Source organism: Xenopus tropicalis, chromosome 7 (assembly GCF_000004195.4).
Source record: "Xenopus tropicalis strain Nigerian chromosome 7, UCB_Xtro_10.0, whole genome shotgun sequence".
Taxonomy (NCBI): domain Eukaryota; kingdom Metazoa; phylum Chordata; class Amphibia; order Anura; family Pipidae; genus Xenopus; species Xenopus tropicalis.
Window position 1 is genome coordinate 125,838,148 of NC_030683.2, and position 69,703 is coordinate 125,907,850.

The 69,703-nt window shown below is 43.2% G+C and overlaps 7 protein-coding genes across 7 annotated transcripts; 3 read left to right on the forward strand and 4 right to left on the reverse strand.

Moving 5' to 3' along the window:
- Positions 1 to 2,366: 2,366 nt before the first annotated feature.
- Positions 2,367 to 6,907, reverse strand: LOC116412282 (alpha-tectorin-like). Its single transcript, XM_031906228.1, has 4 exons — positions 6,832 to 6,907; positions 6,537 to 6,594; positions 6,385 to 6,429; positions 2,367 to 2,898 (listed from the first exon to the last, which is right to left on the reverse strand). Exons 2-4 carry the CDS (start codon positions 6,583 to 6,585, stop codon positions 2,519 to 2,521), a joined length of 474 nt encoding a protein of 157 aa, XP_031762088.1. The 5' UTR covers positions 6,586 to 6,594; positions 6,832 to 6,907; the 3' UTR covers positions 2,367 to 2,518.
- Positions 6,908 to 9,325: 2,418 nt separating this feature from the next.
- Positions 9,326 to 13,013, reverse strand: LOC116412283 (serine protease inhibitor swm-1-like). Its single transcript, XM_031906229.1, has 4 exons — positions 12,943 to 13,013; positions 11,602 to 11,660; positions 11,279 to 11,323; positions 9,326 to 9,834 (listed from the first exon to the last, which is right to left on the reverse strand). Exons 2-4 carry the CDS (start codon positions 11,648 to 11,650, stop codon positions 9,464 to 9,466), a joined length of 465 nt encoding a protein of 154 aa, XP_031762089.1. The 5' UTR covers positions 11,651 to 11,660; positions 12,943 to 13,013; the 3' UTR covers positions 9,326 to 9,463.
- Positions 13,014 to 22,222: 9,209 nt separating this feature from the next.
- LOC116412285 (serine protease inhibitor swm-1-like) lies at positions 22,223 to 25,160 on the reverse strand. The gene is made up of 4 exons (XM_031906231.1): positions 25,060 to 25,160; positions 23,642 to 23,700; positions 23,295 to 23,339; positions 22,223 to 22,735 (listed from the first exon to the last, which is right to left on the reverse strand). The coding sequence occupies exons 2-4, from the start codon at positions 23,685 to 23,687 to the stop codon at positions 22,365 to 22,367; spliced, it is 462 nt and encodes a 153-aa protein (XP_031762091.1). The 5' UTR covers positions 23,688 to 23,700; positions 25,060 to 25,160; the 3' UTR covers positions 22,223 to 22,364.
- Positions 25,161 to 29,384: 4,224 nt separating this feature from the next.
- On the forward strand, positions 29,385 to 31,319 carry LOC116412284 (serine protease inhibitor swm-1-like). Its single transcript, XM_031906230.1, has 4 exons — positions 29,385 to 29,616; positions 29,989 to 30,047; positions 30,325 to 30,369; positions 30,807 to 31,319. The coding sequence occupies exons 2-4, from the start codon at positions 29,999 to 30,001 to the stop codon at positions 31,175 to 31,177; spliced, it is 465 nt and encodes a 154-aa protein (XP_031762090.1). The 5' UTR covers positions 29,385 to 29,616; positions 29,989 to 29,998; the 3' UTR covers positions 31,178 to 31,319.
- A 6,024-nt stretch (positions 31,320 to 37,343) lies between these two features.
- On the forward strand, positions 37,344 to 39,358 carry LOC116412287 (serine protease inhibitor swm-1-like). Its single transcript, XM_031906233.1, has 4 exons — positions 37,344 to 37,591; positions 37,964 to 38,022; positions 38,356 to 38,400; positions 38,912 to 39,358. The coding sequence occupies exons 2-4, from the start codon at positions 37,974 to 37,976 to the stop codon at positions 39,277 to 39,279; spliced, it is 462 nt and encodes a 153-aa protein (XP_031762093.1). The 5' UTR covers positions 37,344 to 37,591; positions 37,964 to 37,973; the 3' UTR covers positions 39,280 to 39,358.
- A 4,506-nt stretch (positions 39,359 to 43,864) lies between these two features.
- On the forward strand, positions 43,865 to 46,013 carry LOC116412286 (serine protease inhibitor swm-1-like). The gene is made up of 4 exons (XM_031906232.1): positions 43,865 to 44,239; positions 44,612 to 44,670; positions 44,951 to 44,995; positions 45,508 to 46,013. The coding sequence occupies exons 2-4, from the start codon at positions 44,622 to 44,624 to the stop codon at positions 45,873 to 45,875; spliced, it is 462 nt and encodes a 153-aa protein (XP_031762092.1). The 5' UTR covers positions 43,865 to 44,239; positions 44,612 to 44,621; the 3' UTR covers positions 45,876 to 46,013.
- A 17,736-nt stretch (positions 46,014 to 63,749) lies between these two features.
- On the reverse strand, positions 63,750 to 66,948 carry LOC101733954 (alpha-tectorin). The gene is made up of 4 exons (XM_012967586.3): positions 66,856 to 66,948; positions 66,342 to 66,394; positions 65,184 to 65,228; positions 63,750 to 64,279 (listed from the first exon to the last, which is right to left on the reverse strand). The coding sequence occupies exons 2-4, from the start codon at positions 66,379 to 66,381 to the stop codon at positions 63,903 to 63,905; spliced, it is 462 nt and encodes a 153-aa protein (XP_012823040.1). The 5' UTR covers positions 66,382 to 66,394; positions 66,856 to 66,948; the 3' UTR covers positions 63,750 to 63,902.
- Positions 66,949 to 69,703: the final 2,755 nt, after the last annotated feature.

Here is a 69,703-nt window from a genome sequence, read left to right on the forward strand (position 1 = left end):
TGTTACACGTCCTGTATGGAGGCTGAAAACTATATTGGCATGAATGTTACGGTTTATATAAGGTGATACGACACATTTCTTGTGGCTTTTTGGTTTCACTGAGGGGAAAAGCCGCACCCAGCAAGGTACCTCCCTGAGTCCCCTGCTGCACACCACTAACCCCCCCGCCCAACGACCTCCCGAGAATGCGCGTATGTGATAGCATCAGGGGAGGACATCGGTGGCCAGGGGAAGCTCCAACTGGGCTGGGTCAACCAGGCCAGGGCCCACCCGACGGCCCAGTCCGACCCTGCCTTCTTTGGTTTATTTTCCAGGGTTCTGTAAAGGGACGGGGCCTGTATTCTTCAGGGCAGTTCTAGAACCCCCAGGTTTGCAGCTTCCTCTACAGACTACACCATGTAATAGCGATGGCGCACCCCACCTCCCTGCCCAGAGTTCACGGCTGGAGAGGTGGCAACCCTACCTGAGCAGCATTCCAACTGGTCAGTTCTTTTGTATCTATAATGAAGATTTGGTCACCATTTTTAAAGAACCTGGGGGGGTTGCAGTGGAACAGCTTTAGGGAGGGGTTTAGATCTGCTTTAAAGGACGAGCTGGGATACAAAAATGCCCATTGGCACTGTTTACATTGGGTTACCGTCATCCCTTAAAAATCATTCCTTGAGTCACAGGTACAAACTAATTGCATCCAAACAAACTAATTGCACTTCTATATGGCACAAGTCCCGCCTCCTTTGCTGAATCAAGGGCAACTACGCCTACTGACACTGAGGAATCCTGGAGTTACAGGGATCTTGAACATGGTGGCAATTCCAGGGTTCCTTACCAGGGGTGAAGCTTTAGGTCCACACAAAATTGAGAGCGACCCATGATGTGCAAGGAATAGCAAGTCACCCAGGTTCTGCTCTCTCTATAGTTACCCCACTTGTTCCCTCAGGGGCCACACCAGTTAAAACAGCAAACGTGATTCACACACTGAAGCCAAATGATAGTGGAGTTATGGGGGAAACAATCACTGCATTGTGTGTAAAAACATGGCAATTTGTACATTTGCTCTTAGTACTCTGCCCTTGGGGTCTAAAATAACCAGAGCCCCAGTTTATTTAATGGTTAAATGATTCCCTTTTCTCTGTAATAATAAAACAGTACCTGTACTTGATCCCAACTAAGATATAATTACCCCTTATTGGGGCAGAACAGCCCTATTGGGTTTATTTAATCGTTAAATGATTCCCTTTTCTCTGTAATAATAAAACAGTACCTGTACTTGATCCCAACTAAGATATAATTACCCCTTATTGGGGGCAGAACAGCCCTATTGGGTTTATTTCATGGTTAAATGATTCCCTTTTCTCTGTAATAATAAAACAGTACCTGTACTTGATCCCAACTAAGATATAATTACCCCTTATTGGGGGCAGAACAGCCCTATTGGGTTTATTTCATGGTTAAATGATTCCCTTTTCTCTGTAATAATAAAACAGTACCTGTACTTGATCCCAACTAAGATATAATTACCCCTTATTGGGGCAGAACAGCCCTATTGGGTTTATTTAATGGTTAAATGATTCCCTTTTCTCTGTAATAATAAAACAGTACCTGTACTTGATCCCAACTAAGATACAATTACCCCTTATTGGGGGCAGAACAGCCCTATTGGGTTTATTTAATGGTTAAATGATTCCCTTTTCTCTGTAATAATAAAACAGTACCTGTACTTGATCCCAATTAAGATATAATTACCCCTTATTGGGGCAGAACAGCCCTATTGGGTTTATTTAATGGTTAAATGATTCCCTTTTCTCTGTAATAATAAAACAGTACCTGTACTTGATCCCAACTAAGATACAATTACCCCTTATTGGGGGCAGAACAGCCCTATTGGGTTTATTTAATGGTTAAATGATTCCCTTTTCTCTGTAATAATAAAACAGTACCTGTACTTGATCCCAACTAAGATATAATTACCCCTTATTGGGGGCAGAACAATCCTATTGGGTTTATTTAATGGTTAAATGATTCCCTTTTCTCTGTAATAATAAAACAGTACCTGTACTTGATCCCAACTAAGATATAATTACCCCTTATTGGGGCAGAACAGCCCTATTGGGTTTATTTAATGGTTAAATGATTCCCTTTTCTCTGTAATAATAAAACAGTACCTGTACTTGATCCCAACTAAGATATAATTACCCCTTATTGGGGCAGAACAGCCCTATTGGGTTTATTTCATGGTTAAATGATTCCCTTTTCTCTGTAATAATAAAACAGTACCTGTACTTGATCCCAACTAAGATACAATTACCCCTTATTGGGGGTATTATATATGTGAGCCGAGAATATAAAGAGGCAAAGGACACAAATTGTGGAACTGCAACTCTGCACTTTATTTGAGAACGGAGACAACAGACATTTATTGGATACTTTATTTGCATTTCTATATCTATTGGCACAAAATCACACAGCATATTTATCTTACTCCCTGCAGGAAAGGGTTTATATGGCTGATATTAATATGTTAGTTGGCAGGTTTTTTAGGGCATTCACTGATCTTAATGCAGTGAGGATCGGGCTCATTGGAGAGAATGTAGCCTTTATCACAGACACAGCGGGGCGAGCAGGTTTTTGAAGACGTCTCGGGGTCATCTTTGGTAAAGCAAGACTTGCGGGAGTGAGTATAGCAGGGTATAAAGGTTGAGTGCTGGGGGCAGGAGACTTTACAGGCAGAAACGGGGACACAAGTGTTGGAGTCCTTGGACTTAAACACAAAACCATTTTTGCAGTCACAGCCGCTATTGCAATTTAGAAAGCAGGCCTCACTCGTGCTGTTCAGGTTATCACAGTTACTGAAACACGTTCTTTTACAGCCATACACCTTGTTGGCGGGACACCGGCCTCCTATAAACAGATAATAAGAAGTTGATTGGTCGGTAATAACAAATAGAAACAGCATAGGAGCTTTGTTAACTAGAGAAAATAAACCAAATATGTAAAACCCTGCTTTATCTGAATAAACCATTTTCATATAAATATACTTATTTAGCAGTATGTGCCATTGGGTAATCCTAAATAGGAAACTGCCATTTTATGTACTAAGGGCCGCCCCCTGGGATCATAGGAGTCACAGTGCACACAAACAAGCCAAGGCACACATACATGCTAGGCCCCATCAACCAATAAATGGAGTTCTGCCTTTTGCTCCCACACTACTTCCTGTTACAGTTAAAGCTGTATCACTTCCTGTCAGCTGATCTCTGAGGGAGCACAAAGCCCATCACAAAATGGCGGCTCAAGGGAAAGGATATAAAAGGGCAATATTTACTGATATATATATTCCAGTTTGGGGAGATTCTTTAATGGGCCACTTAATATAATATATACTGTCTGTTGGTTACGTATTCATTCTGGGGGTGTAGTTTCCCTTTAACCAAGAAACTCTAGAGGACAACAAGTAGCTATTTAGAAGGCAGACAGACAGTCTAAAGTCAAAGTAGAACCCTGTAGCATGAAATCAAATAATTACTTAATGTTTGGCATTCATCATTTCCAGGTGTGGCTTCCCTTCAATGGGTTAATTAAATCATGTGACTAATTTGGATAGAATGTTGGATAAGTAATGGAGAAGTTCAGCTGGAAGTTTGAATGGAAAAAAAATGCCCTGAACTCAACTCATTTATAAAGTTTGCGCAGCAAATAGATGTTTCTCCCCAACACTTACATTTTGTGCTGCTGCGCCCGTCTTTCCTTTTTTTTTTGGCGAATTGCAGTGAAATGCAAATTGCACTCAATTCTCAAGTGAGATTGTGGTTTTTGGGTTTATTGTGCACAAATATAGTGCCGTTTTTTTTCCCTTTGCCAATAAATATTGGCAATTTGTGTAATCGGTGTTGGAAATATTTTTTCTGCCACCATAGTTGAGGCGTAACTTGGACGCATAGATATGCACAATGTGCCAGGTTTAAAAAGCATTTTAAACAAAAAATTTATTTCAACTGTAATTAAACCCAATAGGGCTGTTCTGCCCCCAATAAGGGGTAATTATATCTTAGTTGGGATCAAGTACAGGTACTGTTTTATTATTACAGAGAAAAGGGAATCATTTAACCATGAAATAAACCCAATAGGGCTGTTCTGCCCCCAATAAGGGGTAATTATATCTTAGTTGGGATCAAGTACAGGTACTGTTTTATTATTACAGAGAAAAGGGAATCATTTAACCATGAAATAAACCCAATAGGGCTGTTCTGCCCCAATAAGGGGTAATTATATCTTAGTTGGGATCAAGTACAGGTACTGTTTTATTATTACAGAGAAAAGGGAATCATTTAACCATTAAATAAACCCAATAGGGCTGTTCTGCCCCAATAAGGGGTAATTATATCTTAGTTGGGATCAAGTACAGGTACTGTTTTATTATTACAGAGAAAAGGGAATCATTTAACCATGAAATAAACCCAATAGGGCTGTTCTGCCCCCAATAAGGGGTAATTATATCTTAGTTGGGATCAAGTACAGGTACTGTTTTATTATTACAGAGAAAAGGGAATCATTTAACCATGAAATAAACCCAATAGGGCTGTTCTGCCCCAATAAGGGGTAATTATATCTTAGTTGGGATCAAGTACAGGTACTGTTTTATTATTACAGAGAAAAGGGAATCATTTAACCATTAAATAAACCCAATAGGGCTGTTCTGCCCCCAATAAGGGGTAATTATATCTTAGTTGGGATCAAGTACAGGTACTGTTTTATTATTACAGAGAAAAGGGAATCATTTAACCATTAAATAAACCCAATAGGGCTGTTCTGCCCCCAATAAGGGGTAATTATATCTTAGTTGGGATCAAGTACAGGTACTGTTTTATTATTACAGAGAAAAGGGAATCATTTAACCATTAAATAAACCCAATAGGGCTGTTCTGCCCCCAATAAGGGGTAATTATATCTTAGTTGGGATCAAGTACAGGTACTGTTTTATTATTACAGAGAAAAGGGAATCATTTAACCATTAAATAAACCCAATAGGGCTGTTCTGCCCCCAATAAGGGGTAATTATATCTTAGTTGGGATCAAGTACAGGTACTGTTTTATTATTACAGAGAAAAGGGAATCATTTAACCATTAAATAAACCCAATAGGGCTGTTCTGCCCCCAATAAGGGGTAATTATATCTTAGTTGGGATCAAGTACAGGTACTGTTTTATTATTACAGAGAAAAGGGATTCATTTAACCATTAAATAAACCCAATAGGGCTGTTCTGCCCCCAATAAGGGGTAATTATATCTTAGTTGGGATCAAATACAGGTACTGTTTTATTATTACAGAGAAAAGGGAATCATTTAACCATTAAATAAACCCAATAGGGCTGTTCTGCCCCCAATAAGGGGTAATTATATCTTAGTTGGGATCAAGTACAGGTACTGTTTTATTATTACAGAGAAAAGGGAATCATTTAACCATTAAATAAACCCAATATGGCTGTTCTGCCCCAATAAGGGGTAATTATATCTTAGTTGGGATCAAGTACAGGTACTGTTTTATTATTACAGAGAAAAGGGAATCATTTAACCATGAAATAAACCCAATAGGGCTGTTCTGCCCCAATAAGGGGTAATTATATCTTAGTTGGGATCAAGTACAGGTACTGTTTTATTATTACAGAGAAAAGGGAATCATTTAACCATTAAATAAACCCAATAGGGCTGTTCTGCCCCCAATTAGGGGCAATTATATCTTAGTTGGGATCAAGTACAGGTACTGTTTTATTATTACAGAGAAAAGGGAATCATTTTTAAAAATTCGAATTATTTGCTTATAATGGAGTCTATGGGAGATGGCCTTTCTGTAATTTGGAACTTTCTGGATAATGGGTTTCCAGGTAAGGGGTCCGATATCTGTACTAGAAACCTTCAAACTGATTGATAGGTAAATAAAATGAGGTGGCTAAATATGTTTATATGATGTGCTGCTCATAAAATTTGTTTTCACATATTATTTCACTATTGCATGCAATAATATGAACTAGATCCATAATAGATCCGCTCACTTGTTAAATAAGCTAATCTTTCTGGGTATGGCCACCTTAACAGTGATTGGTTCATATCTTTGCTAAAAGCCAACTGGAAATGGAAAACAGAAGGCACTGCCCAATGTATATTCTGATGCCTGTATGGCCGGGTACCTAAATCATTTATATCCCTGATGCCCATGGGAAAGCAATAGTTCCCGTCAACCTTATACAGGGAAGTCCTGGGCACGATGAGAATTAGGGCGCTATGTGAAGTTTTAGGATTTAGCGGCAGATCTAACAGGACACACGACAAACAATTATAGCCAACTCTTTGTATGTTTATGGTCAGGTTATAGAAATGATACAAACTTACGTGGGGGTAAAGCCTGACTCTGGTCAACGGCCACAAATACCAGGGCTAGAAAACAAGAAAACAAATGAATATAAATAACCCCATCTGTACTTACTCTACCTACTGTCTGTTTCTCTGTCTCATCAGCATTCATGGGAATTGAATGTACCTACCCATAGCCAGCAGGCCCAGTGAGGAATAGTTTTGCCAGATGCCCATCATGAACTTTGCCTGAAGGTGGGGGGGGAAAGGAGGAAAAAATGTCTCAATCATTACTGGACAAAATGGGGAGGAATAATCTCAGGGAGTCTAAAGGAAGCCATATATGTTCCAGTCCTTGTGGGTATCTGGCCAATGGGCCCAAAGGCTGAATGGACAGACAGTCTACAAGGACCTATATACAACATGCCCACCTTTCTATTATTTTAATCATAAACATTTTAAAAAATTAAATTTTCTACCATTTACCTTAGTCGTATATAAGATGCTCTCTGTTCCAGCTGCGGGATCCTGTCGTCCCAAAGCCTTCTGATTAGCCTGGCACCTCGCCCTTCCTTATAACAGAGTCACTGAGCCGCCTTATAAAGGCCCAATTAAATCACAGCTTATATTTTCTAAGAACTGATTTCTTCATCAGGTTTCCGCATACCCAGTTATATAAGTAGAAACCACACCTATGTTTATGAGTATCGGTGCTGGAGTGGTACTGGGGTAAATCACATTACTGGTGGCAAAATGCTTTCTTTGGTGTATTTTCCAGGGTTCTGTAAAGGGACAGGGGACTGTATTCTTCAGGACAATGCTGGGACTATTCTGGAGCCCCCCCAAATGATTACAAAGCTCTCTCAGGTTTGCTTGCCCTTGTCTTAATGTTCTTTAAATAGGCACAGAATAGAAGGGAATGGTATCTTGCTGTACAGACTATGAGCAAAGGTGTCCCGTGGTCGCTTGCAACGGCCCATGTTCCCATGTTGGCTCACCCTCACGTGTTACTGCACTACAGATCCCAGCACGTTTCAAGCATGATGGGAACTGTAGTTCAGCAATATTACAGTTTAGTCTTAAAGCAGCAGTTCTTAACCTGTGGGTCGGGACCCCTTTGGGGGTCGAATGACCCTTTCACAGGGGTCGCCTAAGACCATCGGAAAACACATATTTCCGATGGTCTTAGGAATAATGTTATGGTTGGGGGTCACCACAACATGAGGAACTGTCGCGGCATTGGGAAGGTTGAGAACCACTGTCTTAAAGCAATGCAGCTTGGTAAGCTATCACTAGATCCACTGAGGGTGGAATAGAAGTAGTAGATAGACAGTGCTGGGAGATATAGAATTGCCTCTAAAACAGGAATTCTTTAACTGGATCCAAACATCATTGCGCAGCCTCACTTTACTCAATTGCTGATGGACAAAATAATTCTCAGAAATAATGGGAGCTGTAGTCAGTGTCGGACTGGGGTGCCAAGGGCCCACCAGAAAACATTAGACCTTAGGCCCAATCTCCCCTTCTCTGATCATTCACTTTATTTAATCTCTTAATTACTTCTTTTTACATACTATTATCTATCCTTTCCCTCATTTCTTCTGTTTCTTCTCATATAGAATTGAGTAATGGCCATGGTATAGGCATACAAGGCAAATGGTTGGGTGAGCAGGAGGGCCCCCCGGGAGTTTTCCTGGTATCCTGGGGGGCCGTCTGCCACTGGCTGTAGTCCTGCAACATCGGGGTTGTATTCTTGAAGCAATATTGCTCCAACTCCATGTTTGTGTTCGTACAGCTGGAGTTGGGAGCATTCCCCACCAAGGGGGCAAATTCAGGCTATGCCCAACACACAAAATTGAGGGTGACCCATGATGTGCAAAGAATTCACCGAGGTTCTCTATAGCTCCCTCTAGAGCAGTGGTTCTCAACCTGTGGGTCGGGACCCCTTTGAGGGTCGAACGACCCTTTCACAGGGGTCACCTAAGACCATCGGAAAATACATATTTCCGATGGGCTTAGGAATAATATTATAGTTGGGGGTCACCACAACATGAGGAACTGTATTAAAGGGTCGTGGCATTGGGAAGGTTGAGAACCACTGATCTATAGTGAAGGCACTACTGTGGGTCCCTACACTTCCAAGAATATTAGCAGCAAATACACATTCACCACAGTTCTAAACTCTAATCGACCATCAAGGGGATGGAAGATTTAAACTATAAGGTTAGAGGTTAGGGTTGGGGTTGTTTTCTTTGGAAAAAAAGGTGCTTGCGAGGGGACATGGTTACTCAGTTCAAGTGCATTAAGGGGGTACATTAGGTGGAATTTGGTCCTTCTTAAACCCAACGTAACTGTGTAAACATCAGACTAAGCCACCTAGCCCAACAGATTGGGGCCCCCGGTACTAGTGAAACATAAGTACAGTGCTGGGCTCTAGGAATGCTGCTGGGAATGTTCCAGCTGAGTTGTCTCACATTCCTGGAACATCTATTAAGGGTTCTATTTTGCACACTAACTAAGATGCTTCTGGGCCTTGTTGAACCCATGTTTCCTGGAACACATTCAACTGGATCAAATTAGGAAGGCCAAAGTGATGGATCCACCTCCTTTTGAAAACTATATTACAGCGTGCAGGAAGTGGTCATCAAGCCTAATGGCCAATTATTACGTATATGCAAAATAGCAAAGTAGCAGCATATTTACTGCCTGGTAAATGGAACTAGGAAGTATAGGGATTAAAGCCATAGGGGCTGTTAACCTTATGGGTCCCTACACTTCCAAGAATATCAGCATTCACCACCACAGTTCACAGCTCTAACTGACCATCAGACTGAGCCCCGCAGCCCAACAGATTGGGGCCCCCGGCACTAGTGAAACATAAGTACAGTGCCGGGCTCTAGGAATGCTGCTGGGAATGTTCCAGAGAAGGGATCATTGCAAAGGTTATGACAACATAAGGAGACAAATAACACAAACTGTATATAATGCAACTGTAGTTTATTAGAGAATGCAGGCAGAAATTCAAGGAGTGGCTCATCTGTATTTATTGGCCCCAAATCACCCACCGTACTTATTGTGTGCTCTGCAGGAAAGGGTTTATATGGCTGATATTAATATGTTAGTTGGCAGGTTTTTTAGGGCATTCGCTGATTTTGATGCAGTGAGGAATAAGATCATTGGAGAGAATGTAGTCTTTATCACAGACACAGCGGGGCTTGCAGGTTTTTGAAGGTACCGGTGGCTTGTTCATGGTTGCGCAAGTCTTGCGTGTCTCCTTAGTGCAGGTATTGTATGTCATGTGTTTGGGGCAAGTGACCTTACATTCGGATACAGGGACACATCTCTTGGATTTATAGACGAAACCATCTTTGCAGTCACATCCTTGCTTGCACTCTTTACTGCAGTTGTCTATTGTGCTGTTCATGTTATTACAGGTACTGAAACACGTACGTATACAGCCATAAACCATGTTGGTAGGGCATTGTTTTTCTGTAAACCAAATATTGTTCAGTCAGTAGGTTTATATTGACAAGTAGCATTTGATTCATCTTTTATAGGAATAATTATAAGAATAAAGTTCTAAATTGTCTATGTTGCAGCTTCTTAATGGTCATTAACTACTTGTCCATCTTCTAAAGTTTTTATAAATACAAAAACTTTAGAAGATGGACAAGTAGTTAATGACCATTAAGAAGCTGCGACATAGACAATTTAGAACCCCGCAGCATTAAACATTTACTTGATAGTGGGTGTTCCCTTATTTCTAGGCAGGGTTTCCCATCAATGAGTTAATGAATCCATAGTTGAATAAAACATAAATAATAAAAACTAGGAATAGGCCATTCTATATTAAGGGGGACCACCCTTTGTCATGCAAAATATTTCACTAGATCCATATTTAATAGATAGAAGCCTGTTATATAAGCCCTATGAGACTTATAAGACTTACTATAACAATAACTGACTCATATCTTTGGGAAAGTTCATTTACAAGGAACAGCAGAGGACAGCTGCCCAATGTACGCATTCCTGCTTACAGGAATCTCTGATGTCAATGGGAATGCAGCCAACATCCCTGTTATTGGGATTCATGATATACGGTCATCTACTATGGAATTACATTGGTTTGTCTGTGTTGGTAGGAATAAAGAAGCCCCAAACTTACCAACCCCTAGGGTCTTGCCAAGGGATGCCTATGTGTCCTGTATGTCTCACACTTGCTTTATGAAATGATGCCAAGAACAAACACTTGCTCAGTTTATACTGCTACATTTTGGGCTAATTCTCCTTTTGATAGCCTGGCTTTTTTGGGGATAAATAATTTATGTGCAGCATCAGTTTGGGAAAGTAGCATAAACATAGTAAACTGATTTGCACCATTAAAAAAAATCACAGGGCCCCTCCGGGACACACAAAACAATACTATGTCTTGTCTCAACCCCATCCACTGCCACTCTTTTACTTACACTTACTTTTCTAGCAGAATGACAAGATATTATTCAGTATTAAATAAGATGCATTGTGTATTCCAGTATTTGAAAATGAAACACAGATAATGGGCCAGATTCAAGTCAACAAGAAAAAGTTCTAACGGGAAAACTCATGGGCGATATTTAATTCGAGGAGAAAAGAACTTTTCTCCAAATTCAGTTGCAGTTTTTTCCCCATAGACTTCACAAGAGTTTTTTACATATTAAACTGTGTCAAATCCCGTCCATGAGTTTTCACATGATAAACCACGATATACGATATAACCATGATCTCATTGAATCGAATCCGGCCCAATATCTGCTAGAAAGTCTATTAACTCATAGTCACAATGTGATTGTGTTATGCGGAACATTAGTCTTTAGCGGTAGATGTAACAGGACAAACAATTATAGCCAACTCTTTGTATGTTTATGGTCAGGTTATAGAAATGATACAAACTTACCTGCGGGTTTAGCCTGACTCTGGTCAACGGCCACAAATAGCAAGGCTAGAGAAAAACAAATTACAGATGAAGCCAACAAACATTTATTAAAAACAAGTGATATATCCAACAAAAAATATTATTTTTGGTTATTATATTCCCTTCTTTTGTTACCCCCCCCCCCCTTACTGGATGTATGGGCAGCACATTGTGAGACACCATGCCTGAATAAGAAACCCCCGTTGCTGTGCCACAAAGTGCAGCCCTAAAGTCCTAATGGGATCAATGTATTTATTTTACCTACAGATGGAGCTTTTCTCTCTATTTTCTCTAAATGGACTTACCCATAGCCAGCAGGCCCAGGGAAGAATACTTTTGCCAGGTAGCCATCATGAAACTTTTCCTAAAGATAGAAGAAATGAGGAAAACCAGTCTTAATAAAAACAGAACAAAACAGGAGAGGAATTATCTCAGAGGCCTTGAGGCAGCCATACATGTCCCAATCCTTGTAGGTATCCATCCATTGGGCCCAAAGGCTGAACTGACAGATACTGTATGAGGGGCCATGCAGGCTATGACCACCTTTCTATTGTACCAATCATTGTGTTTGTATGTGTAAGCTAGAAAAGGGGTTTTCTTTACCAAAAAATCCAAACTGTTCTTGAGTGCCCCATTATCCTGTGAAAAAGTTGGGGCAGAGCTCAACTGTAAAAAGTATGTAACACTTGTTTGGCTTATATATGGCAAAACCCAGGCTAGTATTTGGTATAGAGCATGTGTTACATGCGACCTTAATGCACAGGAGTGGGCCTCCGCTAAGTGGGAGTTAGATAATGGAGCTGAGGGTGTTGTTGACTGCAACTAGATAGAGCTTGTGTGGTGCAGATATAATAATAGACGCCAGAAAGGTTCTTGCTGATGAACTATAGTACAGATTTATTGGACAGGGCACATATAGAATAGTGCAACAGGGTATATACTCACATACACAGCAGACTGGATGGTCACAGTGAATAATAGCAGATGTGACACTTAAGGAACAATATAACCCACTTGAAGGATATGCAGAGTATTAGCTGTGAGCCCAGGATGGATGCCCTTTACTGGAACGGATCCCCTCCAGCCAACTATGGTTCAGGGTGAGGAACTGCCTGAATCCTACGTCTTAACTGTGGTCCCTACAGCAAGGCATAAAGAGCCTGGGTTAGACTAAACCCTTACAGTCTCCTTTGGTGGGGCTAATGTTGCCCTTACTAAATAATCTATCTGAACTCACCACTCCTAGAGGGTGCTATTAAGTACTTCTGACTGTGCTGGCTTGTTCTCATTCACGGGGCCCTGTCCCCAACTTTAGAAATGGCTGGTTCTCTTTACTGGGGCCTTATGCCTCAGGCTCAATGGCATGAAGCCTAGAGACAACAGCAGCCAGAGAGGAAGACACTCCTCCTTGCAAGACACTATATAGTCTGCAGAGGGAGTGGTCAACCTGGGCTAAACCTATAGGGAATAGCTTAATAACTGTAACCTGAGTGTAGAGGGCTCTGCCCTATAACAGTACAGATAAGGAAAAGATAAGGGATAACACCATAGGGAGCTTAACCCTATGGGTCCCTACAAGTACAATACAAAGAATAATAAAACATTTACATATAGCAACTAATCTGTTTGGGAATATAAAGTGGTACCTGCTGCTGGATACTGTCTCTCCAAGTCTTCTGCTGAAGGTACTGATGCTCCAAGGGCTTCTGCTTGAGAAGGGCACCCCAGCCTTCCTTATAAGGGCAGTTTCTAGGTCAATCAGCCCCATTACAAGTGCTCAATTAAATGACAGTTCATATTTGGTATGGGTTGTTTTGCAGAACTCACACCAATTGTATGTGCTAAGTAGAATAAACTGAAGGCTGAGCAACTATATCTGAATATTTGTTATGAGTCATATTTGCCATGATGCTGGGCAACAGTGTTAATGGGCCTCATTTAGGAAGTGCTTAAATGCTAAAATGCTGGAATGCTAAATGGCCTGGTAATGAGGCTTTTTGTATGTGCTGACCCATACATGTATCCACAGCACTAGATAGGTTCCAAAATGTAGGGCTATAGACAGGGGAAAGTGTTCTCATTTCCCTACAGAAATAGGGGTTAGTAGCACTAGGTAGGTACCTAATATATAGGGGCAGAGACAGGGGAAAGTGTTGGAAGGGTTACTGCCTGCCCTGCTCTCATTTCCCTACAGAAATAGGGGTTGTAGCACTAGGTAGGTACCTAATATATAGGGGCAGAGACAGGGGAAAGTGTTGGAAGGGTTACTGCCTGCCCTGCTCTCATTTCCCTACAGAAATAGGGGTTGTAGCACTAGGTAGGTACCTAATATATAGGGGCAGAGACAGGGGAAAGTGTTGGAAGGGTTATTGCCTACCCTGCTCTCATTTCCCTACGGAAATAGGGGTTGGTATCACTAGGTAGGTACCTAATATATAGGGGCAGAGACAGGGGAAAGTGTTGGAAGGGTTACTGCCTGCCCTGCTCTCATTTCCCTACAGAAATAGGGGTTGGTAGCACTAGGTAGGTGTCACGGTCAGTATCCCAAAACTCAGAACAGGCTCCAAGGGTCCGGTCTCGGCTCACGCTTCTGCCTATAACCGCCGCCTTTCACGTCGGGAGGAGCCCTTCGCTACTCGGATGCCGCCAGGTCTTATTGTGAGAGACCCAAGGAGAGAGTTCTGAGCAAGCACGGGAACCAATCGTATGACAGGTAGATGGGGAACACTTCAGAGTGGTCAGGGGAGGCCGGAGTCAGCAACGATCAAGCAGAGCAGTACAAAATCAGAATCCAAGAGAATAGTCAGACAGGCAGAGGTCGGTTCAGGCAGCAGACAAGGAGGGTCAAAAACAGGCAAAAGGTCCATACAGGCAGCAGGCAAGAGAGGTCAGGAACAGGCAAGGTCAAGAACACAGCAGAACAGCAGGATAATCGCACCCAGGAAGTAACCAGAGGTAAACCTACGTTGGGCAATAGTTTTCTATAGGTTATAATAAAATTAAAACGAGAAAAGAATAATGCCCACCTAGCTTGTCTAGGATTTAACCGCTTAGCGGATTCAATATATAAGAGGTTCTTGTGGTCTGTGATTACTGTAACTACATGTTTTGCTCCTTCCAAAAGGTGTCTCCACTCTGTGAATGCTAGTTTTATGGCCAGTAATTCCCTGTTACCAATATCATAATTCATCTCGGTGGGAGAAAATTTTTTGGAAAAGAAACCACATGGGTGAACCTTATTGGTTACAGGGTGACGTTGGGACAGGATCGCCCCAGCCCCAACCTCAGAAGCATCTACTTCCACTAGAAAAGGGAGAGCCGAATCAGGGTGCAAGAGTACAGAGGCAGAAATAAAAGCTTCTTTTAGCTTTTTGAAGGCAGTAAGGGCCTCTACTGACCAAATACTTGGGTCAACTCCCTTTTTAGTGAGAGCAGTAATTGGAGCCACTAACGTAGAATAGCCATTAATAAATTGTCTGTAATAATTGGCGAAACCCAAAAACCTTTGTATGGCCCGCAGAGACAAGGGTTGTACCCACTTTAGGATAGCCTGAACCTTGGCCGGGTCCATTTCTAGACCCTTATGGGAAATAATAAACCCAAGGAAGTGAACCGAGGAGACTTCAAAGATGCACTTCTCCAGTTTAGCATACAAATGATTTTGCCTTAATCTAAGTAAGACCTCCTGAACATGAACACGGTGATCAGACAGACTATTAGAATAAATCAAAATATCGTCAAGGTAAACTACTACAGAGCGACCTAAAAGATCACGAAATATATCATTTACCAACTCTTGGAAAACAGCAGGAGCATTACATAGCCCGAAGGGCATCACCAGATACTCATAATGCCCATCGCGGGTATTAAAGGCTGTTTTCCACTCATCCCCTTCCCGGATTCGTATTAAATTATACGCGCCTCTTAGGTCTAGCTTGGAGAAAATAGTAGCTCCCTAAACTCTATCAAAGAGCTCGGAGATCAGGGGAAGGGGATAACGGTTTTTGACCGTGATTTTGTTTAAACCCCTGTAGTCAATACACGGCCGGAGACCCCCATCTTTCTTCTCCACAAAGAAGAAACCAGCTCCCGCTGGAGAGGTAGAAGGCCTAATAAAACCTCTCTCCAGATTTTCCTTAATATATTCTTCCATAGCCTGGGTCTCTGGGAGAGATAAGGGATAAGTCCTACCTCTAGGAGGAGAAGAACCGGGGATTAACTCTATGGCACAGTCGTAAGGTCTGTGTGGGGGAAGTGCTTCAGCTGCCTTTTTAGAAAAGACGTCTGTAAACGGGGAATAAGGAGATGGTAGTCCCTGTAAAGAGGTGGCGGCCACAACTTGGACAGGTTTCTTGCATAAGCTCTGACAGTCAGTTCCCCAGTGAAGTATCCTGTTATTTACCCAATCAATTTGGGGACTGTGCTTCCGCAGCCAAGGGAGACCTAAGATCACCGGAGTATGCGGGCAATCAATGATAAAAAAAGAAATGTGTTCCACATGGAGAGAACTTATAGACAGGGTGCAACTTACAGACTTTAAAGAAATAACCCCGCGACCTAGGGAAGTACCATCTATAGCGATTAACTTGACAGAAGGGACTAGAGGAAGTGTGGGTATAGCATGCTTATGGGCAAAGTTAACATCTAAGAAGTTCCCTTCCGCCCCAGAATCAATGAAAGCCAAACTCTCCAAAGTGTTCGTATCCCACCCCAAAAGAACCGGAATCATAACTTTAGAAGAACTTTGTTGGGGAGTAGGAATAACATTACCTAAGCAGAACTCCCCAGATCTGCTTAGGCTCTGTCGTTTTCCGGCCTTTTGGGACAAGTGCTACGAAAATGACCTCTTTCCCCACAGTACAAACACAAGCCATTAGCCCGTCTACGACCCTTTTCCTCAGCAGATAAGCGGGTAGAACCCAACTTCATGGGTTCCTCTGAGGCCCTAGCAGAAGTCTGCTCGGGTTTGAATACATACTCAGGAGAAAAGGTTTGTGGGGCCGCTGCAGGAAGTCTCTCCTGGCGTCTCTCTCTGTGCCTCCTATCAATCTGTATGGCTAGGTGCATCAGGGAGTCTAGTGAGGGAGATGTGGGAAAATTGACCAGGCTGTCTTTTACAGCGTCAGATAGCCCGACTCTAAACTGACTTCGTAGGGCAGTATCATTCCACCCTGTTTCTACCGCCCAACGGCGGAATTCGGTACAATAATCCTCGACCCGTCGTTTACCCTGTCTGAGGTTACGAATCACAGAGTCAGCAGAGGCAGAACGATCAGGGTCATCATAGATTATTGCCATAGCCCTAAAAAAGGAATCAAGGGACGAGCGGGCTGGGTCAGAGGGAAGTAAAGAAAATGCCCACAACTGAGGATCCCCTAGAAGAAGGGTCATAACAAAATTAACCTTTAGGTCCTCAGTAGGAAAAGAACGAGGGAGGAAACTAAAATACAATTTACAAGCTTCCTGAAAAGCAAAAAATTTACTGCGTTCTCCCGAAAACTTTTCAGGGAACGGAACCTTAGGTTCCACTACATACATTCCCGGAGCAGTGTGACTGCCTCCTGGAGGAGAAACAGGAGTAGGAGCGGCAGGCTGTTGGAGCGCATCCAATCTTACCGATAGTCTCTGGAGCCATTGGATGATCTGATCTTGCTGGGCTTCTTGTTCCCCTAGACGCTGGAGGAGATTCGCCCGGATAGCCTCAGCGGAGGGAGGTGACGCAGCAGCTCCTTCAGCATCCATGTCTTTAATGGCCCAACATAATGTCACGGTCAGTATCCCAAAACTCAGAACAGGCTCCAAGGGTCCGGTCTCGGCTCACGCTTCTGCCTATAACCGCCGCCTTTCACGTCGGGAGGAGCCCTTCGCTACTCGGATGCCGCCAGGTCTTATTGTGAGAGACCCAAGGAGAGAGTTCTGAGCAAGCACGGGAACCAATCGTATGACAGGTAGATGGGGAACACTTCAGAGTGGTCAGGGGAGGCCGGAGTCAGCAACGATCAAGCAGAGCAGTACAAAATCAGAATCCAAGAGAATAGTCAGACAGGCAGAGGTCGGTTCAGGCAGCAGACAAGGAGGGTCAAAAACAGGCAAAAGGTCCATACAGGCAGCAGGCAAGAGAGGTCAGGAACAGGCAAGGTCAAGAACACAGCAGAACAGCAGGATAATCGCACCCAGGAAGTAACCAGAGGTAAACCTACGTTGGGCAATAGTTTCCATTCAGTGAGCGCTTAAATATTTGAATTTTGGCGCCGAAATGACGTCATGCGCGCGCCGGCGACGGACGCCAGTGCGCATGCGCGCGCATCAGGAGCGCGCATGCGCATAAACAGCAGAGCGAGGCGCGCGCCTAGAAGGCATCGGCGGGCGTCCCCGCACCGGAGGAGGCGGCGGGCGTCCCCGTCGCCCCACTAGACCACCAGGTATTGTTACAGTAGGTACCTAATATATAGGGGCAGAGACAGGGGAAAGTGTTGGAAGGGTTACTGCCGGCCCTGCTCTCATTTCCCTACAGAAATAGGGGTTGGTAGCACTAGGTAGGTACCTAATATATAGGGGCAGAGACAGGGGAAAGTGTTGGAAGGGTTACTGCCTGCCCTGCTCTCATTTCCCTACAGAAATAGGGGTTGGTAGCACTAGGTAGGTACCTAATATATAGGGGCAGAGACAGGGGAAAGTGTTGGAAGGGTTACTGCCTGCCCTGCTCTCATTTCCCTACAGAAATAGGGGTTGGTAGCACTAGGTAGGTACCTAATATATAGGATATGAACAACTAAAAGTTCTTAACCCTTTTACTGCCAGCTGTTTTTGACAAAGCGGAACTTCTGCTGCCAGACAGTTTTTGAACATTTTGCACTGTTTCACTATAGGGGCCTTTCCTCAGGGGGACTTTTAGTTTACCTAGAAAAACAATATATCGTTTTTTTCAGAACAACCTAAGCTTTTAAAATATGGTAGAATTTTTGTGTAATTTCAATTCTGTAACAAGATATAGGCTTCTAAATGGCTAAAAAATAAAAATAAATATTTTCCATAATATAAACACACATACCAGAAACAAAAATTATTTTATGCATAAAAATACAACTCATTTGGAAAGTCCCATGTCTCCTGAACGTGCCAATACCAAATATATATAGTTTTATGGAGATTTCTCACTTGTATAGGTCACAAACTCCCAGCAGTACACTACCAAATTCCCAAAGCACTGCTCCAGAAAGCTGCAGCCTTTAGATTTTAAGGCCAAAAATTCCACTAACAGAAGGTTTATACCAGAAAATTGTACATTTTTAGAAAGAACAGATTCTGGGGAATCCAGAATAGGCACAACTGTCTGCTCCAAACTACCAAGTCGGAATGCTTTCCTAAAATTATTGGTTTTTAGCGAAATTTGTGAATTTTTTTAAAATTTGCTTCAAAGCTTCCAGTCTATAGTATGTTATCTCCCAAAGGTCATATAGTAACCAGATAAAACACCCTAAATATAAACACCAGGGGTCCACTGAGCAGTTTGATGCCCAATATGTATAGGTTTACCTAAGTATGTGGCATTTAGGGGCCCCAATGTGAACATACCTCCATATGATCTGTCATTTCTGTCATTTCAGCTCCAGCAAAATCTTGCGTACAAAGGCAAGTCACCCCAAAGGCAAAGGCTCTTGTCTGCGGTATGTACTAAACCCAAAAGTAAAATAGCGCATAGGGATTTCTCAGCTGCCAACTCAGCTTTTCCATACAGAGCCCCCTGACAGTGTATTATGTGCTTTAACCCCCCCTAACTATACAGAGACCCCCAGAGAACCATATATTTTTAGAAAGTACACATTGTGATGAATTCAATGAAAATTGTGCAAATCAATGAAATAACAAAATAAGTCACATGACAGCATAATTAGTTGTCAGAATATCTGATCCAATAGTCACGCTGTTAAAATAAACAGTTTTTAGGGAAAAAAAAAATAAGTAAAATAAAAAAAAAAAAATTTGAAGTTTTTGTGAGTTTGTGTATACATGTGCACATGTAAAAGTTGTGTGACAGTGTGTATATGAGTGTATATAAGTGTGCAAAGTGGAAAAAAAAACAAAAAAAACTGTGCTAAATTGTGTGTTGTATGTGTGTGTAAATGTATGTAATGTAAAAGTATGCAATCGTGTCTGCTGCTTGTAGGACGGTCCTGCGACAATCGCATCGCAGGACCGACCCCCCAACCCCCTTGGCTCATTGCCGAAGGGATTGGGGGCACATCTGCCTAAAAATCGCTTAGGTACCAAAAACGTAGGTACTACGTTGTTGGCACTTAACAGCTTTTTTTAAAACAACGTAGTACCTACTTTGTTGGCAGGGAAAGGGTTAAAGGTTTACTTTTTTTGCATTGTAATTGTTTGGCCCCTAGGCTGTAATAGGGGCTTAGGGTTTTGACTTCCCCCTCCCTGGACAAGGACAACATTAAAAGGGATGGCAGACAAGGTGAGTTGTTGGTACCACCCGGTAAATCTACACAACTGTGGGAAATAAATCTCTCAAAAGCACAATCCCTTTCTCTAACATATTCATCATGGGGTTTGGATTAAAGGGAAGCTATACCCCCAGAATGAATACTTCACCAACAGACAGTTAATATTATGTTAAGGGACCTATAAAAGAATCTCGCCAAATTGGAATATATCAGTAAATATTTACATCCTTTCCCTTGAGTCGCCAGTTAGTGATGGGCTGTGTGCTCCCTCAGAGATCAGCTAACAGGAAGTGATACAGTATCTAGTAGAATTAAGTCTAAAACAACTGGACTTTTCTGAGTTTTTCTTGAAAACGTTTCACCACTCATCCGAGTGGCTTCTTCAGTTCAAGTGATACAGCTCTAACTGTAATAGGAAGTAGTGTGGGAGTAAAAGACAGAATGTTGACCATTCATTGGCTGATGTTTGGTAAGATGCATTAATAGGTCACCTAACATAATATAAACTCTCTTTTGGTTAAGTATTCATTCTGGGGGTATAGTTTTCCTTTAACCAGGAAACATTTTGAGGATGGACAACAAGGAGCCAGGGACCATTAAGAAGGCTGACAGACAACTACTTGATGACAATGTCGAACCCTGCAGCATGAAAAAAATATTTACTGTACTTGACATTGGTTGCTCCTCATTTCCAGGTGTGGCTTCCCTTCTATGGGTTAATTAAATCATGTGACTTGGATAGACCATGGAAATATATATGGATAGAATAATGGGAAAATTATGGGGTAGTTTAACTGGAAGTTTCAATGGAAGATCAATTTTATTTGTTGGGGGTATGTGTTTGTTATGGCAGTTAAAAACTACTTTTAGATAAATAAGAGGAGATGGCTAAATGATGTTTATATGAGGTGCTCCGCATAGGATTTGCCACGGCCAATTAACTAGTGTTATTCTCGATTAGACAGAGCCTTTCTCTACTGAGTCCGCGGAGCAGAAATGATTGTCAGCAAACTGTAAAGAGATATGCACAGCAGTGTAAACTTCGGGCCCGCGCCTTTGGGAGCCAAAATGTAACCCCAATTTTAATTAAAACAGGCTATGTCCAGCCAGGTTGGTTAGAGAATGGGTTACATTGGACTTTATTTCCACAGGCCGGGCCTGCGCTGGTTGGAAGAGGTGTTGTTTTTGTAATAAAATAAATATAAGAACGGAAGAAGTTCTTTGCAAATAGGAACTGAACAGTTTATTTGTCTAAGACAAATACCACAGGGAAATACTCACAGCTTCTGGGGTAGTGCATCAAAATATCAAGCACAGTCATAAACAGACTGTAGCAGCACTGTGGAGAACTATTTGGCAAGTAGAAGGGTTTTCACCTCAAATGGTCCAGATCCCATACAGTTGATCCGGATCAGGGATTTAATATAGCCTAATTCCCTTGTCAGTACTGTGGATCCCTTCAATGAGGCAGCAGAGCCTATGAGAGAACTACTTCCTACTATCTCTCCTGGTTGGAGCACACAAGCTGCTCTTACTAACTAATGTTAATGTTCAGAATGCCGGGAAACAGACGAGTGCTCTTACCTGTAGGTGTTCTGATCCCAGGCTTATCCTCTTGTGTTCTGGTGTGGTGAGCAATAGAGGTTTGAAGCTGCTCAGCGGACAAGCTGACTTCACTTTGGCGCCACATTCAAAGTTAAAAAGTGCTACTTTGTAAATGTTCATTGCCCAAGGTGGTTCTAAGTTTCTAGATCTAAAGCTAAAGCCTTGTCTTTGCCTTTTTGCCTGAAGCTGATGTTGCCTCTGCCTGATCTCTTTTGTACTGTATTTTTGCATCAGCCTTGGCAGTACCCTGTCTTCCCCACAGTAGGGCCCCAAAAGGGCGCTGGTGAGGGCCAGGGCTCTTCTATTTCACATAAAAGGTTGGTACTGGCAGTTTACAAGCTTCCTCATACTACAGACCGTAGAACATCTATTAAGTGTTCTATTTTGCACACTAACTAAGATGCTTCTGGGCCTTGTTGAACCCATGTTTTCTGGAACACATTCAAATGGATCAAATTAGAAAGGCCAAAGTGATGGATCCACCTTCTTTTGAAAACTATATTACAGTGTGCAGGAAGTGGTCATCAAGCCTAATGGCCAATTATTACACAAATGCAAAATAGCAAAGTAGCAGCATATTTACTGCCTGGTAAATGGAACTAGGAAGTATAGGGATTAAAGCCATAGGGGCTGTTAACCTTATGGGTCCCTACACTTCCAAGAATATCAGCATTCACCACCACAGTTCTCAGCTCTAACTGACCATCAGACTAAGCCCCGTAGCCCAACAGATTGGGGCCCCCGGCACTAGTGAAACATAAGTACAGTGCCGGGCTCTAGGAATGCTGCTGGGAATGTTCCAGAGAAGGGATCATTGCAAAGGTTCAAGTTAAAGTGACAACATAAGGAGACGAATAACACAAACTGTATATAATGCAACTGTAGTTTATTAGAGAATGCAGGCAGAAATTCAAGGAGTGGTTCATCTGTATTTATTGGCCCCAAATCACCCACCGTACTTATTGTGTGCTCTGCAGGAAAGGATTTATATGGCTGATATTAATATGTTAGTTGGCATGTTTTTTAGGGCATTCGCTGATTTTGATGCAGTGAGGAATAAGTTCATTGGAGAGAATGTAGTCTTTATCACAGACACAGCGGGGCTTGCAGGGTTTTAAAGGTACCGGGGGCTTGTTCATGGTTGCGCAAGTCTTGCGTGTCTCCTTAGTGCAGGGATTGTATGTCATGTGTTTGGGGCAAGTGACCTTACATTCGGATACAGGGACACATCTCTTGGATTTATAGACGAAACCATCTTTGCAGTCACATCCTTGCTTGCACTCTTTACTGCAGTTGTCTATTGTGCTGTTCATGTTATTACAGGTACTGAAACACGTACGTATACAGCCATAAACCATGTTGGTAGGGCATTGTTTTTCTGTAAACAAAATATTGTTCAGTCAGTAGGTTTATATTGACAAGCAGCATTTGACTTATATTTTATAGGAATGTTTGTAGTTCCAAGAATATTTACAAAACCATTAAAGTTTAGAAGATGGACAAGTAGTCAATGGCCATAAAGAAGCTACAAACCCCCAACTGGGATTTCCCATCCATGAGTTAATGAATTCATGTGACATTAAAAAAACAAAAAACAGTACTGTGCCTTGCCTCAACCCCATCCACTGCCACTCTTACACTTACACTTACTTTTCTAGCAGAATGACAAGATATTATTCAGCATTGAATAAGATGCATTGTATTTAACAATGAAACACAGATAATGGACCAGATTCAATTCAGTGAGAAAAAGTTTTCTCATGGTTTATCACGTGAAAACTTATGGACAAGATTCAATTCAAGAAGAAAACACTTTTCTCCAAATTCAGTTCCAGTTCTTTCCCCATAGAGTTTTTATGTGTTAAACTGTAAGATAAGCAATTATAGCCAACTCTTTGTATGTTTATGGTCAGGTTATAGAAATGATACAAACTTACGTGGGGGTGCAGCCTGACTCTGGTCAACGGCCACAAATAGCAAGGCTAGAAAACAAGGAAACAATATACAAATAAAGCCAATGATTACACATTTCATACAAGCAAGTGACATATCCAACAAATCATATTATTTTTGATTATTTTATTCCCTTCCTCTGTTACCCCCCGATGTATGGGTCAACACATTGTGAGACACCATGCCTGAATAAGAAACCCCCATTGAGTGGAACCCTAAAGTCCTAATGGGATGAATGTATTTATTTTACCCACAGATGGAGCTTTTCTCTCCTGCTCAGTACGTAGAACCTGTATGCAACATGCAACCCATGTCAACTGAATGGACTTACCCATAGCCAGCAGGCCCAGGGAAGAATACTTTTGCCAGGTAGCCATCGTGAATTTTTTCCTGAAGACAGAAAAATATTAAGAAAATAGTCTTAATAAAATCTGAACAAAACAGGTGAGGAATTATCTCAGGGGCCTTGAGGCAGCCATACATGTCCCAATCCTTGTAGGTATCTGTTATTAGAGACACAGTAAATAACTGTTTGGTGTATTTTCCATCAGTATTAAAGGTGGTATACAAGTATAGCACACCCACTTACATCCGTATCTGCCAACAATGCAACCCCCTTCCAACAGTATCAGCTCTAGCAATACAAAGCTAAAGGGTATCTCACTATGTTATAAACTACTGAATGACTCAACTGGTCCTGCATTTCTACTTAAAAGGGAGAAAGACCTATCAATGGAGTACAAATGGGATCAGTGGCTCAAATGGCCTAAGAAAGCATCTAAATGTATTAACCACACTAAGCTAAGTAGGAAAATCCTATAAGATCTAGGCATCTAACACCCGCCTGATTTTCCAAAATATCTCCAACTATATCAGAAGTATTCTGGAGCGGCCACAAAGCAGATAGTGTTTTCATATGTGGTGGGTATGGCCACCTGTTTTGGTCTGAAGTTTCTAACTTAATCCAGACAATGGCGCCCTACAACATTAAGCTACTCCCTGAATTAGCACTTTTGAATATAGGGATGGACTCCTTACCACATGCCAATAAAGTGATTATATCACACATACTGACCGCAGCGAGACACACAGTTGCTAGGAATTAGAAGGCCCCACAACCTCCAGCCTTTCAAGAGGCAGTAGAAAGAGTTAAGTCACAAGCAACAATGGAAGGCCTCTATCAAAAATATATGGGTAACCCTGAAAACTTGAGTGTCGGAACAACAAGGTGAGATGCCAAAGTGTGCCAGAAGCTGGTGAGCTATTATCCCAGAAGGAGAAAGACAGCAGGGCCCGAGTGTTTATGAGTGGGAGAGTCACCGTGGATGTGTGAAGGTCATTGGGGATGGTGAGAAGCCCCAGGAAAAGGTTCCAGTGTGAGAGAGTTACCCTGGAAGGTGAGGATCCCAAATTGGGGACCAATCATGAACATGTTTGATGTTTATGTTAAGTGAAGGTGAGAAGGCAAAGTGTGCCAGAAGCTGGTGAGCTATTATCCCAGGAGGGGAGAGACAGCAGGACCCGAGTGTTTACGAGAGCATACCACACCTTCCAATGGGCCTGAAGGCTGAACTGACAGATACTATATGGGGGGCAATGCATGTCATCACCTTTCTATTGTACCAGTCATTTATGTTGGTATGTGTATGGCTCAACTGTAAATGTACAAACATAACATAAAGTACAATATAAAGACAAATAAAACATTTACATATAACATCTAATCTGTTTTGGAATATAAAGTGGTACCTGCTGCTGGATACTGTCTCTCCAAAGTCTTCTGCTGAAGGTACTGATGCTCCAAAGTCTTCTGCTTGAGAAGGGCACCCCAGCCTTCCTTATAAGGGCAGTTTCTAGGTCAATCAGCCCCATTACAAGTGCTCAATTAAATGACAGTTCATATTTGGTATGGGTTGTTTGCAGAACTCACACCAATTGTATGTGCTAAGTAGAATAAACTGAAGGCTGAGCAACTATATCTGAATATTTGTTATGAGTCATATTTGCCATGATGCTGGGCAACAGTGTTAATGGGCCTCATTTAGGAAGTGCTTGAATGCTAAAATGCTGGAATGCTAAATAGCCTGGTAATGAGGCTTTTTGTATGTGCTGACCCATACACATATATCTACAGCACTAGATAGGTTCCAAAAAGTACTGCAATAGACAAGGGAAACGTGTTCTTATTTCCCTTCACATTCCCAGCAGCACTAACAGATTCACAGCAGCACTAACACATTCCCAGGGGCACTAACAGATTCCCAGCAGCACTAACGCATTCCCAGCGGCACTAACACATTCCCAGCGGCACTAACAGATTCCCAGCAGCACTAACGCATTCCCAGCATCACTAACGCATTCCCAGCAGCACTAACGCATTCCCAGGGGCACTGACGCATTCCCAGGGGCACTGACGCATTCCCAGCGGCACTGACGCATTCCCAGCAGCACTAACGCATTCCCAGCAGCACTAACGCATTCCCAGCAGCACTAACGCATTCCCAGCGGCACTGACGCATTCTGAGCGGCACTGACGCATTCCCAGCGGCACTGACGCATTCCCAGCGGCACTGACGCATTCGCAGTGGCACTGACGCATTCGCAGAGGCACTAACGCATTTCCAGGGGCACTAACGCATTCGCAGCAGCACTAACACATTCGCAGAGGCACTAACGCATTCCCAGCGGCACTAACACATTCCCAGCGGCACTAACTCATTCCCAGCGGCACTAATGCATTCCCAGCTGCACTAACGCATTCCCAGCGGCACTAACACATTCCCAGCTGCACTAACACATTCCCAGAGGCACTAACGCATTCCCAGCGGCACTAACACATTCCCAGCGGCACTAACGCATTCCCAGTGGCACTAACACATTCCCAGTGGCACTAACGCATTCCCAGCGGCACTAACGCATTCCCAGCTGCACTAACACATTCCCAGAGGCACTAACGCATTCCCAGCGGCACTAACACATTCCCAGTGGCACTAACACATTCAGCAGCACTAACACATTCCCATAGACTAGGGCTCAGGTTATTTTAGACAACAAGTGCAGCGCACAAAGGGCAAATGTACAAATTGTCATGTTTTTACCCACAATCCAATGATTTGTTTCCCCCATATCTCCACTATCATTTTGGCATCAGTGTGTGAGTCTTTGGGCACAAGTTTGCTGTGTTTGCTGATGTGGCTCCTGAGGGAACAAGTGGGGTAACTATAGAGGGAGCAGAACCTGGGTAACTTGCAATTTCTTGCATCTTAATTTTGTGTGGGAGCCAAGCAAAACCTTTCAGGAGGGCCATGCCCTGACGTTACACCCCTGGCAGGGAACCCTGGAGCTTCAGGTTCCCTCAGTGCCAATAGGTGCACTTGCCCCAGGGGGTGGCACGTGCCATACAGGAAGGCAAGGATTTTGTTTGTACCTGTGACCTGTTCCTTAATTTAATGATCTTTTACACTGTGGTTGGAAATTTTCAGGGTATGACGGTAACCCACTCTAAACAGTACAGATGGCCATTTTTGTATCCCAGCTCATCAATTAAAGGGGAGCTTCACCTATTAGTTATAGAATGACCAATTCTAAGCAACTTTACATTTGGGGGCTGATTTACTTACCCACGAACGGGTCGAATGGAGTCCGATTGCGTTTTTTTCGTAATGATCGGTACTTTGCGATTTTTTCGTATGTTTTGCGATTTTTTCGGATTCTTTACGAATTTTTCGGATCCAATACGATTTTTGCGTAAAAACGCGAGTTTTCCTATCCATTGCGAAAGTTGCGTAAAAAGTTGCGCATTTTGCGTAGCGTTAAAACTTACGCGAAAAGTTGCGCATTTTTCGTAGCGTTAAGTTTTACCGCTACGAAAAATGCGCAACTTTTCGCGTAAGTTTTAACGCTACGCAAAATGCGCAACTTTTTACGCAACTTTTGTAATGGATACGAAAAACTCGCGTTTTTACGCAAAAATCGTATTGGATCCGAAAAATTCGTACAGAATCCGAAAAAATCGCAAAACATACGAAAAAGTCGCAAAATATTCGTTTTCAAGTCGGAACTTTTCCAATTCGGGTCGGATTCGTGGGTTAGTAAATCAGCCCCTTGGTCTTCATTATATATTGTTTATATTTTTTTCAATTATTTGCCTTCTTCTGCTGACTCTTTGCAGTTTTTAAATGGGAGTCACTGACCCCGGCAGCCAAAAAACCTATCTCTCTGTTATTGTTACTTTTTATAAGTTACTTTTCTATTCAGGTCTGCTCCTATTCATATACCAATCTCTCATTTAAACCACTTCCTGGTTGCTAAGGTAATTTCATCTGCCTGTAATTGTGTCTTTTTAGCTCAGGGATATTACAGTATAATCAGCTATGGGGATAAAGGACACACAGCGCCAGGGAAATTGGGTAAAATGCCCCCAACTCCGGCTGTAGGAACAAAAACATGGAGGCGGAGTTACACAGATCAGCTGGGCTGGAACAGTCTCTTTTAATATTTAGAGATCTGGGGAAATGTTTTATTATTATTATTTATCCAGCCATATTGCCGGAATACTGGGATACAACTCTGGTTTTGCAGGACTACAGCTCCCAGTGTTTGGGGATTTGTTGTCCATCAGTAATTGCATAAAGTGAGGCTGAGCAATGGTGTTTGGATCCTGTTTAACAATTCCTGCTCTAGTGGGTCTCACAAGAACTTCTCATAACACTGTCTGTCTGGTACTTCTATTCTACCTCAGTGTATCTAGTGATACAGCATTTCTTCAACTGAGAACTCTTCCCCTGAACAACGTCAGCCAATGAATGGGCAGAGTTCTGCCTTTTGCTCCCACACTACTTCCTGTTACAGTCAGAGCTGCATTATTTCTGGTCATGTGATCTCTGAGGGAACACACAGCCCATCACAAAATGGTGGCTCAAGGGAAGAGATATCAAAGGACAAATTTGCTGATATATATATATTTCAGAGTCATAACCTCCTATTTTGTGCCCATTTAAAAAAGAACATTTGACATGGGCAAGCTGCATACCCATGAGAGCTTTGTAATCATTTGGGGGGGCTCCAGAATAGCCCCAGCATTGCCCTGAAGTATACAGTACCCTGTCCCTTTACAGAACCCTGGGAAATATGTAAAAGAAGGAATTTTGCCACAGTGAAGCCGAATACTCATGATTAATGTGTTTTACTTATGGCGATTCAAATGTTAGAGAGATTTGTTGCTCGCGGTTGTGCAGTTTTACCAGGAGCGACTACTCACCTTGTCTGACACCCCCTTTAATGTTATCCTTGGCTCGGGGGGGGGGGAGTCAGAACCCTAAACTCTTATTACAGTGCAGGGGCAAAATAATTACAATGCAAAAAAGGGGGAAAGTAAACCTTATATACTATATATTAGGTACCTACCTAGTGCTACTAACCCCTATTTCTGTAGGGAAATGAGAGCAGGGCAGGCAGTAACCCTTCCAACACTTTCCCCTGTCTCTGCCCCTATATATTAGGTACCTACCTAGTGCTACCAACCCCTATTTCTGTAGGGAAATGAGAGCAGGGCAGGCAGTAACCCTTCCAACACTTTCCCCTGTCTCTGCCCCTATATATTAGGTACCTACCTAGTGCTACCAACCCCTATTTCTGTAGGGAAATGAGAGCAGAGCAGGCAGTAACCCTTCCAACACTTTCCCCTGTCTCTGCCCCTATATATTAGGTACCTACCTAGTGCTACCAACCCTTATATCGGTAGGTAAATGAGAGCAGGGCAGGCAGTAACCCTTCCAACACTTTCCCCTGTTTCTGCCCCTATATATTAGGTACCTACCTAGTGCTACCAACCCCTATTTCTGTAGGGAAATGAGAGCAGGGCAGGCAGTAACCCTTCCAACACTATCCCCTTGTCTATAGCCCTACGTTTTTGAACCTATCTATTGTATATGTGTATGGGTCAGCACATACAAAAAGCCTCATTACCAGGCCTTTTAGCATTCCAGCATTTTAGCATTCAAGCACTTCCTAAATGAGGCCCATTAACACTGTTGCCCAGCTTCATGGCAAATATGATTCATAACAAATATTCAGATATAGTTGCTCAGCCTTCAGTTTATTCTACTTAGCACATACAATTGGTGTGAGTTCTGCAAAACAACCCATACCAAATATGAACTGTCATTTAATTGAGCACTTGTAATGGGGCTGATTGACCTAGAAACTGCCCTTATAAGGAAGGCTGGGGTGCCCTTCTCAAGCAGAAGCCTTTGGAGCATCAGTACCTTCAGCAGAAGACTTTGGAGAGACAGTATCCAGCAGCAGGTACCACTTTATATTCCAAAACAGATTAGATGTTATATGTAAATGTTTTATTATTCTTTATATTGTACTTTATGTTATGTTTGTACATTTACAGTTGAGCTCTGCCCCAACTTTATCACAGGATAATGGGGCACTCAAGGAAATCGTAGACACTTTCACTAAGAATTATTAGATTTTTTTGGTAAAAAAAAAACCTTATTTCTGCCCATACACATACAAACACAATGATTGGTACAATAAAAAGGCGGCCATAGCATGCATGGCCCCTCATACAGTATCTGTCAGTTCAGCCTTTGGGCCCAACAGATAATTCCTCTTCTATTTTGTTCCGTTTTGATTAAGACTGTTTTTGCTCATTTCTTCTGTCTTTAGGAAAAATTTCATGATGGCTACCTGGCAAAAATATTCTTCCCTGGGCCTGCTGGCTATGGGTAAGTTCATTCAGAGAAAAGAGAGAGAAAAGCTCCATCTGTGGGTAAAATAAATACATTCATCCCATTAGGACTTTAGGGCTGCACTCTGTGGCACAGCAACGGGGGTTTCTTATTCAGGCATGGTGTCTCACAATGTGCTGCCCATACATCCAGTAAGGGGGGGGTAACAGAGGAAGGGAATACAATAACCAAAAATATATTCTTTGTTGGATATATCACTTGTCTTTATGAAATGTTTAATCATTGACTTCATTTGTATTTTGTTTTTCTCTAGCCTTGCTATTTGTGGCCGTTGACCAGAGTCAGGCTGCACCCCCACGTAAGTTTGTATCATTTCTATAACCTGACCATAAACATACAAAGAGTTGGCTATAATTGTTTGTTGTTTATCCTGTTACATTCACTACTAAAGCCTGATGTTCCACATAACACAAAATGTATTCTATACTAAATAATAATATCTTGTTATTCTGCTAGAAAAGTGTAAGTGTGGCAGTGGATGGGGTTGAGACTAAATTACTATGTTTGTGCTACTTTTCCAAAACTGCTCCTGCACATAAATCATTTATCCCCAAAAGAAGAAAATGAGCCCCAAATGTAGAGCTATACATTAAAACGGTGCCGGACTACTTGTCCATCTTCTAAAGTTTTATGGTTTTCTAAATATCTTGGAACTTTTAAATTATTCATATAAAAGATGAATCAAATGCTGCTTGTCAATATAACCCTACTGACTGAACAATATTTTGTTTACAGAAAAACAATGCCCTACCAACATGGTTTATGGCTGTATACGTACGTGTTTCAGTACCTGTAATAACATGAACAGCACAATAGACAACTGCAGTAAAGAGTGCAAGCAAGGATGTGACTGCAAAGATGGTTTCGTCTATAAATCCAAGATCTGTGCCCCTGTATCCGAATGTAAGGTCACTTGCCCCAAACACATGACATACAATACCTGCACTAAGGAGACACGCAAGACTTGCGCAACCATGAACAAGCCCCCGGTACCTTTAAAACCCTGCAAGCCCCGCTGTGTCTGTGATAAAGACTACATTCTCTCCAATGATCTTATTCCTCGCTGCATCAAAATCAGCGAATGCCCTAAAAAACCTGCCAACTAACATATTAATATCAGCCATATAAACCCTTTCCTGCAGAGCACACAATAAGTACGGTGGGTGATTTGGGGCCAATAAATACAGATGAACCACTCCTTGAATTTCTGCCTGCATTCTCTAATAAACTACAGTTGCATTATATACAGTTTGTGTAATTCGTCTCCTTATGTTGTCACTTTAACTTGAACCTTTGCAATGATCCCTTCTCTGGAACATTCCCAGCAGCATTCCTAGAGCCTGGCACTGTGATTGGTCCCCAATCTGTGGGGCTAGGGGCTTAGTCTTTGCTATTTTGCATGTGTGTATTAATTGGCCCTTAGGCCTGATGACTACTTCCTGCACACTGTAGTATAGTGTTTAGCAAGGGGTCTATCTCTTTGGCCTTTTTTATTTGATCCAGTTTAATGTGTTCCAGGGAAACTGGGATCAAAAATGCCCAGAAGTGTCTTGCCTTTCTTGAATGTGAGGGACCCTGTGATTAGTTAATGTACTGGAAAGAACCCGTAACAGCATGTTCTAATAACACGAGAAAGCTCAGAATTAGTTAGAAAGAGCAGATTGTGTGCTCCAACCAGGAGAGATAGTGGAGAGTAGTTCTCCCATAGGCTCTGCTGCCTCAGTAAAGGGATAGCAGTATTGACAAGGGAATTGGGCTATATTAAATCCCTAATCTGGGTCAACTGTATGGTATCTGGGCCATCTGAGTTGGACACTTTAGTCTGCACTCACCAAACTTGAATCACATAGTCATGGGGGCAGCTGGAATGAAAATATGATGATTGTTGGATTCCCAAAAGTGGGCGGAGCTTTGAACAGTCAATCAGATTTTACCTATTGACTTTCACTGGGGGAAATTCAACCTGCTGCCATTCTAACATTAATAACACCAGGGTCCCCAAACTTTTCAGAGTCAGAGGCAACAGGTAACTGCAGTTATAGGTTAGAAAAATTGGGGGGGGGGGGCAAAAGCAGCCAATCAGATTTTACCTATAGACATATGTTTATATTTAAACTGCTTCTGTTCTTTAAATATTAATACCAAGGTCCCCAAAATTTGCAGAGCTAGTCACCAGGTAACTGCGGTTCAGAGTTTGAAATAGTGGGTGGAGCCACCAACAGCCAATCAAATTTCACCTATTGATTTTCAATGGGAATATTCAACCTGCTTCCATTCTCACAGTATTAACACCAGGGTCACTAGGGGACTGCATTTATAGGTTTTAATAAGTCAATGAGACTTCACCTATTGAATTTTTTTGGTTTAAATTTAAAATGCTGCCTTTCTTACACTATTTATGTTAGGGTTCCCAAACTTTGCATAGTCACTGCCTGACTACGTATTCAGGGTTAGAAAAAGTGGGTGGAGCCACCAACTGCCAATCAGATGCTACTAATTGACTTTTAGTGGGGAAATTTAAATTGCCACCATTCAGACCCTATTAAAACCAGGGTCCCTGAACTTTGTACAGTGGTTTTTACTATATAACTATGGTCCAAGGTTATAAAAATCAGATTATATTCAGTAGAGATGTAGCGAACTGTTCGCCAGCGAACTAATTCGCGCGAACATCGGGTGTTCGCGAACACACAAGTTCGCGAACTTTTCGCGTATGTTCACAATTTGGGTTCGCGTGACGTTTTCCGCTGCGTTTTTTCTCGGCCTAAAAACGCCGTGCAAGCCACACATGGCGTTTTTCAGCAAATCCAGTTTCCATGGTGGCAATAGCGCGAAATAGCAAAAAACGCAGCGTATTTCCACTAGGTCTGCCAGCTGCCTTTGCGATTTTACGCAACGCTGTGTCAAAGCGTTCGCGGACTTTTTTTTTGAGGTTCGCTACATCCCTAATATTCAGTGACTTTTTTACATTTTTCAAACCAACATGAAGTTTATGTATGTGAGTGTATAGATAGGTCAGTAAACAGCTCATATGTAAAACCCTGCTTCATCTAAATAAACCATTTTCATAAAAATATACTTATTTAGCAGTATGTGCCATTGGGTAATCCTAAATAGGAAACTGCCATTTTAAGTACTAAGGGCCGCCCCCTGGGATCATAGGAGTCACAGTGCACACAAACAAGCCAAGGCACACATACATGCTAGGCCCCATCAGCCAATGAATGGGCAGAGTTCTGCCTTTTGCTCCCACACTACTTCCTGTTACAGTTAGAGCTGCATCACTTCCTGTCAGCTGATCTCTGAGGGAGCACACAGCCCGTCACAAAATGGCGGCTCAAGGGAAAGGATGTAAAAGAGCAATATTTACTGATATATATATTCCAGTTTGGGGAGATTCTTTAATAGGCCACTTAACATAATATAAACTCTCTGTTGGTTAAATATTCATTCTGGGGGTATAGTTTTCCTTTAAATATCATGTGTTCAGGGCAGGAGAGTGTTTGAGGCCTCACATGTAAAGACACAGCCCTCATTGCAGTCACATCCTACTGTGCACACTGTAATGCAGTCGTAAAGCATTCTGTTCAGGTTAAAAGAGTTACTGGAACAGGTCATTCTGCAGCCATTAACTATCTTGACAGGTGGCATGCTGGTATGTAACAATTAAAAAGTTTTCCAGCTGCACTAACGCATTCCCAGTGGCAATACACTTTCCCAGCGGCACTAACACATTCCCAGTGACACTTACACTTTCCCAGCGGCACTAACACATTCCCAGTGGCACTAACACATTCCTAGCGGCACTAACGCATTCCCAGTGGCACTAACACATTCCCAGCGGCACTAACATATTCCCAGCGGCACTAATGCATTCCCAGTGGCACTAACACATTCCCAGTGGCACTAACATATTCCCAGTGGCACTAACGCATTCCCAGTGGCACTAACACATTCCCAGTGGCACTAACACATTCCCAGCGGCACTAACACATTCCCAGCGGCACTAACACTTTCCCAGCGGCACTAACACATTCCCAGTGGCACTAACACATTCCTAGCGGCACTAACGCATTCCCAGTGGCACTAACGCATTCCCAGTGGCACTAACACATTCCCAGCAGCACTAACACATTCCCATTGCCTAGGCCTCTGGTTATTTTAGACCCCAAGTGCAGCGCACAAAGGGCAAATGTACAAATTGCTATGTTTCTACCCACAATGCAGGGATTTGTTTCCCCCATATCTCCACTATCATTTGGCTTCAGTGTGTGAATCTTCGGGCACAAGTTGCTGTGTTTGCTGATGTGGCCCCTGAGGGAACAAGTAGGGTAACTATAGAGGGAGCAGAACATGGGTAACTTGCAATTTCTCGCATCTTAATTTTGTGTGGGAGCCAAGAAACACCTTTCAGGAGGGCCATGCCCTGACGTTACACCCCTGGCAGGGAACCCTGGAGCTTCAGGTTCCCTCAGTGCCAATGGGCGCATTCAGTGCCACTGGGAATGTGTTAGTGCCGCTGGGAATGTGTTAGTGCTGCTGGAAAAGTGTTAGTGTCGCTGGGAATGCGTTAGTGCCACTGGGAATGCGTTAGTGCCACTGGGAATGCGTTAGTGCCACTGGGAATGCGTAAGTGTCGCTGGGAATGGGTTAGTGCCACTGGGAATGTGTTAGTGCCGCTGGGAATACGTTAGTGCCGCTAGGAATGCGTTAGTGCCACTGGGAATGTGTTAGTGCCGCTGGGAATACGTTAGTGCCGCTAGGAATGCGTTAGTGCCACTGGGAATGTGTTAGTGCCGCTGGGAATGTGTTAGTGCCGCTGGGAATGTGTTAGTGCCACTGGGAATGTGTTAGTGCCGCTGGGAATGTGTTAGTGCCGCTGGGAATACGTTAGTGCCGCTAGGAATGGGTTAGTGCCACTGGGAATGGGTTAGTGCCGCTGGGAATACGTTAGTGCCGCTAGGAATGCGTTAGTGCCACTGGGAATGTGTTAGTGCCGCTGGGAATGTGTTAGTGCCGCTGGGAATGTGTTAGTGTCACTGGGAATGTGTTAGTGCCGCTGGGAATGTGTTAGTGCCGCTGGGAATACGTTAGTGCCGCTAGGAATGGGTTAGTGCCACTGGGAATACGTTAGTGCCGCTAGGAATGGGTTAGTGACCTGTTCCTTAATTTAATGATCTTTTACACTGTGGTTGGAAATTTTTCGGGTATGACGGTAACCCACTCGAAACAGTGCCAATGGCCATTTTTGTATCCCAGCTCATCCATTAAAGGGGAGCTTCACCTATTAGTTATAGATTGACCAATTCTAAGCAACTTTACATTTGGTCTTCATTATATATTGTTGATATTTTTTAATTATTTGCCTTCTTCTGCTGACTCTTTGAAGCTTTTAAATGGGGGTCACTGACCCCGGCAGCCAAAAACCTATTGCTCTGTTATTGTTACTTTTTATAAGTTACTTTTCTATTCAGGTCTGCTCCTATTCATATACCAATGTCTCATTTAAACCACTTCCTGGTTGCTAAGGTAATTTCATCTGCCTGTAATTGTGTTTTTTTGGCTTAGGGATATTACAGTATAACCAGCTATGGGGATAAAGGACACACAGCGCCAGGGAAATTGGGTAAAATGCCCCCAACTCCGGCTGTAGGAACAAAAACATGGAGGCGGAGTTACACAGATCAGCTGGGCTGGAACAGTCTCTTTTAATGTATTGGGACCTGGGGAAATGTTTTATTATTATTATTATTATTATTTATCCAGCCATATTGCCGGAATACTGGGATACAACTCCGGGTTTTGAAGGACTACAGCTCCCAGTGTTTGGGGATTTGTTGTCCATCAGTAATTGCATAAAGTGAGGCTGAGCAATGGTGTTTGGATCCTGTTTAACAATTCCTGCTCTAGTGGGTCTCACAAGAACTTCTCATAACACTGTCTGTCTGGTACTTCTATTCTACCTCAGTGTATCTAGTGATACAGCATTTCTTCAACTGAGAACTCTTCCCCTGAACAACGTCAGCCAATGAATGGGCAGAGTTCTGCCTTTTGCTCCATCACTACTTCCTGTTACAGTCAGAGCTGCATTATTTCTGGTCATGTGATCTCTGAGGGAACACACAGCCCATCACAAAATGGCGGCTCAAGGGAAAAGATATCAAAGGACAAATTTGCTGATATATATATATTTCAGAGTCATAACCTCCTATTTTGTACCCATTTAAAAAAGAACATTTGACATGGGCAAGCTGCATACCCATGAGAGCTTTGTAATCATTTGGGGGGGGGGCTCCAGAATAGCCCCAGCATTGCCCTGAAGTATACAGTCCCCTGTCCCTTTACAGAACCCTGGGAAATATGTAAAGGAAGGAATTTTGTCACAGATAAGCCGAAAACTCATGATTAATGTGTTTTACTTATGGCGATATGGAGATTTGTTGCTCGCGGTTGTGCAGTTTTACCAGGAACGACTACTCACCTTGTCTGACACCCCCTTTAATGTAATCCAGGTCCGGGGGGGGGGGTGTAAGAACCCTAAACTCTTATTACAGTGCAGGGGAGAAAGTAAACCTTAAAGCACTAACAGCTTGTTTATATACTATATATTAGGTACCTACCTAGTGCTACCAACCCCTGTTTCTGTAGGGAAATGAGAGCAGGGCAGGCAGTAACCCTTCCAACACTTTCCCCTGTCTCTGCCCCTATATATTAGGTACCTACCTAGTGCTACCAACCCCTATTTCTGTAGGGAAATGAGAGCAGGGCAGGCAGTAACATTTCCAACACTTTCCCCTGTCTCTGCCCCTATATATTAGGTACCTACCTAGTGCTACCAACCCCTATTTCTGTAGGGAAATGAGAGCAGGGAAGGCAGTAACCCTTCCAACACTTTTCCCTGTCTCTGCCCCTATATATTAGGTACCTACCTAGTGCTACCAACCCCTATTTCTGTAGGGAAATGAGAGCAGAGCAGGCAGTAACCCTTCCAACACTTTCCCCTGTTTCTGCCCCTATATATTAGGTACCTACCTAGTGCTACCAACCCCTATTTCTGTAGGGAAATTAGAGCAGGGCAGGCAGTAACCCTTCCAACACTATCCCCTTGTCTATATCCCTACGTTTTCGAACCTATCTATTGTATATGTGTATGGGTCAGCACATACAAAAAGCCTCATTACCAAGCCATTTAGCATTCCAGCATTTTAGCATTTAAGCACTTCCTAAATGAGGCCCATTAACACTGTTGCCCAGCTTCATGGCAAATATGACTCATAACAAATATTCAGATATAGTTGCTCAGCCTTCAGTTTATTCTACTTAGCACATACAATTGGTGTGAGTTCTGCAAAACAACCCATACCAAATATGAACTGTCATTTAATTGAGCACTTGTAATGGGGCTCACTGACCTAGAAACTGCCCTTATAAGGAAGGCTGGGGTGCCCTTCTCAAGCAGAAGCCTTTGGAGCATCAGTACCTTCAGCAGAAGACTTTGCAGAGACAGTATCCAGCAGCAGGTACCACTTTATATTCCAAAACAGATTAGATGTTATATGTAAATGTTTTATTATTCTTTATATTGTACTTTATGTTATGTTTGTACATTTACAGTTGAGATCTGCCTCAACTTTATCACAGGATAATGGGGCACTCAAGGAAATCATAGACACTTTCACTTAGAATTCTTTGCTTTTTTCGGTAAAAATAACCCTTATTTCTGGCCATACACATACAAACACAATGATTTGTACAATAAAAGAGGCAGTCATAGCATGCATGGCCCCTCATACAGTATCTGTCAGTTCAGCCTTTGGGCCCAACGGATAATTCCTCTTCAATTTTGTTCAGTTTTTATTAAGACTGGTTTTCTTAATTTCTTCTGTGTTTAGGAAAAATTTCATGATGGCTACCTGGCAAAAATATTCTTCCCTGGGCCTGCTGGCTATGGGTAAGTCCATTCAGTTGACATGGGCTGCATGTTGCATACAGGTTCTATGGGCAGATGGGGTTGCACTGAGCGGGAGAGAAAAGCTCCATCTGTGGGTAAAATAAATACATTCATCCCATTAGGACTTTAGGTCTGCACTCTGTGGCACAGCAACGGGGGTTTCTTATTCAGGCATGGTGTCTCACAATGTGCTGCCCATATATCCAGTAAGGGGGGGGGGGGGTAACAGAGGAAGGGAATATAATAACCAAAAATATATTCTTTGTTGGATATATAATTTGTCTTTATGAAATGTTTAATCATTGACTGTGTTTGTATTTTGTTTTTCTCTAGCCTTGCTATTTGTGGCTGTTGACCAGAGTCAGGCTGCACCCCCACGTAAGTTTGGATCATTTCTATAACCTGACCATAAACATACTGTACAAAGAGTTGGCTATAATTGTTTGTCCTGTTATATCCACTGCTAAAGCCTGATGTTCCACATAACACAAAATGTATTCAATACTAAAAAATAATATCTTGTTATTCTGCTAGAAAAGTAAGTGTAAGTGTTAGAGTGGCAGTGGATGGGGTTGAGACAAGGCACAGTACAGCATTGTGTGTCCCAGAGGGGCCCTGTGATTTTTAATGGCACAAATAGTGACTAAATTACTATGTTTGTGCTACTTTTACAAAACTGCTCCTGCACATAAATCATTTATCCCCAAAAGAAGAAAATGAGCCCCAAATGTAGAGCTATACATTAAAACAGTGCCGGACTACTTGTCCATCTTCTAAAGTTTTATGGTTTTGTAAATATCTTTGAAACTTTTAAATTATTCCTATAAAAGATGAATCAAATGCTGCTTGTCAATATAAACCTACTGACTGAACAATATTTGGTTTACAGAAAAATGCCCTACCAACATGGTTTATGGCTGTATACGTACGTGTTTCAGTACCTGTAATAACATGAACAGCACAATAGACAACTGCAGTAAAGAGTGCAAGCAAGGATGTGACTGCAAAGATGGTTTTGTCTATAAATCCAAGAGATGTGTCCCTGTATCCGAATGTAAGGTCACTTGCCCCAAACACATGACATACAATCCCTGCACTAAGGAGACACGCAAGACTTGCGCAACCATGAACAAGACACCGGTACCTTTAAAACCCTGCAAGCCCCGCTGTGTCTGTGATAAAGACTACATTCTCTCCAATGATCTTATTCCTCACTGCATCAAAATCAGCGAATGCCCTAAAAAACCTGCCAACTAACATATTAATATCAGCCATATAAATCCTTTCCTGCAGAGCACACAATAAGTACGGTGGGTGATTTGGGGCCAATAAATACAGACGAACCCCTCCTTGAATTTCTGCCTGCATTCTCTAATAAACTACAGTTGCATTATATACAGTTTGTGTAATTCGTCTCCTTATGTTGTCACTTTAACTTGAACCTTTGCAATGATCCCTTCTCTGGAACATTCCCAGCAGCATTCCTAGAGCCTGGCACTGTGATTGGTCCCCAATCTGTGGGGCTAGAGGCTTAGTCTTTGCTATTTTGCATGTGTGTAATAATTGGCCCTTAGGCTTGATGACTACTTCCTGCACACTGTAGTATAGTGTTTAGCAAGGGGTCTATCTCTTTGGCCTTTTTTATTTGATCCAGTTGAATGTGTTCCAGGGAAACTGGGATCAAAAATGCCCAGAAGTGTCTTGCCTTTCTTGAATGTGAGGGACCCTGTGACTAGTTAATGTACTGGAAAGAACCCGTAACAGCATGTTCTAATAACACGAGAAAGCTCAGAATTAGTTAGTAAGAGCAGATTGTGTGCTCCAACCAGGAGAGATAGTGGGGAGTAGTTCTCCCATAGGCTCTGCTGCCTCAGTAAAGGGACAGCAGTATTGACAAGGGAATTGGGCTATATTAAATCCCTAATCTGGGTCAACTGTATGGTATCTGGGCCATCTGAGTTGGACACTTTAGTCTGCACTCACCAAACTTGAATCACATAGTCATGGGGGCAGCTGGAATGAAAATATGATGATTGTTGGATTCCCAAAAGTGAGTGGAGCTTTGAACAATCAATCAGATTTTACCTATTGACTTTCACTGGGGGAAATTCAACCTGCTGCCATTCTAACATTAATAACACCAGGGTCCCCAAACTTTTCAGAGTTAGGCAACAGGTAACTGCAGTTATAGGTTAGAAAAAGTGGGGGGGGGGGGGGCAAAAGCAGATTTTACCTATAGACATATGTTTATATTTAAACTGCTTCTGTTCTTTAAATATTAATACTAAGGTCCCCAAAATTTGCAGAGCTAGTCACCAGGTAACTGCGGTTCAGAGTTTGAAATAGTGGGTGGAGCCACCAACAGCCAATCAAATTTTACCTATTGATTTTCAATGGGAATATTCAACCTGCTGCCATTCTCACAGTATTAACACCAGGGTCACTAGGGGACTGCATTTTTAGGTTTTAATAAGTCAATGAGACTTCACCTATTGAATTTTTTTGGTTTAAATTTAAAATGCTGCCTTTCTTACACTATTTATGTCGGGGTTCCCAAACTTTGCATAGTCACTGCCTGACTACGTATTCAGGGTTAGAAAAAGTGGGTGGAGCCACCAACTGCCAATCAGATGCTACTAATTGACTTTTAGTGGGGAAATTTAAATTGCCACCATTCAGACCCTATTAAAACCAGGGTCCCTGAACTTTGTACAGTGGTTTTTACTATAACTGTAGTCCAAGGTTCTAAAAATCAGATTATATTCAGTAGAGATGTAGCGAACTGTTCGCCAGCGAACTAATTCGCGCGAACATCGGGTGTTCGCGAACACACAAGTTCGCGAACTTTTCGCGTATGTTCACAATTTGGGTTCGCGTAACGTTTTCCGCTGCGTTTTTTCTCGGCCTAAAAACGCCGTGCAAGTGGCACTAACACATTCCCAGTGGCACTAACACATTCCCAGCGGCACTAACATATTCCCAGCGGCACTAATGCATTCCCAGTGGCACTAACACATTCCCAGTGGCACTAACATATTCCCAGCGGCACTAACGCATTCCCAGTGGCACTAACACATTCCCAGTGGCACTAACATATTCCCAGTGGCACTAACACATTCCCAGTGGCACTAACACATTCCCAGTGGCACTAACACATTCCCATTGCCTAGGCCTCTAGTTATTTTAGACCCCAAGTGCAGCGCACAAAGGGCAAATGTACAAATTGCTATGTTTCTACCCACAATGCAGGGATTTGTTTCCCCCATATCTCCACTATCATTTGGCTTCAGTGTGTGAATCTTCGGGCACAAGTTGCTGTGTTTGCTGATGTGGCCCCTGAGAGAACAAGTGGGGTAACTATAGAGGGAGCAGAACATGGGTAACTTGCAATTTCTCGCATCTTAATTTTGTGTGGGAGCCAAGAAAAACCTTTCAGGAGGGCCATGCCCTGACGTTACACCCCTGGCAGGGAACCCTGGAGCTTCAGGTTCCCTCAGTGCCAATGGGCGCATTCAGTGCCACTGGGAATGTGTTAGTGCCGCTGGGAATGTGTTAGTGCTGCTGGGAAAGTGTTAGTGTCGCTGGGAATGCGTTAGAGCCACTGGGAATGCGTTAGTGCCACTGGGAATGCGTTAGTGCCACTGGGAATGCGTAAGTGTCGCTGGGAATGGGTTAGTGCCACTGGGAATGTGTTAGTGCCACTGGGAATGTGTTAGTGCCGCTGGGAATACGTTAGTGCCGCTAGGAATGGGTTAGTGACCTGTTCCTTAATTTAATGATCTTTTACACTGTGGTTGGAAATTTTTCGGGTATGACGGTAACCCACTCGAAACAGTGCCAATGGCCATTTTTGTATCCCAGCTCATCCATTAAAGGGGAGCTTCACCTATTAGTTATAGAATGACCAATTCTAAGCAACTTTTCATTTGGTCTTCATTATATATTGTTGATATTTTTTTTTTTAATTATTTGCCTTCTTCTGCTGACTCTTTGAAGCTTTTAAATGGGGGTCACTGACCCCGGCAGCCAAAAAACCTATCTCTCTGTTATTGTTACTTTTTATAAGTTACTTTTCTATTCAGGTCTGCTCCTATTCATATACCAATGTCTCATTTAAACCACTTCCTGGTTGCTCAGGTAATTTCATCTGCCTGTTATTGTGTATTTTTGGCTCAGGGATATTACAGTATAATCAGCTATGGGGATAAAGGACACACAGCGCCAGGGAAATTGGGTAAAATGCCCCCAACTCTGGCTGTAGGAACAAAAACATGGAGGCGGAGTTACACAGATCAGCTGGGCTGGAACAGTCTCTTTTAATGTTTTGGGATCTGGGGAAATGTTTTATTATCATTATTATTATTATTATTATTATTTATCCAGCCATATTGCCGGAATACTGGGATACAACTCTGGTTTTGCAGGACTACAGCTCCCAGTGTTTGGGGATTTGTTGTCCATCTGTAATTGCATAAAGTGAGGCTGAGCAATGGTGTTTGGATCCTGTTTAACAATTCCTGCTCTAGTGGGTCTCACAAGAACTTCTCATAACACTGTCTGTCTGGTACTTCTATTCTACCTCAGTGTATCTAGTGATACAGCATTTCCTCAACAGAGAACTCTTCCCCTGAACAACGTCAGCCAATGAATGGGCAGAGTTCTGCCTTTTGCTCCCACACTACTTCCTGTTCCAGTCAGAGCTGCATTATTTCTGGTCATGTGATCTCTGAGGGAACACACAGCCCATCACAAAATGGCGGCTCAAGGGAAGAGATATCAAAAGACAAATTTGCTGATATATATATATATTTCAGAGTCATAACCTCCTATTTTGTGCCCATTTAAAAAAGAACATTTGACACGGGCAAGCTGCATACCCATGAGAGCTTTGTAATCATTTGGGGGGGGGGCTCCAGAATAGCCCCAGCATTGCCCTGAAGTAAACAGTCCCCTGTCCCTTTACAGAACCCTGGGAAATATGTAAAGGAAGGAATTTTGCCACAGATAAGCCGAATACTCATGATTAATGTGTTTTACTTATGGCGATTCAAATGTTAGAGAGATTTGTTGCTCACGGTTGTGCAGTTTTACCAGGAGCGACTACTCACCTTGTCTGACACCCCCTTTAATATTATCCAGGCCCAAGGGGGGGGGGTGTGTGTAAGAACCCTAAACTCTTATTACAGTGCAGGGGAGAAAGTAAACCTTAAAGCACTAACAGCTTGTTTATATACTATATATTAGGTACCTACCTAGTGCTACCAACCCCTATTTCTGTAGGGAAATGAGAGCAGGGCAGGCAGTAAACCTTCCAACACTTTCCCCTGTCTCTGCCCCTATATATTAGGTACCTACCTAGTGCTACCAACCCCTATTTCTGTAGGGAAATGAGAGCAGGGCAGGCAGTAACCCTTCCAACACTTTCCCCTGTCTCTGCCCCTATATATTAGGTACCTACCTAGTGCTACCAACCCCTATTCCTGTAGGGAAATGAGAGCAGGGCAGGCAGTAACCCTTCCAACACTTTCCCCTGTCTCTGCCCCTATATATTAGGTACCTACCTAGTGCTACCAACCCCTATTTCTGTAGGGAAATTAGAGCAGGGCAGGCAGTAACCCTTCCAACACTTTCCCCTGTCTGCCCCTATATATTAGGTACCTACCTAGTGCTACCAACCCCTATTTCTGTAGGGAAATGAGAGCAGGGCAGGCAGTAACCCTTCCAACACTTTCCCCTGTCTCTGCCCCTATATATTAGGTACCTACCTAGTGCTACAAACCCATAAGAACATTTTCCCCTGTCTATAGCCCTACGTTTTGGGACCCATCTAGGGCTGTGGATACATGTATGGGTCAGCACATACAAAAAGCCTCATTACCAGGCCTTTTAGCATTCCAGCATTTTAGCATTCAAGCACTTCCTAAATGAGGCCCATTAACACTGTTGCCCAGCATCATGGCAAATATGACTCATAACAAATATTCAGATATAGTTGCTCAGCCTTCAGTTTATTCTACTTAGCACATACAATTGGTGTGAGTTCTGCAAAACAACCCATACCAAATATGAACTGTCATTTAATTGAGCACTTGTAATGGGGCTGATTGACCTAGAAACTGCCCTTATAAGGAAGGCTGGGGTGCCCTTCTCAAGCAGAAGCCTTTGGAGCATCAGTACCTTCAGCAGAAGACTTTGGAGAGACAATATCCAGCAGCAGGTACCACTTTATATTCCAAAACAGATTAGATGTTATATGTAAAAGTTTTATTATTCTTTATATTGTACTTTATGTTATGTTTGTACATTTACAGTTGAGCTCTGCCCCAACTTTATCACAGGATAATGGGGCACTCAAGGAAATCATAGACACTTTCACTTAGAATTCTTTGCTTTTTTCGGTAAAAATAACCCTTATTTCTGGCCATACACATACAAACACAATGATTTGTACAATAAAAGAGGCAGTCATAGCCTGCATGGCCCCTCATACAGTATCTGTCAGTTCAGCCTTTGGGCCCAACGGATAATTCCTCTTCAATTTTGTTCAGTTTTGATTAAGACTGGTTTTCCTCATTTCTTCTGTGTTTAGGAAAAATTTCATGATGGCTACCTGGCAAAAGTATTCTTCCCTGGGCCTGCTGGCTATGGGTAAGTCCATTCAGAGAAGAGAGAGAGAAAAGCTCCATCTGTGGGTAAAATAAATACATTCATCCCATTAGGACTTTAGGGCTGCACTTTGTGGCACAGCAACGGGGGTTTCTTATTCAGGCATGGTGTCTCACAATGTGCTGCCCATACATCCAGTAAGGGGGGGGGGGTAACAGAGGAAGGGAATATAATAGCCAAAAATATATTCTTTGTTGGATATATAATTTGTCTTTATGAAATGTTTAATCATTGACTTTGTTTGTATTTTGTTTTTCTCTAGCCTTGCTATTTGTGGCTGTTGACCAGAGTCAGGCTGCACCCCCACGTAAGTTTGTATTATTACTATAACCTGACCATAAACATAGAAAGAGTTGGCTATTGTTTATTGTTTATCCTGTTACATCCATTGCTGGAGACTGGTGTTCCACATAACACAAAATGCATTCAATACTAAATAATAATATCTTGTTATTCTGCTAGAAAAGTAAGTGTAAGTGTTAGAGTGGCAGTGGATGGGGTTGAGACAAGGCACAGTACAGCATTGTGTGTCCCAGAGGGGCCCTGTGATTTTTAATGGCGCAAATAGTGACTAAATTACTATGTTTGTGCTACTTTTACAAAACTGCTCCTGCACATAAATCATTTATCCCCCAAAGAAGAAAATGAGCCCAAAATGTAGAGCTATACATTAAAACGGTGCCGGACTACTTGTCCATCTTCTCAAGTTTTATGGTTTTAAGTTATATCTTTGAAACTTTTAAATTATTCCTATAAAATATAAGTCAAATGCTGCTTATATAATATAAACCTACTGACTGAACAATATTTGGTTTACAGAAAAATGCCCTACCAACATGGTTTATGGCTGTATACGTACGTGTTTCAGTACCTGTAATAACATGAACAGCACAGTAGACAACTGCAGTAAAGAGTGCAAGCAAGGATGTGACTGCAAAGATGGTTTCGTCTATAAATCCAAGAGATGTGTCCCTGTATCCGAATGTACGGTCACTTGCCCCAAACACATGACATACAATCCCTGCATTAAGGAGACACGCAAGACTTGCGCAACCATGAACAAGCCACCGGTACCTCCAAAAACCTGCATGGCCCGCTGTGTCTGTGATAAATACTACATTCTCTCCAATGATCTTATTCCTCACTGCATCAAAATCAGCGAATGCCCTAAAAAACCTGCCAACTAACATATTAATATCAGCCATATAAATCCTTTCCTGCAGAGCACACAATAAGTACGGTGGGTGATTTGGGGCCAATAAATACAGATGAACCCCTCCTTGAATTTCTGCCTGCATTCTCTAATAAACTACAGTTGCATTATATACAGTTTGTGTTATTCGTCTCCTTATGTTGTCACTTTAACATGAACCTTTGCAATGATCCCTTCTCTGGAACATTCCCAGCAGCATTCCTAGAGCCCGGCACTGTGATTGGTCCCCAATCTGTGGGGCTAGGGGCTTAGTCTTTGCTATTTTGCATGTGTGTAATAATTGGCCCTTAAGCTTGATGACTACTTCCTTCACACTGTAGTATAGTGTTTAGCAAGGGGTCTATCTCTTTGGCCTTTCTCATTTGATCCAGTTGAATGTGTTCCAGGGAACCTGGGATCAAAAATGCCCAGAAGTGTCTTGGGCCCTGGGACTAGTTAGTGTACTGGATAGAAGCCTTAACAGCATGTTCTAATAACACGAGAAAGCTCAGAATTAGTTAGTAAAAGCAGCTTGTGTGCTCCAACCAGGAGAGATAGTGGGGAGTAGTTCTCCCATAGGCTTTGCTGCCTCAGTAAAGGGACAGCAGTATTGACAAGGGAATTGGGCTATTTTAAATCCCTAATCTGGGTCAACTGTATGGTATCTGGGCCATCTGAGGTGGACACTTTAGTCTGCACTCACCAATCTTGAATCACATAGTCATGGGGGCAGCTGGAATGAAAATATGATGATTGTTGGATGCCCAAAAGTGGGTGGAGCTTTGAACAGTCAATCAGATTTTACCTATTGACTTTCACTGGGGAAATTCAACCTGCTGCCATTCTAACATTAATAACACCAGGGTCCCCAAACTTTTCAGAGTTAGGCAACAGGTAACTGCAGTTATAGGTTAGAAAAAGTGGGGGGGGGGGGCAAAAGCAGCCAATCAGATGTTACCTATAGACATATGTTTATATATAAACTGCTTCTGTTCTTTAAATATTAATACTAAGGTCCCCAAACTTTCCAGAGCTAGTCACCAGGTAACTGCGGTTCAGAGTTTGAAATAGTGGAGCCACCAACAGCCAAATAGATTTTACCTATTGAATTCAACCTGCCTCCATTCTCACAGTATTAACACCAGGGTCACTAGAGGACTGCATTTTTAGGTTTTAAAAAGTCAATGAGACTTCACCTATTGATTTTTTTTGGTTTAAATTTAAAATGCTGCCTTTCTTACACTATTTATGTCGGGGTTCCCAAACTTTGCCTGACTACGTATTCAGGGTTAGAAAAAGTGGGTGGAGCCACCAACTGCCAATCAGATGCTACTCATTGACTTTTAGCAGGGAAATTTAAATTGCCGCCATTCAGACCCTATTAAAACCAGGGTCCCTAAACTCTGCACAGTGGTTTTTATTATATAACTGTGATTCCATTTCTAGTCTATGTATGTGAGTGTATAGATAGGTCAGTAAACAACTCATATGTAAAACCCTGCTTCATCTAAATAACCCATTTTCATATAAATATACTTATTTAGCACACATACATGCTAGGCCCCATCAGCCAATGAATGGGCAGAGTTCTGCCTGTTACTCCCACACTACTTCCTGTTACAGTTAGAGCTGCATCACTTCCTGTCAGCTGATCGCTGAGGGAGCACACAGCCCATCACAAAATGGCGGCTCAAGGGAAAGGATGTAAAAGGGCAAATTTACTGATATATATCAGTTTGGGGAGATTCTTTAATAGGCCACTTAATATAATATAAACTATCTGTTGGTTACGTATTCATTCTGGGGGTATAGTTTCCCTTTAAATATCATGTGTTCAGGGCAGGAGAGTGTTTGAGGCCTCACATGTAAAGACACAGCCCTCATTGCAGTCACATCCTACTGAGCACACTGTAATGCAGCCGTAAAGCATTCTGTTCAGGTTAAAAGAGTTACTGAAACAGGTCGTTCTGCAGCCATTAACTATCTTGACAGGCGGCATGCTGGTATGTAACAATTAAAAAGTTCCAAGGATATTGGAACTAGATGGACAGCTAATAGCCAAGAACCATTTAGAAGCCACAAAACAATAATATAAACAACAACTACTATACGGTGGCTTAGAACCCTGCAGCATGAAATTAATGTTAATGTGTTACTTGTTTCTAGGTGCGGTTCCCCTTTAATAGGGTAATTAAATCATGTGACATAGTCCGATAAAATAATGGGTAAGTAATTGAACCTGGTAATTAGAAGTTTATTTGGGAGACTGAATACAAGAACAATGCACTGAACTGAACTTGGAAAGATAAATGTTATTTGTTGGCGTTAAGCCTTCATTAGACTATTAGGGCTCTGGCACACGGAGAGATTAGTCGCCCGCGACAAATCTCCCTGTTCGCGGGCGACTAATCTCCCCGAGTTGCCATCATTTGGCATCCCACCGGCGAAAATGTAAGTCGCCGGTGGGATGGCACAAGCGGCGGCGCGATTTCGGCAAATCGGCGAAAATGCCTCGCGAGGCAACTTTGGCGATTTGCCGAAATCGCCTGTGCAGCGTGTACCATCCCACCGGCGACTTACAGCGCCGGTGGGATGGTAGTTCGGGGAGATTAGTCTCCTGTGACAAGAGAGATTTGTCGCGGGCGACTAATCTCCCCGTGTGCAGAGCCCTTAGAGACATTCAAGCAGAATGACGGGTAAGTGGGTGGAGCTTGTAACAATTTTCCTTGGTCACTACATTATTTTTAGATTGGGGTTCCGTTAAAACTGTTAACGAGCTACATGGTCACAAAGTATGGAATCATATGGGTTAACCACACGGAGGTCCAAAATTTGGGATCGTTATAAAAAACTGATTTTCTCCCATTAATCCGGGTCGGTATATATGATGCTGATGGGGTTATGTAACAAAAGGCACTAAGTTTGCTCAGGAGTAGTAACCCCTAGCAACCAATCAGCAGGCAGCATTTACTGGTAACCTTTTTAAAAGCAAATATCGTATTTTTCAGGAGTCACACCTAATATATTTATTAATTAGGATAAACTGGAAGGTGAATTATATTTGTTGTGAGTCAGGAAGTTAATGGGCCTCATTTATGAAAGGGATAGGCACACGTGCTGAAGAGCTAAATGCCCCGGTCATTGGGCTTTTGTTAGTACCTGCCCAGCTATGCATATTCAGCATTAGATAGGTGACTAATACTGTATATAGGGACAGAGACAAGGGGAAATATACTTATTTAGCAGTATGTGCCATTGGGTAATCCTAAATAGAAAACTGCCATTTAAAGTACTAAGGGCCGCCCCCTGGGATCATAGGAGTCACAGTGCACACAAACAAGCCAAGGCACACATACATGCTAGGTCCCATCGGCCAATGAATGGGCAGAGTTCTGCCTGTTACTCCCACACTACTTCCTGTTACAGTTAGAGCTGCATCACTTCCTGTCAGCTGATCTCTGAGGGAGCACACAGCCCATCGCAAAATGGCGGCTCAAGGGAAAGGATGTAAAAGGGCAATATTTACTGATATATATATATATATTCCAGTTTGGGGAGATGCATTATTGGGTCACATAATATAATATAAATTCTCTGTTGGTTTAGTATTCATTCTGGGGGAATAGCTTTTCTTTAACCAGAAAACCATTTAGAGGATGTACAACAACCAGGGACCATTTAGAAGGCAGACAGATAGACAACAACTACTAAATGACAATGTAGAACCTTCCCTTCAATGCCTTAATTATGAAATTATGTGACTTACTTACATAGAACGATGCGTAAGTCATGGAGTTGTTTAACTGGAAGTTTGAATGTAAGAATGCACTTAACTAATTGAATAAGAGACTTATTAATTTGTTGTATGTGTTGTTTAACTACACTTCTCATGTAATAAAATAAATATTAGAGCAAAAGAGGTTCTTTACAAACAGGAACTAAACAATTGATTTGTCCAAGACAAATACCAGAGATACTCACAGCTTATGAATTAGTGCATTAAAATGTCAAGCACAGTCATAAACAGAGCCAAACACTGTAGCACCACTGTGAAGACTAAATTAGGAAGTAGGAGGATGTCCCTAAAGCCTATGGGAGAACTACTCCCCACTATCTCTCCTGGTTGGAGCACACAAGCTGCTCTTACTAACTAATGCTGAGCTTTCTCATGTTATTAGAACATGCTGTTAAGGGTTCTATCCAGTACACTAACTAGTCCTTGTACACATATTCAAGAGGGGCAAAACACTACTGGGCATTTTTGATACCATGTTCCCTGGAACACATCCAACTGGATCAAATGAGAAATGCCAAAGAGATAGATCCACTCCCTGCTAAACACATTATTACAATGTGCAGGTAGTAGTCATTATGCCTGTTAGGCCCACAAATTAGGTAACAATGCAAGAACACCACCTAGACCTCGCTCTTCAGATATCAGAAGAGATTTAATTTTACGTCGATGGGGAGACAATGTACAAATGGAATATTGTGCATAAAACCTCCAAGTTGTTTACACCCTATCATGCCCCCATATCTTGTCCAATCAGAGTCCAATATTTCTCTGTTATCTGTCCATCATTCGCAAAGCTTCTCCTCACGTTTGACCATCCGTGATACCAGAAGTTTCTGGACTTTCCAAAACAACATGTGACATCTGGGGCTCTTCGATAGCGTGGGGTGACGATATATGATTCAGCATGTAGCAGTTAATCATTCCTTATCTGTAAACAACTTACATAAAATGTTCAAAACAACTTATATTAAATGTCTAAACATTTGCTGTAATTTCTTGCTAGTTTTAGGCTAGTAGGCCTAAAGCCTAAAGACCTATGGTTAAACCTGTCCTCACACGCCTAAGGGCCAATTATTACACATGTGCAAAATAACAGTAGCAGCATATTTACTGCCTGGTAAATGGAACTAGGAAGTATAGGGATTAAAGCCATAGGGGCTGTTGACCTTATGGGTCCCTACACTTCCAAGAATATCAGCATTCACCACCACAGTTCTCAGCTCTAACTGACCATCAGACTAAGCCCCGTAGCCCAACAGATTGGGGCCCCCGGCACTAGTGAAACATAAGTACAGTGCCGGGCTCTAGGAATGCTGCTGGGAATGTTCCAGAGAAGGGATCATTGCAAAGGTTCATGTTAAAGTGACAACATAAGGAGACAAATAACACAAACTGTATATAATGCAACTGTAGTTTATTAGAGAATGCAGGCAGAAATTCAAGGAGTGGTTCATCTGTATTTATTGGCCCCAAATCACCCACCGTACTTATTGTGTGCTCTGCAGGAAAGGGTTTATATGGCTGATATTAATATGTTAGTTGGCATGTTTTTTAGGGCATTCGCTGATTTTGATGCAGTGAGGAATAAGATCATTGGAGAGAATGTAGTCTTTATCACAGACACAGCGGGGCTTGCAGGGTTTTAAAGGTACCGGTGGCTTGTTCATGGTTGCGCAAGTCTTGCGTGTCTCCTTAGTGCAGGTATTGTATGTCATGTGTTTGGGGCAAGTGACCTTACATTCGGATACAGGGACACATCTCTTGGATTTATAGACGAAACCATCTTTGCAGTCACATCCTTGCTTGCACTCTTTACTGCAGTTGTCTATTGTGCTGTTCATGTTATTACAGGTACTGAAACACGTACGTATACAGCCATAAACCATGTTGGTAGGGCATTGTTTTTCTGTAAACAAAATATTGTTCAGTCAGTAGGTTTATATTGACAAGCAGCATTTGATTCATCTTTTATAGGAATAATTTTAAAGTTCCAAAGATATTTACAAAACCTTAAAACTTTAGAAGATAGACAAGTCAATGATAGTCAATGGGCATTAAGAAGCTACAAAACTTTATAACATAGACAATTCAAAACCCTGCAGCATATAACTAGTAGGAAGAAAGAAGCCCTGTATTTGTCATTCCTCAGGGGTTTTACAAGAAGATGCTCATGTGGCCCCCATTTGTCACCCCTATTGTATGCAACAATGCCAAGAACTGGCACCGGTTAAATGTATAGCTTTACATTTTGGGCTCACTTTCTTTTTAAAAACCTGGTGCTTTTGGGGATAAATGATCTATGGGCAGCAGCAGTTTGGGAAAAGTAGCACAAATATAGTAAATTAGTCACTATTTGCACCATTAGAAATCACAGGGCCCCTCTTGTCTCAACCCCATCCACTGCCACTCTTACACTTACACTTACTTTACTAGCAGAATAACAAGATATTATTCAGTATTGAATACAGTTTGTGTTATGTGGAACATCAGGCTTTAGCAGTGGATATAACAGGATAAACAACAAGCAATTATAGTCAACTCTTTGTATGTTTATGGTCAGGTTATAGAAATGATACAAACTTACGTGGGGGTGCCGCCTGACTCTGGTCAACGGCCACAAATAGCAAGGCTAGAGAAAAACAAAATACAAATGAAGCCAGTGATTAAACATTTCATAAAGATAAGTGAAATATCCAACAGAGAATATATTTTTGGTTATTATATTCCCTTCCTCTGTTACCCCCCCCCCCTTACTGGATGTATGGGCAGCACATTGTGAGACACCATGCCTGAATAAGAAACCCCCGTTGCTGTGCCACAGAGTGCAGCCCTAAAGTCCTGATGGGATGAATGTATTTATTTTACCCACAGATGGAGCTTTTCTCTCCCGCTCAGTGCAACCCCATCTGCCCATAGAACCTGTATGCAACATGCAGCCCATGTCAACTGAATGGACTTACCCATAGCCAGCAGGCCCAGGGAAGAATATTTTTGCCAGGTAGCCATCATGAAATTTTTCCTAAAGATAAAAGAAATGAGGAAAAACAGTCTTAATAAAAACGGAACAAAACAGGAGAGGAATTATCTCAGAGGCCTTGAGGCAGCCATACATGTCCCAATCCTTGTAGGCATCCATCCATTGGGCCCAAAGGCTGAACTGACAGATACTGTATGAGGGGCCATGCAGGCTATGACCACCTTTCTATTGTACCAATCATTGTGTTTGTATGTGTATGGCCAGAAATAAGGGTTTTATTACCAAAAAAATCAAAGTATTCTTAGTGAATGTGTCTACAATTTCCTTGAGTGCCCCATTATCCTGTGATAAAGTTGGGGCAGAGCTCAACTGTAAATGTACAAACATAACATAAAGTACAATATAAAGAGTAATAAAACATTTACATATAGCATCTAATCTGTTTTGGAATATAAAGTGGTACCTGCTGCTGGATACTGTCTCTCCAAAGTCTTCTGCTGAAGGTACTGATGCTCCAAAGGCTTCTGCTTTAGAAGGGCACCCCAGCCTTCCTTATAAGGGCAGTTTCTAGGTCAATCAGCCCCATTACAAGTGCTCAATTAAATGACAGTTCATATTTGGTATGGGTTGTTTTGCAGAACTCACACCAATTGTATGTGCTAAGTAGAATAAACTGAAGGCTGAGCAACTATATCTGAATATTTGTTATGAGTCATATTTGCCATGATGCTGGGCAACAGTGTTAATGGGCCTCATTTATGAAGTGCTTGAATGCTAAAATGCTGGAATGCTAAATGGCCTGGTAATGAGGCTTTTTGTATGTGCTGACCCATACCCAGATACACTAGATAGGTTCCAAAATGTAGGGCTATAGACAGGGGAAAGTGTTCTTATGGGTTGGTAGCACTAGGTAGGTACCTAATATATAGGAATTTTTATTAAAAATAAAAATGCTTACAATAAGAAACAAAACAATACAATTCTTATACTAACAATACAAAAGTAAGGGTTTTGTTGAATTAATCATAACCAGTTCACTTGTTACTCCCTCCCCATTCCACCCACATGAGGACGGCCAACTATCAAAGTCCACCCCTTTGTCCATATTGACCGCCTCCCCTCCCCACACCCTCACCAATCCCACAACACCCAATGGATAGCCAGTTCCAAAGTCTTGTCTCTGTCCTTTTTGGCTTCCATTCCCCTCCACCAAAGCAAAATGTCCAAAGCCCACGCCCACCCTAACCCCTTCCCCCACCCAAAGGAAAAAGAAGACCCCCAAACCCAATTCAAGGCTTCCGCCATAATAATGAAGGCAAAGGCTTGGGATCTGTCGAAAATGCCTAAAAATAAACAAAAAGGCAGTATCACGTTCTTGAAATAAATATAAACACACAAAAAACCAACTCAGTAGCAGAAGGAAACTGCCTAGAGGTGAGGCCTAAAGGGTAAAGCCCCTCCATAATGCCGGGGTACAAGAGGATCGAGCCGACTCTAATGATCGAATGTACCTTAGCTCCACCATGATGGATGTTCTCAGGGGTCACATCCGAACCAAAGGAATAGCGGCATCGCCCGTGCCATAGATGGTACCTATATACCGTAATGACCAGGTACAGCGTCTCGTGGTCGTGGCTGTGCTGTCGGGCCGACACACCATAGGCCAGTTCAGCATAGCCCAGGGTGTCCAGGAGCAGAGCACAGAGAGCTCGGGAGACCTGAGAGCGCACACTCTTTGCCAAGGGACAATGCTGCAGAAAATGCTCCTGGGACTCCTCCACACCACATCCCCAGGGGCAATTTCGGTCGACCACCGACAAATACTTGACATTTCCCCTGACAAAGAGTTTTCCCTGAAGAGAGAGCCAGGATAGGTCAAATAACTTGGGAGGCAACCTCTTGCTATTGAGGAAACGCAAGCTCCTGACCAGAGTGTTCCCAACGCAGTCCCTCAAGGCGAGCGGAATAGCAAAGTAGACATCTAGCACCCTCATATAAAGAGCGTGCCTGGAGGCTGTACCGAGATCATCTACTCTGATATCCCATCTCCTCAAAAGCTTCAGCCCAAGGACAAAGTATGATGGGAGATGACTATGTCGCACCCGCACCTGCTTCACCCTATCGCCCTGTAACCAGTCACCTACAAAAGGGGATACCCAGGCCCTGACACTGCTTTGCCACGGAACTTCAGTTCTTTGACCCAGGTGCCCAAAGTTAAACTTCAGGAAAATGGTGCCAAAGAAGGCCACAGGACACAACATGTCCAACCCACCCTCTTTTGTCCGCAGGTAGGTTATCCCTCTTTTTACAGGGTTCAGCCTGCTCCCCCAGAGCATCTGGAAGAACAGACTGTGGATCCTCGCATAGAAAGCTTCTGGCAAAGGATAAACAAAAGACACATACAGGAGGAGAGGGACCAGGTAAGTTTTGATGAGCTTCACCCTTTCCCTATAGGACAGCCTCCACTTTTTCCACCGCTGTACCCTTGCATTCACAGCATCCAACTTTGATTCCCAATTGAGTTTGGAATTGTCTTCCCTCCCAAATTTGACCCCAAGGATACTAATTTCTTTGGAGGCAAGCTGAAAATCAGGAAGAGGGAAATCTGGCTCCCCTTCCACAGTCCAGAAAGCCTCCGACTTGTCAGTGTTGACCAGCGACCCGGAGGCCTCTGAGTAACTTTCGATGGCATCAGTCAACAAGTTCACCTCCTCAGGATGTGAGACAACGACTGTGACATCGTCCGCGTAGGCTACCAGCTTCAGGGGCAGGCAACGAGGGGCCCGAAAGCCCTCCAAATCCAAGGCCTGCACCGCTCGCAGGAAAGGGTCTATGGCAAAGACATACAGCAATGGACTCAGAGGACAACCCTGACGCACCCCGGCCTCAACCCTGAAGTTTTCACCTCGCCAACCGTTAACAAGTGGGAAGCTCTCTCCCTCCCTGTACAAAACAGTGAGCCACTCGACAAATTGATCCGGGATGCCATACTTACGCAAGGTGGCCCATAGGTACTGATGATTCACTCTATCAAAAGCTTTGGCCTGGTCAAGACCTACCACATATCTCCTACTACTCTGAGCTTTGCATGTTTCAAGCACTTCACGAATTGACAAGAGTGCCCCAAAGATGCTCCGCCCTTTCACCGTGCAGAACTGCTCACGGGACAATAAAGTGCCTGAAAACAAAATCAGTCTAGAAAAAAGCACCTTTGCGAGAAGCTTCCTGTCTGTGTTCAAGAGGGCAATAGGCCTCCAATTCTTGACATCCGAGGGCTCCTTGCCTTTTGATAACAACACTAAGGAGGACAATCTCATGGAGGGAGGTAAGACACCTCCTCCCAAGCAGTCTCTAAAGACCTCCACGAGAATTGGGGCCAAAAGGTCTTTAAAGGTCTTATAAAATTCGTCTGTGAGGCCGTCTGGGCCTGGGGCTTTCTTTAAATGAAGCTGGTCAATCGCCATTTTGACCTCATCCTCCGTAATGTCAGCCACCAAAGAGGAAAAGTCCAAATTCTGCAGATCAGGACCCGGGGTTCCCTCCAAGAAGGCTTTTATCTTCTCCCCCTCCAAAGCTTTGCTCTTAAACAGGTCAGCATAGTAGTCCTGAACAACTCGCAAGATCCCACCCTTGGATGTCTGGACTATACCCTGGGAGTCCTTCAGGCCAGTTATTACCTTTTTCTCCACAGACTCTCTGCAATTCCGAAAAGGATCAGGGGAATGGAAACCACCATAATCCCTCTCTAGAACCAGAGACCTGTAGCGACTGTACTGATGCTCCCTGATCAAGAGCTTCAGCTGGGAAACTTTATCTCCTGCCACCCCATCCGAAATATAAGACTCAAGCTTCTTTCGTAGGGACAGGTACTTTTTATACTTATTTCCCTCCCTAACAACAGATAGTTTATGGAAGAAGTTGCGGAATGACTCCTTAGCCTCCTCCCACCACTGCGACATAGAGTCGAAAAGCATAGTCCTTGTCAACTCGAGCTGAAGGAGTGCCTCAAAGGAGTGCCTAACTGCCTCCCCCTCCAGGGATTCAGCACTCAACCTCCACAACCCCCGACCCTTAGCTGGAACTGAGGAAGCCCCCAACAGAAAGGATAAAGCAAGATGATCTGAATAATCAACAAGGACTTCCTCAACTTCTGTAAAGACCTCCCCTGACTGGACAAAAGCCATATCTAGCCGACTACTTTTCCCAGCACAGTGATAAGTATGTTTCCCTACCCGGCCATCATGGGTGAAGACATCAACCATATCCGCCTGCTGCAGCATGTTCTTCAAAAAGTGACTTTCATGCTTATCAAAGAAGCGACCTGATCTATCAGCAGCATTAAGGACTTGGTTAAAGTCTCCAGCCCAGATGACCGGGATGGAGGTGTGGAGGTACTGCTGTAATTCCCTAAGTAAAGTTCTCCTCCCGAGCCCTGACTGAGGCCCATAGGTGTTAATAAGTCGCAATCTGCGCCCCGCAACTGACACATCCAACAGGAGACATCTCCCTACCTCAACTTCCACGAGACGATGCACCTGGATCCCTGAATGTCCCCGAAATAGGATCCCAACTCCTGCACCTGGCTCTGGTGCAATCGAGAAGAAGCTGGGACCGCAATGCCACTCCCGGGAAGCCCTCCGAAGATCCACAGAGGATCCCAATCTGGTTTCCTGGAGGAAAATGATATCTGCCGAGGAGTGTTCAAGGGCTTGATATACTTGGAACATGGCACGGGGCGACTTCATACTTGATACATTGGTGGACATGATCCTGAGTGGAGAGAAAACCATGGTTAAGATTTATGTTTATATCTTTTATTTCTCTTCCTTGCCTCTTCCTGTCTCTTATCCTCCTGACTGGTATCCCCCTCCAGGTCCCCATACCTTTTGACCTGAACACCTGAAGGGACAGGATCATCATCCCCAATAGACACAATTTCATCTGTGTCCACTGAAAGGTTACCACCCCCACTACCTTTCTTTATCTGGGTTTTAACCCCCTGCCTTTCAGAGGGCCTTTTTTGGGTTACATGCTCCTGCCCTGTGTCCATTTCCCCATCATCCCCACTCTTGCTTTCGGAATCCCCCTCCGCCCCACTATCAGATTCTTCAGCAAGACATTGACCAGGGGAATGTACAGGATCAGCTTCCAAAGGGACTCTCTCTGGCTCAGCCTGCCTCTCCTCCTCCCTTTCCATTCTTTTGAGCTCATCCTGTTCCTCCATTTCTTCCCCCCAAGATTTTTGTCTACTCAAAGGGGCAAATTTATTTGAGAGATCAATTTTCATGGAGGGAATTAGTCTCTGTGGGGCTTGCTGCTTTCCTTTCCCTCTGCCAACTTCCACCCAATCTTTTCCTTTAGAAGGGACAGAGGATTTTGGAGCTACAGAACCAGATTTTAGGAGTATGGGCTTAGAACTTTGCCTCTGAGGCAAAGGAGCAGACTTGGGACCTTTGGGTTGGTGAGGAGGTGGGGATGGGTTGTGTGGTTCTATGGCCAGTACAGGCTGACTTATGGACTGATGAGACTCTGACCCTTGGACTGGGGGCTGACATTCTCTAAGCTCCTCTCTGATCTCTTCCAGCATTTCCTCAGCCATCTCCTCCTCCAAATTAGGGCAACTCTCCCTGATATTATGAAGAGCCTCAGGACAAGCCCTGTGCGAGTGGCCAAAGAATCCACACAGGTTGCACTTTACATCCTTACAGTCTCGCCCTATGTGCCCAACATCACCACAAAGTGAACACCTGACCACTGCACAGGCATTTGCACGGTGACCATAAGAGCCACATTTGAAACAAGCCCTCGGCTGCCCGGGATAAAAGACCACTCCCCTCTCATCCCCAATAAAGACTGAGTTAGGGAGATGCTGAGGGATGTTATAGCGCATTCGGAGCTCCACATTAGCACACCAACCCCCAGACCAGTACCCATTGTTGTCTATGTCCATAGTGAGGGGGGAGAGAACCTTACAATGCCTGCCCAGCCATATTGCTATGTCTTCAGGAGGGACATTGTCATTTTTAAACAAAATCGTGACCTTTTTGGTCTCTGGCTTAGTGACTGGAATCACCTTAAAGTTCTTCCAGAGACCCGTGGATCTAAAGTGATCATACTCATGCCAGAAGTACTCAAGTTTGTTAGAGGTCCTGAAAACAATGTCGTACTCCAACTCGGAGTTCTTTATGCAGGCTCTTACATCTGCAGGGGTTAGGGTGGCCTGTTTCAGCAGCAACTCCTTCCCAATCACATCCCTGCTGGGCAATGACTCCCTTTCTCCTTCCCATTTCAGCCTAATGCGGTTTCTCAGCTTGAACACTGGGCCAGTAACTCGCCGCTCCACCCCTGGGACTCTCACTCGATTTAGGGGCCTATTCCAAGCATTAGGTGGCTGTGGGGGGTTGGTCTTTTGGCCTGAGTTTCTACCCATGGATGCATTATTTGCCTGGATTGATGAGGGAGGGGGTGGCATTAATGGATTAGGTGCTGAGGAGACACCAGGTACCGGCACAGTAAGCGGAACAGACTGATGAGCCCCAGAGGGTGCCTCAACTGCCACATCACTTGCCCCTGCAGTTCCACTCTCCCTGCCCTGTGGTTCCTGCAGAACTGACTCCACGCACCGCGTTACCACCCCAGCATTCTCACCATCACTTTCTCCATCACTCATACAAGCCACACTAGGCTCCTCCTTCTTGCCATCTGCCACTCCAACACTCACTGCCACCGGCCCATCCACACAAGGTGTTACCGTCAATTCCATATCCGAACACTCCCCATGCCCCAGAGCAGAAGCATCTGAAGCACTCTGTTTTACAACAGAAACCTCGGTTTGGCCCTGGGGGGGCCCAACTTCCTGATAGGATGGAAGAGATGGAAAGTCATCTTGTGAAAAGACAAAAGTCTCCACCTCTCTCTGGGGCAGGTTGCCCTTCTTCACCTTCCCTTGCACTGTTGCCAGTTCCTCCTGGGTAAAGACGAAATTAGGGGCATGTATCTGGGCAACAACCGTCTTCTTATGGTGCAGTTTCCCTGGCGTTCTTCCTTCCCGCTCGCTCTCGGATGAGGAGACCTGCCTGGGAGATCTGTACGGCACCGGCTCCTTCAGGATTTTTGCAGATGCTTCAAAGCGCCTCCTGTTGGCGTACACCTCCGCCATTGGCCCTATTTGGCCCCTCACGCTGTCCAGCTCTTTATCCAGCGAAAACATTTCAGCATTTAGATGGTTAACTTTAGACAAGTAATACTCCTGATCCTCCACTTTTGCATAGGAGTACTGGTTGTAGGCAGCCTTCATCTCAACACTCAGCTGCTTCCTTTTTGCCTCCAGATCTTCCATCAGTCTGATTGACTGAATCAGTTGGTCACTATCAATCTTGTCCCCTTCAAAAGGAGACTGTTTAAGCACAGAGATGGCCTGCCCAGCTAAGGTATTTTTTTTTGGCACTGTGCGTATTAACATTCAGGCTTGGAGCACCAACATGTCTGCCTTCCAATTCAGGTGTAGCAAGATGGCCGCCACTGTGCTTCCGCAAACCTTCTGCACCTCCAAGATGGCTGCTACTCAAATTGGGAGTACCAAGATGGCTGCCATGAAGCCGGCTCTGCTCTTTGCCACATCCAATATGGCCGTCAGCAACATCCACTTCCTGCTTAGAAGCCATGTGCTTTGGAAATCCAAGATGGCCGCCAGCAACATGCACTTCCTGTTTGGAAGCCATGTGCTTAGGAAATCCAAGATGGCCGCTGGACTCTTGCTGTTTGGCATTCTGTGTTTGCTTGCTGGTTTCCTTCAGCACTTTCCCCCCAGGGAGAGAAGGAGTTCCCTTCCCCAGAGCAGTGGGAGCCTGGGATGGAGCAGGGGAAGTGTTTATGGGAGCTGGTACTGCACTTACAGATGCGCCATCTTGAGTATGTACACCAACAGTTTGTGTTATTGTGCAACTTGTACTCTCAGCAGTGTGTGTAACATCACCCAGCAATGTGTTGTGACTGGGCAGCAGGGTTGGCTCCCCCCCAGGGGCAGCAGCAGGGGCCCCATGTTGGTGAGGGGCAGTCACTGCCGGGGGAGCCACACACTCAGTTTTACATGCAGGTGTAACAACATAATCAGTAACATTTTCTGCAGAACTTTCTACAACAGAACTGTCTGAGTCTGCACTTACTGCCATTTCCACTTTGCCTCCTCTCCTCCCCACACACTTCTTCACCACATTTCCACCTTTGTGGCTCTTTCCTCCCTCCTTCCCACTTCCACTCTCCCCTTTACCAGTAGCTTCCCTGTGGCCTCTGGCTGCCGGCTTGGCCCATTCCTCCGGGGCTGCTGCAGGGACTCTCCCCAGGGAGGCAGATCTTGGCTTCCTCCCTGCTTTCTCCTCCTGGGGCTTAGTGATGTTTCTAGTGGATCTCTGGCCCTCCACTGTAGGCCCTAAGGCCTGGGCCTCGCGCTGAGAACGTGTCCGCCCAGGCCCTACTGGACCCGGGCTAACACTCTCCATTCTGTAGGTCACTCACAGCTCAGACAGGCACGTCTGCTCTGCTCTCAGTTCCCTACAGAAATAGGGGTTGGTAGCACTAGGTAGGTACCTAATATATAGGGGCAGAGACAGGGGAAAGTATTGGAAGGGTTACTGCCTGCTCTGCTCTCATTTCCCTACAGAAATAGGGCTTGGTAGCACTAGGTAGGTACCTAATATATAGGGGCAGAGACAGGGGAAAGTGTTGGAAGGGTTACTGCCTGCTCTGCTCTCATTTCCCTACAGAAATAGGGGTTGGTAGCACTAGGTAGGTACCTAATATATAGGGGCAGAAACAGGGGAAAGTGTTGGAAGGGTTACTGCCTGCTCTGCTCTCATTTCCCTACAGAAATAGGGGTTGGTAGCACTAGGTAGGTACCTAATATATAGGGGCAGAGACAGGGGAAAGTGTTGGAAGGGTTACTGCCTGCCCTGCTCTCATTTCCCTACAGAAATAGGGGTTGGTAGCACTAGGTAGGTACCTAATATATAGGGGCAGAGACAGGGGAAAGTGTTGGAAGGGTTACTGCCTGCCCTGCTCTCATTTCCCTACAGAAATAGGGGTTGGTAGCACTAGGTAGGTACCTAATATATAGGGGCAGAGACAGGGGAAAGTGTTGGAAGGGTTACTGCCTGCCCTGCTCTCAGTTCCCTACAGAAACAGGGGTTGGTGTCACTAGATAGGTACCTAATCTATAGTATATGAACAAGCTGATAGTGCTTTAAGGTTTACTTTCTCCCTTTTTTGCATTGTGATTATTTTGCCCCTGCACTGTAATAAGAGTTTAGGGTTCTGACTCCCCCCCCCGGGCCAAGGATAACATTAAAGGGGGTGTCAGACAAGGTGAGTAGTCGCTCCTGGTAAAACTGCACAACCGTGAGCAACAAATCTCTCTAACATTTAAATCGCCATAAGTAAAACACATTAATCATAAGTATCCAGCTTAACTGTGGCAAAATGCCTTCTTTTACATATTTCCCAGGGTTCTGTAAAGGGACAGGGGACTGTATACTTCAGGGCAATGCTGGGGCAATTCTGGAGCTCCCCCCCCCAAAATGATTACAAAGCTCTCATGGGTATGCAGCTTGCCCATGTCAAATGTTCTTTTTTAAATGGAGGTTATGACTCCATAATATATCAGCAAATTTGTCCTTTGATATCTTTTCCCTTGAGCCGCCATTTTGTGATGGGCTGGGTGCTCCCTCAGAGATCACATGACCAGAAATAATGCAGCTCTGACTGTAACAGGAAGTAGTGTGGGAGCAAAAGGCAGAACTCTGCCCATTCATTGGCTGACGTTGTTCAGGGGAAGAGTTCTCAGTTGAAGAAATGCTGTATCACTAGATACACTGAGGTAGAATAGAAGTACCAGACAGACAGAGTGTTATGAGAAGTTCTTGTGAGACCCACTAGAGCAGGAATTGTTAAACAGGATCCAAACACCATTGCTCAGCCCCACTTTATGCAATTACTGATGGACAACAAATCCCCAAACACTGGGAGCTGTAGTCCTGCAAAACCCGGAGTTGTATTCCAGAATTCCGGCAATATGGCTGGATAAATAATAATAATAAAACATTTCCCCAGATCTCTAAATATTAAAAGAGACTGTTCCAGCCCAGCTGATCTGTGTAACTCCGCCTCCATGTTTTTGTTCCTACAGCCGGAGTTGGGGGCATTTTACCCAATTTCCCTGGCGCTGTGTGTCCTTTATCCCCATAGCTGATTTTACTGTAATATCCCTGAGCCAAAAAGACACAATTACAGGCAGATGAGTGACAATGTGCCGCTGAGCAGCATTCTAACGTGATTCCTGTTAGGCCTCTTGTATTTATAATGAGGTTTTTGGTCAACATCTTTAGAGATCTAGGGATCTATTTTGAGACAATTTGCAATTAGTCTTCATTTTTTATTAGCAGTCGTCTTTTATGTTTTTACATTTTTCTTGTTTGGAATTTCAGCAGTTATCTGGTTGCTAGGATCCAAATTACCTTAGCAACTAGGAAGTGGTTTGAATGAGAGATTGGTATATGAATAGGAGCAGACCTGAATGGAAAAGTAACTTATAAAAAGTAACAATAACAGTAAAACTGCAGCCTCACAGGCCAATAGCGTTAGTGCCTCTGGGAATGCGTTAGTGCCACTGGGAATGCGTTAGTGCCGCTGGGAATGCGTTAGTGCCGCTGGGAAAGCGTTAGTGCCGCTGGGAATGCGTTAGCGCCGCTGGGAATGCGTTAGCGCCCCTGGGAATGCGTTAGCGCCCCTGGGAATGGGTTAGCGCCCCTGGGAATGCGTTAGCGCCCCTGGGAATGCGTTAGCGCCCCTGGGAATGGGTTAGCGCCCCTGGGAATGTGTTAGTGCCACTGGGAATGTGTTAGTGCCACTGGGAATGCGTTAGTGCTCCTGGGAATGTGTTAGTGCCGCTGGGAATGTGTTAGTGCCCCTGGGAATGCGTTAGTGCCGCTGGGAATGCGTTAGTGCCCCTGGGAATGCGTTAGTGCCGCTGGGAATGTGACAGAGATGCCATCATTACAAAGGGTTCTTATGAGCTGAGAATATAAGGAAACAAATAACACAAATTGTAGAACTGCGACTCTGCACTTATCGTTTATTTGAGAAACAAAAATTCATAGGATTCTTTTTTTTTTTAGCATTTCTATATCTATCGGCACAGAATCACACAGCACATTTATCTTACTCCCCGCAGGAGTTATTTGGCTGATATTAATACGTTAATTGGTGATTTTAGGGCATTCACTGATCTTGATGCAGCGAGGATCGGGCTCATCGGAGAGAATGTATCCTTTATCACAGACACAGCGGGGCGAGCAGGTTCCTGAAGACGTCTCAGGATCGTCCTTGGTACGACAAGACTTGCGGGAGTGAGTATAGCAGGGTATAAAGGTTGAGTGCTGGGGGCAGGAGACTTTACAGGCAGAAACGGGGACACAAGTGTTGGAGTCTTTAGATTTAAACACAAAACCTTCTTTGCAGTCACAGCCTATTGGGCACATCAGAATGCAGACATCTCTCGTGCTGTTCAGGTTATCGCAGTTACTGAAACATACACGCTTACAGCCATAAACCATGTCGGCGGGACACCGGCCTTCTGTAAACAGTAATAAAAACAAAATGGTGATTAATCGGTAATTACAAATACAAACAGCATTGGTCTAGTACCGTGTTTCCCCGAAAATAAGACACTGTCTTATATTTTTTTAAGCTCCAAAATATGCACTAGGACTTACTTTCAGGGGATGACTTATTTTTCCATGAAGAAGAATACAGTACACATTTATTCCATCGTTTGGGTGGGTGTCTTATTTTCGGGGGGTGCCTTATTTTCCGAGGGGGTGAAAAATCGGGGGGGTGCCTTACTTTTGGAGGATGTCCTATTTTCGGGAAAACAGGGTAGCTAACAGGAATTCCTTAAAAAGATATTTAATAAGCTGCTTTGTTATCCAGGAAAACTACTCCATAGAAATAAAACCTGCTCTATGTTTTCATAAAATTATACATTTTTAGTGGTCTGTTCTATTGGGTAATTCTAAATAGAAAACCTAGGGAATGAGTTCTAACAGGGACTGGTTCATATCTTTGCCTAAAGCCAATGGGAAATAAAAAGCAGGGGCATCTGCCCAATGTATATTCTGATGCCTGTATGGCTGGGAACCTAAATCATTTATATCCCTGATCCATGGGAAAGCAATAGTTCCCATCAACCTTATACAGGGTAGTCCTGGGCACGATGAGATTTTGGCCGCTATGTCGAGTTTCAGGATTCAGCATTGGATGTAACAGGACACACGACAAACAATTAAAGCCAACTATTTCCCCCATATGTTATAAAAAGCACTAAGTTTGCCCAGCAACCAATAGGATGTTTGCTTTTAAACAAGGGGGCTAGTAAATGTTGCCTGCTGATTGGTTGCCATGGGCAAACTTAGTGCCTTTTATTACATAACCCCCTAAGTATGCTGAAAGGATGGGTTATAGAAATAACACAAACTTACGTGGGGGTGCATCCTGACTCTGGACATTGGCCATGAATACCAGGGCTAGAAAACGAGAAAACAAAATAAAAATTAATTCAGACATGTGAAAAGGTGAAGACACACGGAGCTACTTAGTAGCAGCTACTTTCTATAATTACTAAATGCACAAATATCTCCCATAGACAATACTGAGAATTGCCTCTGCTAAAACACAGGTAGAGACAGTTATCAGTAAATGATCAGCATTGTCTGTTTTAGTAGCTTTGACAAGTAGCTGCTACTAGTAGCTCTGTGTGTCTTCACCATAAATGACAGTGCTTAGGGATTCTTGACTGCAAAACAATACTCAGCCCAAGAAGGGAACATTATGAGCCTGAAGTGGCCTATGTGTACTCCCCAAGTTGGTGTTATACCCAGATGATGAACTTTTCTTTTATGTACAAATGGAGAAGCCTTAGGGTAAAGACACACAGAGCTATTAGTAGCAGCTACTTGTTGTGGCTACTAAAACAGACAGTGCTGATCATTTACTGATAATTGCCTCTACGTGTGTTTTAGCAGAGGCAATACTCAGTATTGTTTATGGTAGGGGATTTACTGGAGTCTAGTATCCTTGAAAAAGTAGCTGCTACTAGTAGCTCTGTGTGTCTTCAGCCTTAATCAATGCATCCGGGGCCCCATATTCATTTCTTCCATTGCAGTGCATTAAGAGCATCACCACATGTAACTATTAAAGGGAATGTTCACCTTGAAATTAGTATGTTGTAGACAATGATATTGGTTTTCATTTTTTATTTTTTGTAGTTTCTTTTATTATTTAGCTTTTAATTTACAAGCTCAAACTTCAGCAGCTATCTGGTTGCTAGGGTCTTGTTTACCTCAGCAACCCGACCAGGCAGTGGTATGAGTAGGAGATTGGAATATAAATAGAAGGGGGGCAAAATAAAAAGATAAGGAATAAAAGGTAACAATCGAAATAACATTGTTCGAAAGATGTAGACTAATCATTCATAAACTATAAAAAATAAATAATAAAGAAGCAATGCAAAGTTGTTAGGTATAGGACATTCTATAACATACTTAAAGTTATCTTGAAGGTGAACTTCCCCTTTAATAACCCCATCTGTGCATACCTCTCTGTCTCATCAGCATTCTATGGGAACTGAATGTACCTACCCATAGCCAGCAGGAAGGAATAGTTTTGCCACGTAGCCATTGTGAACTTTTGCCTGAAGATAGGGGGAAAAATAGAGGAAAGAACTGAACAAAACGGGGAGGAATTAGAATAGAATAATAGACTAGATAGACTAACGGCGGCCATACATACATACATAGTATATGAGGGGTCTATATACGACTTGGTCACCTTCATATCATCCTATAGGTATGAGTTATGGGCAGATTTAGGATTCTGAAGGGGGTAATGTAATATCAGGAGCAAAATTGGCTACCCTTCTTATCCCCTATAGCAACCAATCAGCCGGTAGCATTTACTGATAACTTGTTTAAAAGCTAGCATCTTTATGAGCACAGACATAGGGGCATTGTCATAAATCTCTGAAATGCCACATTTGCCTTAATACAGTGGTTGAAATATAACAACATGAAGTACAATATAAGAATGATTTAAAAAAATAAATAAATATATATATATATATATATAATCTATAATATAAGATGCTCTCTGTACCTGCTGTGGGATACTGTCCCCTTTCCAAGCCTTCTGTTCTCACTGACACCTCTGCCGTCCTTATAACAGAGTTTTATGGGTCACCGAGACGCCTTCAAATGTCAACATAAATGATAGTTTATATTTTGTAAGAGATTTCTTCATCAGGTTTCCACATACCCAGTTATGTAAGTGTAACACCTAATTGCTATATAAACTATATTTCCAAATTTGTTATGATTTATATATATATTGCTGTGGAAGTTTCCACTGCCGGACACATTCGTATTTATTCAGATAGAGGTAATTTAGTTAATAGCCTCATTTATAAAAATATATATATATATATAAAGGCAGGAGTGCTAAATGGCTTATAAATAAGCTCTTATAAATAAGTACGCAGCCCTTGATATTGGAATGGTGAGTGCTGTCGACTGAGTATATATATATATATATAATATATATATAGAGGGGAACACACTGCTACTAGTAGCACCTACTTGTAAAGGCTTCATTTACTGATAATTGTCACTGAGCCGCCTTATGAAGGCCCAATTAAATCACAGCTTATATTTTGTAAGAACTGATTTCTTCATCAGGTTTCCACATACCCAGTTATATAAGCAGACACCACACCTATGTTTAGTAGGATAAACTGGAGGCTGAAAATTATATTTGTATATTTATGTTTTTTATTGGTTTGGTGCTGGCGTGGTACTGGGGTAAAACACAAAAGGCAAACGTAGGGCCTTTTTTTACATATGGAGGTTAGTCTCAATGCTGCTTGATGAGCTATCACTAGATACATTGAGGTGGAATAGTAGTAGGGTTTTCGGAAGGGCTATCCGGGTAAAAACTACCTGCTTGGTTTCCCCAATTTGGAAAACTAGACAGGACTCTTTGAGATTGTCCAATAGTTGATTGCCCCGGCATAGCCCTGCCCCCATGACATCATAAGCCACCCCACGTGACATCACTATTCTGCCCAGTGATGTCATGCCCTGCCTCCCTGGCCCAGAGTTAGCCACAGCAAAAGTAATCAACCCTAAATAGTAGTATATGTAGGTCTATGGCCCTTGAATATTGGTGGTGGAAGGGTATCTTGAATAAATCAATATGGCGCCGGCGATTCTTATAGTGATGCCAAGCTATGCCAAACTGTATACATAATATTACCAAATGGCAGCAACAAATCATAGAAATACTGTAGTACTACTCAGTCCTTTGGAGCCCAATGAGGTAGAACACATTGATTCACAGCATACAAACAGGGCTAGATGCTGAGACACCCCAGTGAATGCTTTCCAGGAGTAGAGATATATCCTGAGTCCCTTCCCACTGTGGTCAGGTATTGCCTGGGGGATACTAATCCAAATGTTCCACCTAAGTTGGGGCATTAAGCTGCCCTTGCTAACTAACCCTGTCTGCCTAACACCCCTGGGGGGTACTATAACTGAGTCTGACTATCAATAGCTGCTCCTCACCGACGGGGTCCTGGTATCCCCACTGATTCCAGAAAGAGAAGCCCAGTCCAACCTCTGGGCTCCCACCCAGACAGATCACTGGGGGACCTCACCCCTTAGAACAGGTGTCCCCAACCTTTTTTTACCCATGACATTAAAATATAAAAAGCCATGACATAAGTTCCTAGGGGGTGACTAATAAAGGCTATAATTGGTTAGTTGGTAGCCAAGTGTAGACTGGTAGACTATAGAATAAGCACCTGCTTTGAGGCCACTGGGGGCAACATTCCAAGGGGTTGGGGAGCAACATGTTGCCCCCGAGCCACTGGTTGGGGATCACTGCCTTAGCACTATGACATCTTGTCACTGCACATTTGTTTTGTTTGTGTCAGATAAAACTCAACCACAATGATGGTGGAGTTATGGGGAAGAAATCACAGCATTGAGGGAAAAAAACATGGCTATTTGCCCCACTATAGTCCTAGGCTATAGCCAGAGGGGCATCGAGTACAAATGTTTATTTGAAGGAGCACATAGGTTGTTCATGGCTAACCAAGTCTTGGACTTTCTGTAACTAGTTGCAAAAAGGTGACCGATTAGTAATAAAATATAGAAACCAGATTAGGCTGGTATGTAACAATTAAAAAGTCCAAGGATATTTATAAAACTGTTTAGTAGATGGATGGCTAATAGCCAGGAACCATTTAGAAGCCACCAAACTCTATAAGATAAACAACAACTTGTGGCTTAGAACCCTGCAGCATGAAATGAATGTAAACATATTGCTTGTTTCTAGGTGTGGTTCCCCTTTAATGGGGTAATTAAATCATGTGACATAGTCAGATAAAATGATGGTCAAGTAATTGAACCTGGTAATAGGAAGTTCATTTGGGAGTTTGAATGTAAGAACAATGCACTGAACTGAACTTGGATAAAATGATGGGTAAGTGGGTGGAGCCTGTAACAACTGTCTATGAGATGTCTCTGGTATAGGGATGTTATTATACCATATGACACACAAATGATGGGTAAATGAGAGGAGCCGGCTAAAAGATATTAAATGCTCCTCATAAGATTTGCATTCACCGATGTTGGAGTGATACCCCCCCTCCCCCCCAGCAGCCGATCAGCAGAACAATGGGAAGGGAGCAAGATAGCAGCTCCCAGTAGGTATCAGAATAGCACTCAATAGTAAGAAATCCAAGTCCGGCTTGGGACTCCTCCAGTTACATGGGAGTAGGAGAAACAATAGGTTAGCTGAAAGCAGTTCTAATGTGTAGCGCTGGCTGAAAGCTCAGACTCAGGCACACTTTACTGCTGCGCTGCAAGTTGGAGTGATATCCCCCCCCCTCACCCCCAGCAGCCAATCAGCAGAACAATGGGAAGAGAGCAAGATAGCAGCTCCC

Bases quoted from the DNA above. Each gene is read 5' to 3' on its own strand.
- LOC116412287 (XM_031906233.1), top strand. From the start codon at position 37,974: ATGATGGCTACCTGGCAAAAATATTCTTCCCTGGGCCTGCTGGCTATG. The intron at 38,023-38,355 runs GTAAGTCCATTC...GTTTTTCTCTAG, and splicing joins CCTGGGCCTGCTGGCTATGG to CCTTGCTATTTGTGGCTGTT. The intron at 38,401-38,911 runs GTAAGTTTGGAT...TTTGGTTTACAG, and splicing joins GAGTCAGGCTGCACCCCCAC to AAAAATGCCCTACCAACATG.
- LOC116412282 (XM_031906228.1), bottom strand. From the start codon at position 6,585: ATGATGGGCATCTGGCAAAACTATTCCTCACTGGGCCTGCTGGCTATG. The intron at 6,430-6,536 runs GTAGGTACATTC...CTTGTTTTCTAG, and splicing joins ACTGGGCCTGCTGGCTATGG to CCCTGGTATTTGTGGCCGTT. The intron at 2,899-6,384 runs GTAAGTTTGTAT...ATCTGTTTATAG, and splicing joins GAGTCAGGCTTTACCCCCAC to GAGGCCGGTGTCCCGCCAAC.
- LOC116412285 (XM_031906231.1), bottom strand. From the start codon at position 23,687: ATGGCTACCTGGCAAAAGTATTCTTCCCTGGGCCTGCTGGCTATGG. The intron at 23,340-23,641 runs GTAAGTCCATTC...CTTGTTTTCTAG, and splicing joins CCTGGGCCTGCTGGCTATGG to CCTTGCTATTTGTGGCCGTT. The intron at 22,736-23,294 runs GTAAGTTTGTAT...TTTTGTTTACAG, and splicing joins GAGTCAGGCTGCACCCCCAC to AAAAACAATGCCCTACCAAC.
- LOC116412284 (XM_031906230.1), top strand. From the start codon at position 29,999: ATGATGGCTACCTGGCAAAAATATTCTTCCCTGGGCCTGCTGGCTATG. The intron at 30,048-30,324 runs GTAAGTTCATTC...GTTTTTCTCTAG, and splicing joins CCTGGGCCTGCTGGCTATGG to CCTTGCTATTTGTGGCCGTT. The intron at 30,370-30,806 runs GTAAGTTTGTAT...TTTTGTTTACAG, and splicing joins GAGTCAGGCTGCACCCCCAC to AAAAACAATGCCCTACCAAC.
- LOC116412286 (XM_031906232.1), top strand. From the start codon at position 44,622: ATGATGGCTACCTGGCAAAAGTATTCTTCCCTGGGCCTGCTGGCTATG. The intron at 44,671-44,950 runs GTAAGTCCATTC...GTTTTTCTCTAG, and splicing joins CCTGGGCCTGCTGGCTATGG to CCTTGCTATTTGTGGCTGTT. The intron at 44,996-45,507 runs GTAAGTTTGTAT...TTTGGTTTACAG, and splicing joins GAGTCAGGCTGCACCCCCAC to AAAAATGCCCTACCAACATG.
- LOC116412283 (XM_031906229.1), bottom strand. From the start codon at position 11,650: ATGATGGCTACCTGGCAAAAGTATTCTTCCCTGGGCCTGCTGGCTATG. The intron at 11,324-11,601 runs GTAAGTCCATTT...GTTTTTCTCTAG, and splicing joins CCTGGGCCTGCTGGCTATGG to CCTTGCTATTTGTGGCCGTT. The intron at 9,835-11,278 runs GTAAGTTTGTAT...TTTGGTTTACAG, and splicing joins GAGTCAGGCTAAACCCGCAG to AAAAACAATGCCCTACCAAC.
- LOC101733954 (XM_012967586.3), bottom strand. From the start codon at position 66,381: ATGGCTACGTGGCAAAACTATTCCTTCCTGCTGGCTATGG. The intron at 65,229-66,341 runs GTAGGTACATTC...CTCGTTTTCTAG, and splicing joins TTCCTTCCTGCTGGCTATGG to CCCTGGTATTCATGGCCAAT. The intron at 64,280-65,183 runs GTAAGTTTGTGT...TACTGTTTACAG, and splicing joins GAGTCAGGATGCACCCCCAC to AAGGCCGGTGTCCCGCCGAC.